The sequence below is a fragment of the Dermacentor albipictus genome, chromosome 7, assembly GCF_038994185.2.
Source record: "Dermacentor albipictus isolate Rhodes 1998 colony chromosome 7, USDA_Dalb.pri_finalv2, whole genome shotgun sequence".
Lineage (NCBI taxonomy): Eukaryota > Metazoa > Arthropoda > Arachnida > Ixodida > Ixodidae > Dermacentor > Dermacentor albipictus.
In genome coordinates, this window is record NC_091827.1 from 64,961,296 (window position 1) to 65,030,159 (window position 68,864).

Sequence of the window (68,864 nt, forward strand, 5' to 3'; positions counted from 1 at the left end):
CGCGGTGAGCGTCGAGCAAAGCAGCGTTCGGCGCGGCAACGAAATGTGCGCCTGAGCAAGAGACGCACGCCTTAGAAACAGCGCGTTTCTAAGGCAACACCGCATTCACTAGAGGCGCTTTTGTACCGCTTTGAAGCGTTGTACTCGTGGCTCAGTGGTAGCGTCTCCGTCCCACACTCCGGAGACCCTGGTTCGATTCCCACCCAGCCCGTCTTGCAAGAGTTGAGCCAAAGCCACTTCTCCTCTGTCGTGACGTCACGGTGTCACGTGATTTCATGGTCACCGCCGCGCCTGAGGAGCTGGGTTGAGCCCTCGTAATATGCTTCGCATAAAAGTGTGAGGAGAGATTATGTTGACAGTCAGTCAGTCAAGAACTTTATTTAGGTCCTGAGGGGGTTTAAGCCGTTGGAGATCGCACGCGGGGAGCTCCTTGGGCCGAAACCGTAGGCGACGCCCAAGTCGGGACGGGAACGTAGTGACGCTCCGCCAGTTCTTGGGCCCTCTGGACGGCCTTGACAAAAAAAAAATTTTTTTTCCAATGTCTGGCAGTTTTCTTATAAGCGAGTTGCAAAACATTTTGATCACCCCTCGTACGATGAAATTAAGCCTACCACCAAAAAAATCAACGACTGTGAACTGTGCTATGTGAATGAGACTATAGGTCATGTGCTGTGTGACTGCCCTCAGTGCGCGGAAGAGCGACAAAAGTTGAGCAATTACCTTACTAGCCTGGACAGCCCACCGCTGTCGGAGGACGTTATTTTAGGCCCTTGGCCAGACGTTAAATCTAGTTTTAAGGCCATCCAGGCCTTACTTGACCTTTTAAAGAATTATCAGCCCAAGCACTCCATACAGATGGGTAACCAGCGAGTGCGGCCTTGATGTTTATCACTGGGTAAACCCCGACGGTTAATTAAAGTTATCTCAATTATTGGTTGCGTCATTGTGTTTCTTAATTAACTGATTAATTAAATAATGACCACGACGACGAATGCAGGAGCTGTGGCACGAGCGCGTTCGCGCGGTAGCGCCAACGAGCCAGCTGTGGTAGAAGACCATGACGCTGGAACCAATCCTGATGATGATAGTTTTATTCTACACGGGGACGCGATAGTGGGGAAACTAGCCCTTAAAAGCTTCGCTGTAAAAAGTGCGGGCCTGGAGTGTAGGCTTCGAGTAGACCAAATTGCTTGCTATATATTTTACATCCTCCTCCTCCTCCTCCTCCTCTCGTCATCGTCATCCATCATGGGCCTCTTTCTTGCCTCTTTCTTTTCCTCTTCCCCTTTCCCAAGAGCAGTGTAGCTGGCTAGAGGAAGGCACCTCAGGCCGACCTCTTTGCATTTCATATCATTAAACTTTTCTCTCATACCCTCCACCACATCCAAAACTAACGAGAAACGAAGGCACTGACTACAGGCGACTCCAGAGCAATACCTTTACCCATGGAAGCTTACTGCATCATTTCCACCCGACGCTATACAGCTACACCTGTCCACACTGCAACGTGCCAGACAGCCTGGCGCACCTCCTACTGCCATGCAATTAAGAAAACCCGAGAAACTATCACAGCGGCACAACTAGTAGCCTCAGCAGACGCAGACCCAAACCTCCTCGCTGAAAGGTGGGAGGCTGCGATCTCCAAGCCTGACCTGGTCGAGCAGCGCGAACTCGTCGCCTGGGCCCGGAGGGCGATCCAAGCCAGAGGGTTCCTGGAATAAGGGACCCTCCCACCTCGAGTGACAAGTCACTGATTCAAATAAAGGTTTCGTTCTCTCTCTCTTGCCAGAAAATCCCCAGGCCATTACACTGGTTGTAAACTCTGCTTCTCGCATCGCGCCTTCCAATTCCAACGAACTTTTTCTCCCTTCCCATTCCTCGTAATAGGCCATAGAGCCATCCCGTACGTAAAAGATTTACTAGATCCATCAAGCAGACTACATCCACACGAGAAAGACCTTGCGGTGCAGGTGGCAGTGGAGACGCTTGCCTCATTTTCAGGTATTTTGCGAACAATTAAGATACCCTATTGAGGTTTGCGCCACATGCATTTTTTGTCTACCATGCATAAGCAAATATTTTTATGAGAAGAATTCTAAGGGTTCCCAGCTCTCAATCTGCTTCCTTGACAGCACTACAAATACTTCTAGTTTCCAGTTATATATGACCTGCGCAGATCAGTGGTTTCTTTCTTTTCTTTGTCGGGGCGAAGCAGCACCATCGTCATCTGCAACAACCTCATTCTCTCCCGGTGGCGCGCTAGAACGAGCCACGAGGCGTTCCATTTCGCCTCGCTGTCATCGTCGTTGCAGGCTGCATCTCGTCCGAGGTCACACAGCACTTCAAGGCCCTGCTGCGCACGTTGCATCGTAACCCAGGTCTTCCAAGTCAAAAGGACGCGGTAAAAGGTTCGCCTACCACAACTAGCGTATAGGATCTTTACGCGAACTCGTCTTGAGTATGGACGTGAGGCAGCTGCCGCAGGCAAGTTCCGTTCATCACTTCCCACGGCTTGCACGAAAACGCAGCCAAAGAGAGGTCCACGAACGATCCACCAAGAAGTCGGGGAACCGCGGACGATTGCTTCCAGGCTCCAGCTTTCATCAAGGCTCGCGGCTAAAGATACAGCGCCGTATCTCGTGGAATCAGCAACGGGTGGCGTCTGGCTTCTGGAGCTGCGGACGGCGTTACCCTGGACAACGGTTGACAGTTGCCGTGTGTGCCACGAAGCCAGCGTACGGTGCTGGACTTGGCATGGAGACTCTGTCGCTTCCTGCATGGTTCAAATCAGTTCTCCACGGCAACAGCTCGCCGCGAGCGTGCGCTCTACCCCGAGCTTCGAGGAAAATGGAGATTTCGTGGGTCGCGCTACCACGCTGTCCTCAGAGACCCATCACGACGCAGTCACGGTTCTCAATCAAAGTGAATGCACCGTCGCCTCCGAAATATGACTCGTACGGGATTCCTCAGCAGGCGACCGACCCAACCCCCAACACCCTCGGATTTGATGACAAAGCGGAGGTATCGGACGTCGCCGCCGACCCCTCGGAGGAAGGGTGCAGCTGCGGGCGAGTCACCGAATCTGCTGGACGCGTCACTGTCTTGCCGAGCGAGGTTATCAAGCGTCACGGAAGAAGCCAACACCGTGGGCCTCCCAGACTGCAGAAGGTAGCGGAACGCTTGGAGGTGGTACGACGCCAGGGCTGTTGTCGTCTGCTTCTGGCCACGACCAGAAGGACGACGCCGTCTGTCTACACCAGCGTGTCCACAGCCCTCCTGCGTCCACGGCCGGTCGGAAGGGTGCGTCTCGCGTTTGCGCGCTCATTACCGGCCATGCTGCATCTAACTCGCCATTTGCAGCGACAGTGGCCGCGACTATCGCCGCCTGCAGCCTTGGCCTCCGCAGGAAGCAGCCTCGTCATTCTGCGCGGCTTCGGCGAATGCACCGTTCAGTACCGGCCTCTGAGTGTTCAAGTGGGCGAGACTCCGCAGAAGCCGCTAGACGCCACCGGGTTGGGTTGGCTAGCCGGGTCCCGCTGCTCCTGGCCACTGTTGCTGGAGTAATTGAGTGTCGGCTCTGACGCCTCCGACGCAGCTGCTGGTTTTTCAAACCGCGAGCGACCCCGGACGAGAGTGCGACCTGTGACGCGCGACAGACTCGCCCTCCAATAGCCGGTCTCTGGGCGAAGCACACCACCGACAGGCACCCTCCGGAGCCTGCGCGTTCCAGTTCAAAGCCTCAACACTGATGGACGCAGATACTCGGTGGGGCGGTTGCTGGTAGTGGCAGAGGCAGGCGCGCGTCGCGCAGGTGACGAATTCGCGAACCACGGGCCGACGTGACAAAGAGCGCGCAAGCGCTTCTGCATAGTGTAGTGATTTTGATTGTTTAATTTTGCGGTGCCGTTAGCATTTCTTTTTTTGTTAGATGCAATAAAGGCTTTCCGAAGCACATGCGTCCCCTCACTTTCTGAACTGAATGCCGGATCAACGCGATCGCACATCGAAACGCCAGAGTATCGTGTTCAGTTTAGACGTTCTGTAGGAGGTATATTTGTGAACCATGCTTGCTTAATTGACACAGGGAAGATGCAGAATTTGTGTCGAAAAGACAGATAACGAAACAAATTACGCTTGCACAAGAAGTAGGCAGTGACAGTGACAAGAACTTTTTTAGAGTGTCCTGAGGAACTTGATTGGGGGGAACCGAAGGCCCCCCAATCAAGTTGGTGGCTCCGCCCACGATGGGACAGACAGGTGGTGACTCTCCGCGACGTCGCGGGCCCTCTGTACGGCCTGTAGTAGGTTCGTGAAATCCGAGCTCTTCAGCAAGGCGTCCCACTTGGATAGACTTGTGTTGAAGGTCGGAGCCCGCGTTGTACAGGCACAGCCAGAGCATGTGGTCGAAGGAGCAGCATGCGTGACCGCATTTGGAGCACGACACTGGGAAGTTGGGGTCTATCCAACTAAGCGCTCTGGGGGTGAGGTGGGATTTCGTCTGTAAAAGCCTGAAAGTAATAGCCTGAGCCCTATTCAGTTTGGGGTAGGGGAGAGGGAATTTACTCCGGCTGTGTCTGTAATGCGACGTAATTTCATGAAAGATGGTAAGATGATCTTTGAAGGGGCAATTATATGGGACAGCCGGACCGTTAGCTCGGGCGCGGTTTTTGAATTCACGCGCCAGGCAGTTGGTCCACTCGTTAGGGTTGCAACCCACTTGATTAGTTACATCGTTCATGTGGGCCGGGAACCACGCTATGGTATGACCTCCAGTTTCTTCTCCAGTAGTAATACGAAAGGATCTGTTGACGATGCCGGCTGCGTGTTTAGAAACTAGAGCGGACGAGAAAGCCCTGATTGTCGTGCGCGAGTCGGAGAAAATGGTCGCCGGGCCTTTTGCGGCTTGAAGAGCCAAGGCTATCACGGTTTCCTCCGCCTCGTTCGCGTATTTAGTGTAGATTGACGCGGCGCTGATAAGTGTTCCGCGCGCGTCAACGACCGAGATTGCAAACCTGTCTTCGCTGCCATATTTGGCGGCGCCGACGAAGAATGCATCTGCCCCGTAAGGATTGATTCGTCGAAGGATGGTTCTAGCCCGCGCTCTTCTGCGACCTTCGTTATGTATTGTGTGGATGTTCATCGATACGGGCTCAACCTTTATACCTACCCGGACTAATTTAGACAGGGGGTGTCTGTCGAGCGGCGCTTGTATAGGGAATATACCAGCTTGATCAAGAATCTTAATTCCCGGCTATAGTTGACGAAAGCCTGGAGATCTGTGCAATAAACTGTGCTTCAATTATTTCGTCTGTGGTATTGTGAATTCCGAGTTCAAGTAGTTTTACCGTGCTAGCGGATTGTGGAATACTGAGTATTATTTTGACGCCGGACCTGATGACCATGTCGAGTTTGTTCTTTTCGAGTTTGCTCCATTTGAGGTACGGTGTCGTGTAAGTAATATGACTGATGAAGAAAGCTTGGAAGACCCTGAGTAGATTGTCCTCCTTGAGTCCCCCCCTTTTGCTTGCGATTCTAGTGATGAGTCTTAGTATATTTTCGCCTGCGCGCCTAGCTTGTTTAGAGCTTCTGCATTACACACTTTGGAGTTGATTAAAAGTCCTAAAATTTTGATGGAGTTCGCCCTCGGAATGGGGTGCGCTTCTCGTGTTGTAATTTCGACTGGCAGCGTTTCCAGAGGCTCGAGATTCCTAACGCCCTGCCTCGACTGTCTCTAGAGGGAGTTCGGATTTGGTCGGTGACAGCTTGAGACCCGTGCATGTAAGAAATTCTTCCGTTATATCTATGGCCGCCTGGAGAGATTGCTCTAGATCGGCCAGAGATCCACCTGGGGACCAGATTGTGGTATCGTCTGCATAGATTGCGTGGCCTATTTTTGGTAGTGCGGCCAGCCTTTCGGAGAGTTTATGCATGGCGATAGTAAATAGTAGCGGGGATAGGACCGAGCCCCAAGGGGTTCTGCAGTTGCTCAGTTCGTAAGGACCGCCCGAGATCGTGCCCAGTCGAAGAAAAGCTTTCCTTTCCGATAGGAACGAGAGAGTGAAGGATTTCCGCCCAATAGGTTGAGATAGGAAATTTCATTCAAGATGTGTTCGTGAGCCACCTCATCAAAGGCCTTAGCGAGGTCGAGTGCAATGACACCTCATGCGTCCCGCGTCTCGTTGTCGAATATGTATCTTCTCAGGGCGAGCATTGCGTCCTGCGTGGAGAGTCCCCTTCTAAAACCCATTAGATTTATTTATTTATTTAAGATACTTTCAAGGTTATACAAGATACAAGGTTATACCTAAATAGTTCGTGGTTGTCTACGTGTTCAACGATTCTATTGTGTACTGCATGTTCGGCCGCTTTGCAAATGCACGATGTTAGAGAGATGGGACGCAGGTTATTTATGTGCTGAGGTTTCCCCAGTTTGGGGATGAGCACCACCTTGGCGGTGCGCCATTCCTGACGGGTCCTACCCCGAGCTCCACACCTCGTTTATCTCTGCCGTTAGGATTTTGATGGCCTTGTCGTCCAGGTTCCGGATGAGCTTGTTGGTGATTCCGTCTGGCCCCGGGGCGGATCTTCCATTTAAGTTGAAAAGCACGTGTCTGATTTCTGAAATGGGAAAAGGTTCGTCTAATTCTGGCCTGTTTAGCCCCGTGTAACCCACTCTCGCGTTTATGCCTTGCGAATCTCCTTCCTTGACGGGTAGGTAAATTCGCGCCAGGTAGTTGACAATTATTTCGTTTGTGAGACCTGAGCCTGCCTATGTATGAGCCTATCGACGGCGAGATTTAACGCATTCCTGGACTGTTTGTCGTTGGGGAGGCTTTTAAGCAGATTCCACTTACTACCTCTTCTCATGCGACCGTCTGTTTCGTTGCACGTTTCATCCCACTGTTGCAGGGCCAATTGCTTGGAATAGCACTCTATTTCCTTGCTTAGTGACGTTAGTTTTGCTCGTAGTCGGCGATTTAATTGCTGCATTTTCCACCTCTCTCCATGAGCGTGTTTAGCCTCCAGGAGATGCGCTAACCGCGAGTCCATTTTGGGGACTTCAAGTTTTGTGCCGATTTCTTTGGTCGCGTTTTTGACGTCATGTTTAAGATTGGTAATTATTTCCTTGAAAGATTCGCTTGAGGGGGCCGTTTCGGCTCGAATTTTCCGGAAATGATCCGAATCGACGTATTCGTATTTGACCGGAGGTTTGTGTTTGACCTACACCGCGATTTCGAGAACGTAGTGTTCACTACCCAAGTCCTCCTGGAGATTATCCCACGTGCCCTCGATATTTCGGAAGAATGCGAGGTCTGGCTTTGTGACTCGACTGACCGAATCACCCCTTCCAGTGGGAAACCTACGATCCGTAACAAGCGTGACTTTAAAATCGGCTGCACATCAGGCTTAACTTTGTGCCCTTCTTGCTGTTAAAGCCATATCCCCATTCCGTGTTCGGAGCGTTGAAGTCCCCCGCAATTAAGAGGGGCGCGTTTCTGGCTGCCCTGATTGCGGAATGGAATAGTGCATTAAAGCCTCTGTTCCTATCCACAGGCGAACTGTAGACGTTAAGAATAAAGACATTCGCCTTGCTAGATCTACTGGGCACGAGCTCGATCAGTTGTGCTTCTAGTACGCTCCGATATTTTGGAACGGTGTGCTCCACAAAGGAGGCACTCTTTTTAACTAAGGCGGTGATGCCTCTCCCCGTTTCGCCTTTGTATGCTATTGCGAGATACCCCGACAGAGTGATGTCCTTCTCCGCGAGCATCTCCTGCAGTAAGATGACTTGTGGCTTGTCTCTCACCGATCTGACCTAACGGAGCCTTGCGCCTCTGGAAGCTAGCGCAGTTCCACTGCCAAATTTTAACGGTATTGTTATTTGTGATCGCCATGTTCTTTACTGTGAAATCTTTAGAAACCATTGGCGGCCCCATCAGGATTTTATCCGGTTGGGAGCGGTTCAGTATGTGTTGTTTGTCTACTTTTGGGCTGAGCCCTAGGTCTTTCTAGTAGTGTTACTCTCAGCTCTATGGCGGAGAGCATTTCCATGATCCTACTCGGGGTCTTTTCCAATTGACCCTCGTTTTTGACGGGGGAAGCCAAGGCGGCGGACCGGGTCTCGTTGACCTCGGTTATGTATGTCGCCCTCTTCTTTCTCCTCCGTGTCGCTAAAAGGTTCCGGGTTGAGCACCTTGCGTTTCGACTGCCTGGCTAACGGACCTGGGTTACTGTTGCTAACCTCGTGCCGGTTTATGGATTAATTAAGCTCTGCGAGCTCGCGTCTAAGTTCCCTATTTTCCGCTTCGAGCGCTTGGATACGAGGATCGATCCTATGCTCTGGCTGTGTCTGCTTTCATATTGTGTGCAAATAAACATACATTTAAAAAAAGAAGAAAAAGAAAGACATGTATGAGCATTACTCATGGCAGTGCTACAGGGACAAATACCACATTCATAATTCCGACAAGCGTCAGTTACAATGCCGAGTTGGAAGGAAAACTTTGCAAATACTTCTCCAGGAGTTCAAGCATGTGACCAGTAAGTAGTTGAGCATGACTAGGAAAAATATAATCAATTTCACAAATAGCACCATTCCAAAAGAACTGGCACACTGCATTGATTTTTCAGGTGACAACTATTTCTCTAAAAGCCTCTGTGCGTTAATACAGCCTGAGGCAGCTTAAATTTAGGTCACTTGGAATGGAAAAATAAAGCGGCAAGTGTAACGCTTAGATTTGCTATCTCGCGAACATGAGCGAAAATTTCAATTTGAAAAAGGTTTGCTCGAAAGGAAAACTCACGGCCATAACCCTGCTGCCAATCGCCAGTTGTAACAACAGAAAAAAAAGCCGCACTGAAAAAAGCAATAAGCTGCACGATGAATGCACACTTCGTCGATATTTGGAGCAGATTGTTAGTGGATATCAAGAAATGTGCAGTGGATAATAGCGAAACATGTAACCAACTTACTGACGGAAGTATATAAGGCTCACATGATAAGTTTTCTCTATCTAACCGATAATGCAGCACGTATTGTGCAATTGAATCGCCTGTAATGCGCAGCAATTACCGCACTCGAAGTCGCTATCGCAGCAACGTGCCATTTATTTCAGGACCACGAAAAACGACGTATTCACCTGAGTACATTCGAGATTTACCTGTCGGGAAGCTGCTAATTCACATATGACAAAAGCAAATGTCGCGGATTCCAAGCCCACGACTGCACAAGTCAAACTGAACTCACACGAATATCGCGCACGTTTGAGCGCGCGCAGAACGTCCTGCAGCCGACACGACAGCAATGGCTAATCTACGTTCGAGAGTAGCGCTTTCAAAAAAGTAAAAACAAGCAACAATTCGTCGCCTGCGAACGAACGCCACATCCCGCTAAATGTTGTTTTCCTTTCTCGCCTTCTCTCTCTCAGTTCACGCATGCGCAACGACCACGGAGCTCTCGGGAGCGATGTTCAGGTCAGAAGTCTCGCCTCTGGGGAAGGCATGGGTACAGTGTACTAGATAGTACACTGTAGCATGGGGGAAGGTGAAACAAGCCATCGACCCTACGCGTCTTTCCAAGTTCCCTAGTTTCCCTAGTCTCCGTACCTAGACTGCCTAGACCTCAGCTGGACCGCGTCTCGTGCTTTGACGCGCGCGTACGCCCCCCTTTCTACGCCACTGCGCGCCAACGGGAGCGGAATTACGGCTGGGTAAGCCATTTGAATACCGGCGATTGCAGAAAGCGATGCTTGCGTAGCTGAATAACTGTCCCACCACGCTGATGCGTTAACTCCTTACGGTTTTGTCGAGGCTGTGCTTGTTTGTTTCGCTTACAAACATGCTCCACTTTTTCATGTAAATAAACTCGCGGGGGTAAAACTACCACTTCCTTATAGAGTTCACCCACCAATCAAACGCAGTATCTTTTTTTTTATTTTTTTTATTTTTTAGTGAGCGGGATTTTAATTTGTAAACGTGCGTTCTGTGTGGTGCAGGCGTAGGGTACCGCACGGGCTCGTAAATAAGAACGAACCGCATCTGCAACGTACGTCAAAAATTCGTGTGCTCTGCGCGGGCAGTCCACGTACGTACACTTATCTAATCAATGCCCGTGAGTAAAAGTAAGTACTCTGCGGTCATCCGACAATAATATTTATCGAAACTCTACATGCATGTGTCGTAAACAGCCAAAGAGGCGAGATAGCTTTGCACCGGTGTGCAAACGAAGTGACGGTACGTGACCGCACCACTCGCTTGACACGCCAAAGAAGACGCAAGAACGAAAGGGAAGTAGCGACGCCCCCCCTTTTAAGATTCCGCACTAGGTTGCCGTGACGTCACGGATTTGAGCAGTCTAGTTGCGGTGGCTAATCCAATCGTCTGCACGGGTCTGATTATTGCTTATTGGCAAAAAATTAAGGATTGTATACATTGCATTCTAAAATAGCCAGAGATTCAACTTCGAGAGTTTCGAGATTTCCCACGCCAACAGTCAGCGGCCCAAATATGTTTGAAATTTGCAAGATTACTGGTGTAGCGCCTAGGAGCTTTCAGTGCGAAATTCCAAACAATGACGTTTGGTCCTAATTTTTCACCACTATTTGCAAAGCTTTCCCTCTTACTAAGTGAAAGCGTGGCCGTGAAATAATTACCAGTGCGAATTGATTCAGTGTTGCTCTTAAGTTTAAGTCACTGCAGTGAGCTCAATGTTGGGCAATTAAGGTGCAGAGACTGGAACTGGGCCTACAATAACAGTTCACTATATTTTGCAGGGCAGGCAGACTGAGGCAGCTTTAGTTTATCTGTTTGTAACAACGAGCACCATGACTGCAGACCTATCCAATGCTGTGCTGGCTTTTGGTGTTGACCTCTACAAACAGCTCACCATTAACGCAGGCAAAAATGCCAGGAATGTCGTCGCCTCACCATTCAGCATCGCAACCTCCTTGTCTATGACTTTAGCAGGAGCCAGGGGACATACCGCAACTGAAATCGAAAACTCCCTCCACACCAAAAATTCTGAAGATATCCACAGCCACTTCTGCAACTTCCTCACACAGCTCTTGGGCTGTGCACCCGAAGTGACACTCCAAATTGCAAACCGTCTCTACTGCGAGAAGGCATTTAATGTGCTTGAAGAGCACACTAGCGTGCTGAAGAAGTTCTATGGTAGTGCTGTCATACCCGCTAGCTTCAAGACAGAACCTGAAGAGGCAAGGCTCACCATTAATGCGTGGGTCGAGGAGGCCACAAAATCAAAGATCAAAAACGTCCTTCCAGGGAGCATAATTGACTCTGATACGGTGCTTGTCCTAGTCAATGCCATTTACTCCAAAGGTACATGGAAAAACCAGTTTGACATCTTGGCCACATCCCCAGGCAACTTTCACGTGTCCAAGGGCAAGGTCAAGACGGTGGACATGATGCACAATGAGGCGCGGTATCGAGTGTGCAAGTGTGATGACCTCAAGGCAGGCGCCATCGAGCTTCCATACAAGGGTGGCAAGGCATCCATGTTGATACTGCTTCCAGATGATGTGGAAGGGCTGGCAGACCTGGAGGTTTCATTGACTGCAACGAAGCTGGAAGACGTCATGGCTGCACTCCAAGGCCCTGCGAAGTCTGCCAACCTCAGCCTGCCACGGTTCAAGGTCGAGCAAGCCACAGACTTGAAGACAACCTTGCACTGCATGGGAATCAAGGACCTTTTCTCAGATGGTGCAGACCTCTCTGGGATAAATGGAAACAAGGAGTTAGTGATTTCAGCGGCCATTCACAAGGCCTTTGTTGAGGTCAGTGAGGAAGGCACAGAAGCGGCAGCTGCGACCATCATGGCCGCAAGCAATAGTTGTGCCAGGTTTGCGACAAACTTCACCGTGGATCACCCATTCATGTTCCTGATTAGGTGGCATGACCCCAGTATTATTCTGTTCATGGGATCTGTGCGTGACATTATTACTTAAGCATATTAACAGCTACCTTAACAAATTTAGCTTGTTGAAACTTTGTTAATTTGTTCTTTTGTTCAGGAAGATCGACTAACTTGGCTTTGCTAACATTAACTGATTATATCAGCCATTCACGTGATCTCAATTACTTTGTTAGCTCAGTTTTCTTAGACGTTACTAAAGCTTTTAATACAATACACCATAACATTTCGTTTATCAGTCTCCTGTCTATCGGAATAACTGCTCCAGCACGGAATCTTAGAGACCTACCTGTTTAGTGGCAAACTAACACTGTCTGCAGGTGGGGCGTTTTCTGAAAGTAAAATTATTAACCAAGGAGAGCCCCAGGGCTCTATTTTAGCTCCACTGTTATTTTGCATTTATATGAATGATTTACATGACTGCCTCAATTATACACTACCTATACTACATTCAGATGATACAATTGCTTCCCCCTTAGCTAAATCATTACTTTAATTAATTCTGAAGCTAAATAATGACCTGCCTAAGATTGCTGAATTGTATAATGCTAATTTTCGAATTATAAATACAAAAAAATTCAATTCATGATATTCAGGTCATCAAAGAAATCATTTCCTTGCTCTCCAGCAACAATCCTCAGTAGCCTATGATTCCCCATTTTCATTTCTGTGTGCACCAGAGCACTCCATGACTTGGCACTAAGCAGTGGAAGGAGCATAACAATGAGGGTACAGGTGGAAATACTGGGGGGTCGGCCACCTCCTCCCCACAACCATTAGAGCTCCCTGTCATAGCCTACAGGATCATCTTTCATTATGGGATACCTGCGTTATAGATTGTATTTTCCACCTGAAGTAAGACCAATGTTGAAGTTAAGTCGAAGTGGATATTAAGTTACTTTCCCTGAAAGCAGACAGCCCTACACATTCACCGAGTGGTAGTGAGAATTTTGTTCTAAGTAAAAGCTTAACAGGCCATCTTTGTAGAAAACGAACAGAAACTTATAGTATATACATTGTACACATCACAAACATGATTGTTTGTAATGCGAGATATAGATGGTACAGAGTAAATAATAAAAGTGTTGGTCAACAAACTGGCCATGTCATTTGCACACTTCAAGCCATATAAATACTTAGCTTTTCGATGATGCCATAACCTGTAATGACCTTATGATGGCTCTTGTGTGAATCAGTATGTGTGTTTTTTGCAGCAGTTTCTTACCAAGTTTACAAAGGAATAACTGGCATTGGACTTGTTCAGCCACCATGTGAATCATTGGGCACGGAATCATGGAGAGCGCACATATAGCAGCTTCTTTTATTATTTTTTGTGGTCCAGTTCGACTGCATGATAGCATGGCAAAAAGGTTCTTTCAAGCAGTTAAGAATTTTACATTCAGAACTGACTCATATTATTGCATAACATTCCACCTGCTTCTAGACGAGTGCAAGTCTTATCACATTTGCTGGCCATGATTCGTCAAGTCTATTAGAATATGTGTGGGAATTCACTAATTAAACCGAATCTAATGTATCGAGTCCTGGGACATTTGTCTGACCTATTTAAAACCCTTGGTTCAATTACAAAAACGAGGTCTTAGAATTACTATGCGCTCCAAGTAAACAGACCTTAGAAGACCTCTATTTCAGGCTTCCCACATTTCAGCCATAAAATCAATTTACATGCTATGTGTAGCTTGTACAATTCATCATATCCAGAAGGTTATTACCCTCTATCGAACAGTGTCTTTACAACACCCAAAAGGAATACAAGGCTGTTAAAGCAAATAAGTTTAACTTACCTATATGCCCAAATACCGACGGTGAAAGACTACTTGAATTTAGTGGCACTATCATGTGGAATGAAATTACCAATAATGCCAAGTAAGAGTGTTGTGCAATCATGCAGGCATTATTAGAACTAAAAAGATATTTCACATGTTTGACAAAAATGCAAATTACCATTTTCACTTATTTGGTGTATGTTTAATACTTCAGATCAAGTGACAAGCCTAAGCCAGTGTTATTTTCAGGGGTTGTCTCCGTATTTTTGCTTTCATATATTGATATGTAAACCCCTCTTCTCGTTGAATTTGTGTGCCTATTTTGCTATGGACCCTCTACTAGCCTTGTGGCTACGGGTCGAGACACTTGTATGCTTTCCTTTTATGTGCAAATAAACATATATTTAAAGAAAAGAAGAAAAAAAGAGACACATGTATGAGCATTACTCATGGTGCTTGTCCTGGTCTGTTCCATGTGCCTACCTGAAATTTATTTGTGCTTAGTTTTCCAGTCAACATGGCCTGCAGTTTAAAAAATGTTTAAAGTCCACTGCCATGGGTGCGAGCGGCATTGCCTAACATTCCCACGGCTATATTTCATACATGTACAGAAATAATGAAGAAAGTAGAAGACAGCTGCCCCATTAGCTCAATAGTACGGTATTGCATATGTAATGTGGAAGATGTAGATTTGTTTGTCACCTGTGGTGTGTCTTGTCTTTTTGTGCACCTTCTATTTCCCTTTTTTTTTTCTTGTTTCTACAGCTCGATTAAAGAGAACAGTTAATTTCCCGTACACTTTCCCTGGCTTCATGTGACTGTTATTAAGAATAACGGAACCTTTGGGAGTTGCCATTACAGACATGGCCGCATAAAGCTCTGAAGATCACGTCTTGAACATTCCTGATGAGAAGGCAATCGGGAGTATAGAACAAATTGGGAACGTCCCAAATGCTTTCCAATCCGCCGAATCAAAAGTGATTCTACAATGGTTCTTGACAGTGCGAAGAAAAAGGCAGGAAGCCACTAAAAAGAGATCCAAGTTTTCAGACAAAAAGCATGAAAGCAGCCGACTACAATAACTTGTTTACCTGCGAGTATATTCTTGTTGAAGCACAAGACCGACAAAAAGGACCAGTATCACACACATTAGCAGCCTGTGCATAATATTGTACTCGAGCTGATATGCTCCACATGATATAGTACTAGGAGTATGCATGCAACACTGAGGTGAAACATCTTAATTTATTGGTATAGGTTCAATGCAGCACATAAGCTCCACAATATAGCAGCGAGGTTCTGAGCATATCTGCAGTCAATAAGTTAATGAAACATATTGTCGTGAGAGAGTGAAGGGACACCTAGTGTAGGTCAGAGAACAGTGATGAAGTGGCCAGAGGCACGCGAGAGTCTTGTATTCGTTGCTTTGACTTATGGCTGGTGTAACCTTGTATATGCTGTAATTTGCAATAAAGAAAAATCGGCTGGCATAAACAGCAACCATTAGAAGATAAAAAGTTCAAGCCTGTTTAAAGAAAAATTACAAATAGAAATACCCAGAAAAAAAGTGATGCTAAATGATGGGTAAAAGGTTAAAAAAATGGCTGTGGCTTAGGTAAGGTTAAGCCCAGGATGCGAAGCATACTAGCCTTTATTTTAGTTGTTGAACCACTGTTTAGCCTGGTGAACTGCTGTTGCTTGGCTATATTTGGTTCGGCTAGACGAAGAAACAACTCATGCATTACTTCTTCGCCTTCAAGAGTGGAACGCGACAGCGTTCCCGTCGACCCGCCAAGGGGTGTAAGACAATGGGCTACAGGGCAGCGACTACGCGCCCCGCATTGGACGCGGTGAGCGTCGAGCAAAGCAGCGTTCGGCGCGGCAACGAAATGTGCGCCTGAGCAAGAGACGCACGCCTTAGAAACAGCGCGTTTCTAAGGCAACACCGCATTCACTAGAGGCGCTTTTGTACCGCTTTGAAGCGTTGTACTCGTGGCTCAGTGGTAGCGTCTCCGTCCCACACTCCGGAGACCCTGGTTCGATTCCCACCCAGCCCGTCTTGCAAGAGTTGAGCCAAAGCCACTTCTCCTCTGTCGTGACGTCACGGTGTCACGTGATTTCATGGTCACCGCCGCGCCTGAGGAACTGGGTTGAGCCCTCGTAATATGCTTCGCATAAAAATGAAACTCTGCTGTGTTTTGTGCCGAAACCATGATCTGATTACGAGGCACACCGGGTTAATTTTGACCACCTGCCACTCTTTAACGTGCACCTAAATCTAAGCACACGAGGGTTTCTTGCATTTCGCCTCCATTGAAATGTGGCCATCGCAGTCTATTGAACCTACAACTTTGAGCTCAGCAATACAACGCCATGGCCATTGAGCTATCATGGCTGCTCGGAAAAAAAGTGTATAGCCCTTGAGAACCATAAGAAATTTATCGAAGATGCACAGATAGCGATTTTCGAGAGCAAATCAAGTAGGAAACAAATGTCAGCTATAGATTTCAATTAACAAACAGATTTTTTCACCACTTATATAAACTATTGCCTTCATCCTGGTATTTGCAACATTAGTGCATAGTGAAGCATGTTTTATTAAAAGAACATGTGGAACGTTAGAAACAAATGATCAGTTTGTTTGCATGCTTGGATCTCTTTGGAGCACACATGCATTTGTCGGAGCGCAAGCATCAGTGTATACCTTCAAGACTAAATCATTGATGTGCTTGGTCTGTGGTGATGGCCGAGCAAGAAAAAGCACTTTTTCTCTAGTTAGAATGGCTTTGGCAGGTGGCGCCACTATATTAGTATATATCGAGTTATATTACAATGAGGCCTATTCAGACTTACTAGGAATACAGAGGTAATGCACTTATAACTAGTACAACCAAGCAATACCCATTGCTGAATGCCATGCCTGAACAAAATCTGAGTGTCAATGATTGCAGTTTAACTGGAAAATTAAGTCCGGCTCCCCACGCAATGCAGCATGTTCTGCGACACAATTTCTCGTGTTTATGTCCACTTCGACTGCATTTTTGCTTCAGTCTCATGGTTTTGCATAGTTGGCAATGTAAAGTAATTAAACACTATTAGAAAAATATTCAAATTTACGAGTAGTGACTGTTCGATTGAAGGATCCTATGAAAGGGTGATATTGACACAATGCACTAAGAGAGCAGGGAATGCCATTATGCAGCATGAATAAGAGCGCCTTTTATGAAGTGCAAATACAACATTGTGGCTCCATTGTTGTCTTCATGGCCTGGCAAATACATGCAATGATACGGATGGGGCATTTGCCCCCCCTTTGAAGAGAGTATCGTCCCAATGCTTCAAGCTCCAAAGGCGGCACAGAAAAGATGTAAAGTTAAAGTCAGATAAAAAAGCGTGGCTTCAGGCCAACTTGCACAACCTCAGGCAGGTGCCACCAACATTTGGTGCTGTAAGGACTGCTTGAATCTTCTTAATTGATGTCATTGATGCAATATAGAACATCGAACATTGTGTGGTCTAAGGTACCTCCACAGGAGCTTCTCGGAGAGCCCCCACTGACAACTGGGAGTCTGCAGACCTACCTACACCTTGTCGCCGTCATTGTATGCGACAGTTTACTAAACATTTTAATGGCATGAAAACTAGGTATCACATTACATCCTCAATTTCCTCTACGTTCTCTGTGTGCTGTCTGCCTTTTGCGTGATTAGAATGTTTAGTAAACATCCACCAACATGGCCAACAACAAATACTTCATATGTGACAGGTTTCCGCCGAAGATTGTAGTATCTGGGGTTGTAGTTCTGTTGACTTCCGATTACTAGACGTGCAAGTTTCCTGGCTTTCTGTGCACATTGCATGATCTCCTGGGCACCAATTTCGTCATCATCACACACATGCAGCAGCACCACGTCCAACATTGTTGTAAACTGACGGCCCTAAACGACGCTGAAGGGGGCCATGCGTGTTGCCCCTTGGCGAGCTGTGTTGTAAGCAAAGGTGATTCAATTCGTTATTCAAAAGTTTAAAATCATCATATACCTTTGTTCATGAAATTCTGTAACGTAATTTACGCTCCACAATGCACATCAGCAGTCTAGGTAGCCCAAGCACAATGTGCACAATGAATCAAATGTGATCCAAGGATACCACCAAACTCACAGCTAGGCCTGCAATCTCGCTTCCATAGTTTTCACAACATCCATGAGCACACACACATAAGAAAGCAAGAATTTCTGGTGCACGGCTTACTAGAAAAGTATCAAGCAGAGTTTAGATTTTTGATTAGTGATGCAATTATTGAAAAAAGAAACTTCATTTAGAGCTGTTAGAAATTAGATGCAATCTGAATGAGAAGAGTGCCCTAACAAATGAGTGAAGAGCACATAACACAGCTCGAAGGAATGAAGGGCTCTATTATCGGTACGTGTTGATGAAATCCTGGAAATTAGTGCGGCAGATGCTACATTGAATAAATGTTCTGAAATGAGCAGGGGATGTTGTTGACTACAGGCAGACCTCGCCTTGCAACACTTGTTAGCAACTGCTCAGCCAGAACACAAAGTTTTCAGTAAAACAAAGAATGCAAAAGCTCTAAGTATGTTGTTCATTGCATCGTCATTCGCAATCGCAACACAAGACGGGTGAGCAAGACGACACGCTTAGAGGTGCAAAGTCACGCTTGTGAACCATTCAGCACATTATGCTGTGCCGGCTTGCGCAGAACTATTACGTCAAACCCTGAAGTAAGTCAGTTAAACGTTACCAATCGCAAGCTAAGTAAAAATGAGCCATTTGTAAACGCATGTTAAAGGGAACAAAATGCAACGTCAGTAATTTCTAGGTCAGACAACCATTGTTTACAGTGACTTGCAATTCTACTTCACACTGTAGCTCTACCCGCTAGGTCTAGTCACACACGAACGCAGCTCCTTAGCAGCATTGTCAGTGCCACTACAAAGTGGGTGCGCAATATATTTGAGAACATAATGACGACTTCCCAAGTAGCAAAGATATTTCAGACTAGAACCGATCTATATTCATTTCATTTGTTTACATCATGTGTTTCGCCGCAGAATAAAACTGTTGAATGAAACTCTGTAAAGCCTCAAATACTGACTAAATGCGGCTCTGATTATGGCTGCAAGCTCTAATCAGATAGCGCACAATGATTGTCGGCGGTGGTTCTGCAAAGTCAGCCTTTAGCGAGTTTTTATTTATGTTTATTTATTTATTACATTCTGCAGACCCCTGCGACCAAGCAGGTGGCTAGCTTTAAAGAACAGTCATAATACAAAAATGACAGTACAAACTGTTTGAAGAAATAACATAGATAATAAAACACAAAATGTCAAACACAAAAGCATTGTGTGGATGTTAGTCTTTCTCCGAGTGTGCCTGGTAAAGGTAGCAGAATAGCAAGCTTATGTTGGGCACCAGGACTCCACACAGAGGGCGACATGGCACCAGAAGTTCACAGCTGGTCACTCCTGGGTTGCCCAGAACCTGCACATGGAAGCAAGTGTAAATCCATTGCTTGGGACTGACCGTGCACCAAAAGCTTGGCAACTATTGACTCTGCCATTTCAAGCTGCTGCGCAATGGCCATCTTTAGCCTTTCAGTGTTCTCGCTCATCATGGCCTCCAACTGCTTGAGAAACGCCTGAATGACATCTGACCATTGCGAGGGCTTATTTACCTTTGTCATGGATGATAATCAGATGTAAAATTTTATCTCGCCCCAAAAGGAAAGGATTTAGTGACATTAAAAGGTGGTGATCCCAAGTCGCTGTGGCTGGCGTATAAGACCACTAAGACAACAAACGGTCAGACTGGAAGCTGATACTCTCAAATAAATGTGCTACGTAGGTGACAGAGGGATCGGTGAAAGAGAAATTAAGCGTTTAAATAGATGGAGCGAGAATGTTAATGCCTATGGTGATTCAAAGCTATGTAGTCAAATACATAGCGCACCCTGCATATGCAAATTATAGACCAGCACTTAGAGCCCTGACAAACTCCGGCCATTTTCATTCATGCTGTGTGTTTGCTTGTTCGTTTGTTTCTTTGTACCACAAGCCTACCAAAGGGTCATTACAGGAATGATAACACAGAGCATAAAACATGAGATAGTCTTTCACTTTCATGCAAAACGTAATTTATCCGCCCTTAGTACAAACAAAACAGATAAGGGCCATAGTGGCCATCTTCAACATACTAATAAGAACAGAAAGCAGAAATTTTAGGAAGCTGCAGCACCAGAGTAAATAAGTGAATTAACCTACGTGAATGCATTCACAGAAGACGTTACCATTAACAAGCACAAAAGTGCAGCGCTAGCTTCTGATACTATTTTTACTTGAAGAACAGTGTAACCATGCAATGGAGAGTTGCAGCATACAAAGAAAGACATGCATTGTGGCCTTTTCAGAATATGCCACCTTTTTCTTTTTTTCTCCTTCAAACAGATAAAAAAATTGGCTGTCGCAAATGACGCAGTTCAGCTTATTCAGCTGGCTATTGGAAAAGGCCAACATCACTTGCACAACTAGATCACAATTTTTAGTTTGCTGATTAACAAGTTTCACTAACATAAATGGGTGAACTCCTATTGTTTCTTACAGAAACATAAGAATATATTTTTATACATGCATGATCCCAGAACCCTTTCACGGGCTGTAACAGGGGTCCATTTGTTGTCATAATTAGCAAGGAGGTGAAAGACAAATAAGAATACATATATTGCAATAATTTTTTGTTGAACATGACATAAACGTATGGCATTTTTATTACTGACTTTAGGACACGCATTATATTTGCAGGAATGAAACCCGGCTAACAATGGAGTCATATGCAATTCGCAGAAATCCAGAAAACGGTACCAGTTCAGCGATATCTGGTTCCAAAATCCACTCCCCAAAAAAGATACACTGCCATTCCAGCTAGTTTCTTCCTGCACAGCTGGAAGGAGGGTTCTGGAAAACTAGCACGTGGAATGGAAATTTACCTTTGGGGTTGAAAATCTCAAGACTGGCGGCCTTAAAAAGATGTCACTGTCATTACCTTTTCTCGCTTTTGCATTTGCAACTGCCCTCAAACACATCATTAAGTTAATTACACAACTAACACATGAATCTTTTATGCAGGTAATGTTTGTGTCTCCCTGTGTGCCACTTGACGAAGATGAATTGCACCATCTAGCTGCCACAGGAAATTAAGAAGAAAAAAAAAGATCTGGTGGCAGAATAAGCAAATTTCAACTCCTGTTCAAAAGTGTTTAGATAAACGAACTTGAAAAAAACAAAACACACAGTATACCTCTGCTTTGTAAGTGGCACGTCTGCATAAGTACATTAATTGTTGTCTCGCCATTAGAGGCAGGAGAGAGGGAAATAAAGTGGTAAGCTGCACCTGCAAGCTACGTGCTAGCCAAAAGGAAAAGAAAAAAACAAGCCTCGTGAACATGTGTTAGAAAATAGATGACATCAGGACTTCCTATGGCAGGTGTGAGGATGTCGTCAAAGTTTAAGAGTGCCCAGGACACTGCACCCCATTGAGCACTTGTGCCTTTATCTCTTGGCATTAGGAAATGCCAAGGTTACCATAGGCTCTTGTGTACATCTCTGCAGGTTCATTATGCTTAGTTGTTAGCCTTAAAAGGAACTTAAGAAAAGTATAAGCTCTAAATTTATAAATTGAGCTACCAGTAATAATGAATTTGTCATTCATAGTGAAAACAGAGCTTTTGTACGCAAGAAAATGATGGAAATGAGGAATCGCAGAGGCCCCGCCTGTTTTTAGACTATGGCACATCTCAGGTGACACAGCACAGGCTGATTCACAGATAGGGAGAGGACACGTCCAAATTACGTAATTTCATCCGTTTTGGCATAGGCGATTCAAATTGAGGGGCAGCAGTAGGACCTGCGGTGGTGGTTTCTCCTCCTTTTTGTTCATCAAAATCGACTTCTCCTCCTCCTCCCTTGCACGCAACAAATTCATATATACTGGCACACAGAAACGTTGATATATGGACTTCTTGACAAATAATCCGTCTAACTCAGCTTAAAATGACATACGTGAATGGCTTATGTACAACGTATAAAAGTTTTGTGCACATGTTCTGTGCACATTAGGTGGAGATTGGATTGGAGTGAACATTATTTATGCCTGCAGTTGGGCGCTCGCACGACCCGACGAGGGCCTACATCATCTACAGTAGAGGAGTCTTTCACATTATGGTAATTGCAAGTACAGTGAAAGCTCGTTAATTCGAACTTCAATAACTCGAATTTATGGATAATTCGAACTGTACGATTTGGCCCGGCCAAGCTCCACAGAAGTCTATATATAAAAAAGTCCGTTAATTCGAACGCGAGAAGGTTCCCTCACGGATAATTCGAACTACGCTCGCCTGGCACACGGCCAGAGAAACGTGCCTACTGCCTACACACAAGACTGTATTGCCTCGGAAACGGAGAAACGGCGAGAGAAGGCAAAATCGGAAAAAAATCTAACCGACGCGTGGTCAGCTAGAAGGCAGCAGCGGCTGCCGCCTCTCCGTTCTACGTAACCTCCAAGACTTCTTGCCCGTTGCGAATCTCGGAGGCTTTGCAAATCTTGTACAGCTGCTAATGTTGTGCGGAGATGGCACGGCAAGCGCCAAAACACAGCGAATCAAGTACGTCGCAGCAGCGCTTGCAATCAAGAACCAAATAATCAGGGCCTTCGCCACCTTCACTTGTTCAGCGTCTTTATCTCGGCAGTCTTCATCGGTTGTGCACCTCTGTTTTCAGCTTAGGAGGTATCAACCGTCGCGATTGATTGTGATGGTGTTAAGCCTCGGCTAACGTTCGTTTCGGTGGACATCAGTGGTGTGGCACAGTCGGACCCAGAGCTTCGACTTGAAGATGGCACACGCCATCACTTTCTGACACGCCAAATTTCTGACATGCCCTACTGCTTCCAAATCGCAGTGTACTGTTGCTCTCCTTCACTTTCGTTAGTTCGAACTTTCGTTAACTCGAACTGGAGCGGCTTCCCCTTGCGGTTCGAATTAACGAGCTTTTACTATAGTAGTTATAACAAGAAAAAGAATATGTAAAAGGAAAGTGGGATGGCTCAGAATTGAACAGGAATAAACGCTTTGCATATTTAAGAAGAGAGAAAACTAGAAATAGGTACGCATAATGGAAGCCTTGTAAACAAGTGCGATTATATAGAGAAGAATGTGAAAAAGAGTGGGGGTGTTTGTTTTGTCACATATATGTTGAAAAGATCGCTAGGAGTAGAAGAAAGTGAAGAAGAAAGAAAATGTGGAAGACTGTTAATTAAAGGAATTTAGAGGTCAGGACAAAGTGCACACCCTAAAACGTCCGCCCGGAGCGCTCTGTTGCCAAAGGAGAGACGTCTGTGGCAGGTGAATTGATTAGCACGACCACAGTGACGTGTCTATTGGCTTCTTCTGCATGTCATTAGTGTCTTAGTGTCATTAGTACCAGCGAGGAATTGAAGGACACTCGTGCCAAGAGATGTTGGCGGTTTCCGACTGTGCATTTCTCTGCAACAGGTAAGCAGGATGGAATCTGAGTGAACTGCCACCGTGATGTGCTCAGGCACAAAATAAGGCTACCGATCCTGGGCCCAATGCAAGACGCTCCCCTGGGCCGAGGCAACCTGCAGTCCACCTACATGGTGTCCCCCGACAACCGGCACTGACTGTCATAAGTTTCGTGTAAACTGACCTCTCCTATGTGTGACCTTTCTCCTGCAGGTTCCATCTAGGTTGCAATCTGCCTAAAAATGTCATTGACTAGAAATGAGCTGGCATTGCAAGTGAACAAGCAGAGTGGTGTGGCTGGGCTTACCTGCTGTACTTTAAGCTACATTTCCTCTCATTTATGTCACATATTTTCCTCAGCTACTGTAATTCATTCCTGTGCATGCAATGCCTCATCGCTGTGACCTGCATTTCCGGGTTGTATTTATGCATGTTTGTGAGTTACTGCTTTGCCCTCTTCCCTCTACCAGTGCCACCACTTAGTGCAGCGATTCCTAACTTATGGCACTCATTGAGGAGTTTGCTATCAACAACCACCCCTGGCAAAGATTAAGAAATATATAGTAGCCTAAAAGGTTATTGACAAATTTAACAATTAGGACATTCAAAACACTTTGTACTTTGTATGCACCCAGGTGAAAAGAAGGACACGGAAAGGTTGAGGGCCAGAAACATGGTTTGTTTAACATAAGGCAACAGCACAAAACAGAGAGTACTGAAATGCGACTCGGTCACAGTGACAACAGAAGGGCAAGCAAAACACTACTGAGTCCTATGGCTCACTAACATCGTCCTTGTGCACCTCGGTAACTGTCGCATGCTCCATGTTCTAGGAATTAAGGAACGAAATGTGAATAATTGTCTCAGTTCATCAACAGTAGTGCAGAGATGGGTCGAGACTGAAGAGACAAGCCAGTTAAAGGGCAAGCCGAGCCTTCAGTAGCACATGTCACCAGTAGCCAGGTGTCACCAGGTGGCTCACGCGCAGTGGCAAGGTAACAGAATGGTAACAGAATCTGGATAAAAGGCCCGTGTGTTCCCCTGGGCTGGCTTCTACCTCCTTGTTACTCCGAGCAGCACAAGCCAGGCAAGCAGGCAGTGGGTGGATTGGGAGAGACGCCCTGGTTGCAGGCACTATATCGGCAACGCCACAGTCAGTTAGCACTGGTACTGCATCTTCCGAGACACTCAACCTAATCGTGGCCCGCCAAAATCCACTTCGTATATATTTCGGTATATGTATACCCCGTGCCTTGCTACATGACAGGCAGTGTACACGGATTATATTGCCACAGCATTCTATCACTAAAGTTGCTCATACCATGTCTTACATTCTTGACAAAGTTATTTCTCGAAATTTTGAGAATGACAGAAGACAAGCAAATGTCATGAAAGAAGCCGCCGACAGTGCATGCCTTTTATGTTAAATATTCTTAGACTGAAATATTACAAGTGCAAAACAACAGAAACCTGAAAACGATGTAATTTTTTGACGTGGCTGTGCACTATTTTCGAGATCGGCCCATGCAAGAGGCCATATTTCTACCAGAAAGCTCGCCTTCGTGCATAGTGTTCACCGCCAGCATTTCCTGGTAAACATTGTGGTTACATAAGAAGCAGCTGCAACGAAGTATCAGAAGCAGTCGGGGATCTTTTAATGCCGTCACATTCCACTCTTAAAGGCGAAGCTTAAGCATCCTCCAATTTTTCAGTGTGCTTAGGAAGGCGGCAAGTTGAACACAAATCGTCGTTTAACAAATCTATTTATTTTATTTGTTTATTTTTATTTTCAATGCTCTAAAGGCACAGAGAGGCATTACATAGGGAGGGATACAATTCACACATGATATTGTAATAAAAATGACTGAAGGCAACAAGCACAGACTTCGGTAGAAGAAACACTTTGTAAAAGAAAGATGAAAAAAAGAGGAAAAAAACGAAAAGTAATTAGGGCGAGAGTACATGGTACAATTCATATTTGCTGTACATGGCACTTTTCAACAAGGCACAAGTGGCAGGTGGGTGCGGGTAAATGGAAATTTAGAAATTATACATATATGTAACACAGGCCAGTCAAGAAGTGGCAGCTGAACATTTTATACATTTAAAAATGTGCGCAGGGCTGATTGGAAGGCAGACGGGTCAGTGATTGTTACAATATCTTCAGGTAGGGCGTTCCATTCGTTCACTGATAACACGAAAGGGGAATTTTGGAATTTTTTGGTCCTAGCAAATATGGGAGCCACTTTGCATACATGGTCATTGCGGGTGGACAGATAATGAGCGGGTAAGATGGGAGCAGATGAAAAAGATGAACCACAATAGTAAAGGGAGTGAAAAAAAAAGACAGACGGAAATATTTCCGTCGTGTGTCAAGATCCGGAAGATTAAGGGTCTGCTTTAATGCTGACACACTTTGATATGGAGAGTAGGAGCGCAAAATAAAGCGGGCAGCCTTATTTTGAATTGATTTGATGCAATCAGAAAGGTTAGCTGTGTGAGGGTTCCAAATAATTGAGGCGTAATCGAGGGTTGTTCTGATAAGGGAGATGTATGCACGAAGTCTTGTATCACTGTTTGCAAGGTACAGACGGCGTTTTAAAAAGCCAAGTTTTTTTATTGCCTTGTTAGTAATATGCTCAACATGCATGGCCCAGCTTAAGTCAGATGTAAGAATAACGCCGAGATATTTAAAGGAAGAGGTTCGTTCGAGTATGCAATTGCGTAGAGTGTATACGTTAGATGGAAAGGTTAGCTTGGAAGAAAATGTCATGATCTTAGTTTTATCTGCATTAATTTCCATCTTCCATACACGACACCATTCAGCTAATGTGGTTAAATCTTTTTTGTAATATGGCAACGTCATCAGGGGTGGTTATCTGTCTATAAATTACACAATCATCGGCAAACAGCCGTATTGTTGAAGTTATACTCGTAGCTATGTCATTAATATATTGTTGCGCGCGAAGGAGACCGTTTGTAACCCTTACGGATGAAGGGGACCGTTTACTTTAAGTCGCGAAGGTGAGCGCAAGAGCGGTCAGCTGGTTTATCAACTGAGCGTCGTCCTCTTCTTCCTTCCTCCACCCGGGACCGCAAGCACGTTCCCTGGTCTTCGTTTTCTTCATGCGTAACATTCCTCTCGTCGCAGACGAAGCCCGCCGGGCGAGTCAATCCATGTGTCTTGACGTGAACAATTTCAAGCGGGCGACATGGACCACTTGTGTCTTGGCAGCTCTTCTACCACTCGCCGTGAGGCGAGCTATGTTATACGTGACTTCCGTGAGTCTGTCAATAATCACAAACGGTCCATCGTAGGTGGCCAAAAGCTTTTGGCATAACCCGCGTTTCCGTACTGGAGTCCACAGCCAGACTAAATCACCAGGGCGATAGGTTACCGGACGGTGGCGAATGTCGTAGCGTGCTTTTGATCTGTCCTGCGATGCCAAAGTGCGCAAACGAGCAATACGACGAGCTTCTTCGGCGAGGCAGAGAGTCTCGGCGACAGTGGGATTTTCGTGACTGCAGAAGGGGAAAACAGTGTCGATTGTGTACCGAGGTGGTCGTGCGTACAGCAGGAAGAAAGGGCTATAGCCGGTGGTCTCGTGCTTGGCGGTGTTGAACGCGTACGTGATAAAAGGCAGTACGTCATCCCAGTTCTTGTGGTCGGATGAAACGTACATAGATAGCATGTTTACAATTGTTCGGTTGGTGCGCTCTGCAAGCCCATTCGTTTGTGGATGGTATGGTGTCGAGTGACGCAAGTGGGAATCACACAAACGAAGCAGCTCCTCTACGACGGCTGCTGTGAATTGTCGTCCACGGTCGCTGATGATCACGCGAGGCAGACCATGTCGCAGGATCACATATTGCAGGAGGAATGTTGAAACGTCAGTGGCAGTCGCGGAGGGCACTGCCGCCGTCTCGCAGTAGCGTGTGAGGTAGTCGACGCAAACAACTATCCAACGGTTTCCCTTGGCTGATTTTGGAAATGGGCCTACGAAGTCAATGCCCACTTGTTGGAAAGGCATGCTTGGAGGCGGGATCGGCTGCAGAAGACCTGCTGGAGCAGTAGATGGCCGTTTGTGGCGCTGACACTGCATGCAGCTGGCCACATACGTCTCAACAGATTGTCGCATTCCAGGCCAATAAAAGCGTTCCTGAATCCGGTATAGCGTCCTCGCCAAACCTAGATGGCCAGACGTAGGGTCGTCGTGCATAGCACTCAGAATCGCTGTGCGAAGGCCCTCCGGCACCACTAAGAGAAAACGTGCGCCAGTGCTGGAAAAGTTCTTCTTATAGAGGAGTCCATCACGTACACAGAAATGGTTTGCTGTCGTCGAGGCGGTCGTAGTGGTGAAGAGCGGTGTTAATTTACCGTCTTTTCGCTGTTCGGTTTTGAAGCAGTCGACGTCTGGAAAACGCGGCGACACAGAAGCCACGAGGTGATCGAAGTCGTCGGCGTCACAGTCCGTAGTACTAAGTGGCATACGCGAGAGACAGTCCGCATCAGCGTGTCGTCGACCACTCTTATAAGAGACGGTGAAGCTGTATTCTTGCAGTCGGAGCGCCCAGCGCGCAAGGCGGCCACAAGGGTCACGTAGATTCACAAGCCAACACAATGAGTGGTGGTCGGTGACCACTGTAAAGGGCCGTCCATACAGGTAAGAACGAAACCGCTGAACCGCAAATATTACCGCGAGGCATTCTTGTTCCGTCACAGTGTAATTCTGCTCGGGCCTACTTAATGAGCGGCTTGCATATGCGATCACGTGTTCGCGGTCACCGTAGCGTTGAAGTAGGACGGCACCAATACCTATGCCACTGGCATCTGTATGGAGTTCTGTCGGAGCTGAAGGACTGAAGTGTTGCAGAACCGGTCGTGACGTCAGCAGGAACTTCAACTGACGAAAAGAAGAGTCGCACTCCGGAGTCCACTCAAAGGGGGTGTCCTTTCGTAGCAGGCATGTCAGCGGATACGCAACGTCGGCGAATTTAGGAATAAATCGGCGGAAATAGGAACAAAGCCCCAGAAAACTACAGAGCTCCTTGACACAGCGCGGTGCACTGAACGCTTCAACGGCTGCTGTTTTCTGGGGATCAGGGCGGATGCCATCCTTGTCGACGAGGTGCCCAAGGACAAGGGTTTGGCGGTCTCCGAAGTGGCATTTCTTAGAGTTTAAAACTAGACCAGCGTTTCTGATGCAGTTCAGGACAATATCTAGACGCGAGTTGTGTTCGCTGAAGGTGCGGCCAAAGATGACAACGTCGTCGAGGTAGCACATGCAGATGTTCCACTTCAAGCCACGCAATACAGTGTCCATAAATCTCTCGAAAGTTGCCGGAGCGTTGCACAATCCAAATGGCATCACATTAAATTCGAAGAGCCCGTCAGGGGTTACAAAGGCAGTCTTCTCCTTGTCGTCAGGATGCATCGGAATTTGCCAATAGCCGGATCGTAAATCCACTGAGGAAAAGTAAGAGGCGGAATGAAGGCAGTCTATTGCGTCATCAATACGTGGGAGTGGGTACACGTCCTTTTTTGTTACAGCATTCAAACGGCGATAGTCGACGCAAAATCTCCAAGATCCATCTTTTTTTTTAACAAGAATCACTGGAGCTGCCCACGGACTTGCCGACTCTTGTACGACTCCCTTTTTCATCATTTCGTGCACTTGTTCGTTGATAATCTGGCGCTCTGATGGTGAAACACGATATGGCTTTTGTCTAATCGGATTTGCCGAACCCGTGTTGATGGTATGGCGCGTTCGAGACGCAGGGATTGCAGGTATATTGTCCTTCTGCGCAAAGTCGAATACCGAAACGTGCTTCGAAAGCACACCCACTAACGTTCGGCGTTCACTCGTGCTGAGCGATTTATTTACCATCGACAAAAGGGCCGTTTCCGAACTGTGGCCATCTGGTTCTTCGGGCACATCTGTAAGTTCAGCCACTGATAAGGACGCGTGTTCCCTGGCGAAGGCTAATTTCATCCCATCTGATAGTATAACGGGCTCCTTAGAACAGTTTACGGTCCATAAGCCAGTGCGTCCGCCTTTGATCGACACCACACAATGTGGCACCAACACATTCTTCTTCACACAGTTAAAGTGCATCGGTTCTACGGTAGCTTCGAAGCAGTCGGAATCGGCGCCGCAACAGACAACGGGAACGCAAACGGTAGATGATGCAGGTATGACCGTATCACCACAAACACACAGTGCAGTTTCGCGATCTACAGGGTTCTCCAGGAGTCCTGATGTAATCCTACCACTTAAGAATACTTTTCCTGTGCGGCAGTCGACAGTAGCACCACACTCCCGCAAGAAGTCCATGCCGAGAATAACATCATGAGTCGACCGAGGAATAATTACAAACTCTGTCGTAATAACATGGCCTCCCAAAAATACGTCAGCACTACGCACACCAATAGGTCGCAACGGCTCACCACTCACTCCACAGAACTTTGAATCTTCGTCCCATTTAAACAAAACCTTTCGCCCTAACACGTGTTTAAAAGAGACACTCATGACCGAAATTGTTGCGCCTGTGTCCACCAGAGCCATCACAGGGACATTATCTACAAGCACGCGCACTTTGTTTTTCAGCATCAACACAGGAGGTATTTCTGTCAGTAGCACGTCTCCAGCGACCTCACCTCCATCGGCCGCGCTAGCTAGTTTTCCGGTGACAAAGGGGACGCGGTGCGACGCAGCGGTGAGGGAGAACGGGGAGCACGACGTTGCGGTGGGGGTGTCAAACTTCTGTCAGATGCTGGGGAGCGATTCCGGGAGCTGCTCGGCCAATGCTCGTCGCCAGATGATACGTGTGCTGGCCAAGGGGCACCGTGTGGCCGTTCGGAGGGCCGAGAAAACTCTGACGGCTGGCCATACCACGTGGTCATACGCTGGTTGCAAAACCGCGATATATGACCCGGGACGCCACAGGAATAACACACCGGGAGAGGTCGAAACCTTAGTCGTTCATCGATGAAGCGGATATTATCATTTTCCCGCGTGTAGTGGGTTGGTTCGTGGCGTGTGTCACGAGGATACATCGGGCGTCGAGAAGGCGTGCGCTGAGTGCGTTGGTCATAGCGCGGAGTCGGCGGGCGTATTGTCATCCTCGACTGTGGGGCTGCGCTGTACTCCACGGCCGCTGCGGTAACCATCGGTTGCCAAGGGGCCGAATGTGGCACCGTCATAGCCTCTCGCGACGTGTACATGTCATGGTGATCAACAGTTGAATGTAACAACCCTTCGCGGCGGGAAAGTTCCTCGTGGACAATCTGTCGGATGGTAGAAGGAAGGTCGAGGCAAGGACTCGTGTCCACACTGGCAACCGTCGTAACGTTTGCCAACCGACCAAACTTTGGCGCAATCCGACGCATCTTGAGCGTTTCAAAAGTTCTGCAGTGCCGAATGACGTCGGACACAGAACTGAGGCTCTCCTTTCCAATTAGAAAATTGTAGAGATCCTCAGCCACTCCTTTCAGCAAATGTCCCACTTTATCTTCTTCCGACATGTGAGCATTGACCACCTTGCACAGCTTTAACACTTCTTCGATGTATGTTGTGCATGTCTCACCTGGTAGCTGCGCCCGTTGAGACAGTGTCTGCTCCGCACGCTTCTTTTTGGCGACTGAGTCCCCAAAACGCGCCTTTAGCTCGTCAACAAAATGTTCCCACGTCGTAAGCGCGTCCTCGTGGTTCTCATACCACACGAGGGCGGTATCGGTCAGGGAGAACACCACATTGGTGAGCTGAGCGGTTGCATCCCATCCGTTGGATTTGCTCACTCGTTTGTAGTGGACGAGCCACTCGTCGGCATCTTCCCCCGCTTTGCCTCCGAAGGTGGGTGGAACTCGGTAGTATGGCAGTGGACTGCTAGGCGCTGCCCTCGGAGTGGCTCCTTCTTCCGGCATGTCGAAGATGGTCACGGCTGATGGCGGGAGGCCAGCAAGTCGACGGCTTCGACGAAGCTGCGGCAGTGATGGTTCCGTTGTTGTGAGCGGTACCCCGCACCTCCACCACTTTGTTGCGCGCGAAGGAGACCGTTTGTAACCCTTACGGATGAAGGGGACCGTTTACTTTAAGTCGCGAAGGTGAGCGCAAGAGCGGTCAGCTGGTTTATCAACTGAGCGTCGTCCTCTTCCTTCCTCCACCCGGGACCGCAAGCACGTTCCCTGGTCTTCGTTTTCTTCATGCGTAACAATATATTAGGAATAATAATGGGCCTAACACTGACCCTTGAGGTACCCCTGACCTAACGCGGCAGAAAGTAGATTGGTTGTTATTAATAGTTACCGATTGAGAGCGACCAGATAAAAACTCGTTAATCCACTGGGTAGTTTTCTCATCTAACTTAAGGCTGTTTATTTTCATGATTAGCCGTTTATGGGGAACACGATCGAAGGCTTTCGAGAAGTCAATAAATATTGCGTCAGTATAAAGCAAATTGTGCAAAGAGTGATGTAGGTCAGTGGTTAGTTCAAACAACTGTGTTAGGCAAGACCGTTTGTGTCTGAAGCCATGCTGATTTTTGAATAACAGATTATTTGCATTAAGATGACCCATAATGTGGGAGTAAACTATATGCTCAAGGAGTTTACAGCAAACTGATGTCAGTGAAATCGGGCGGTAATTGCTTGGACATGAGGGATCACCAGATTTGAATATAGGTATGATACGGCCAGACTTCCAATCATCTGGAACACAGCCGGTATCCAGTGATTGTTGGAAAATTAAACACAGTATAAATGATGATACGTGGGAAGTTAGTTTTAGTAGTTTGGAACTCATGCCATCCGGTCCAGGACTGGAGCTAAGCGGGAGCCTGTCGATAGCCCGTGATACACCTGTTGCAGTAACGGTGATGGGCTCGCTTGGATGAGTTATCGTAGAAAGAGAGACGGTACAAAACTGGTCGAGTGGCGGTTTGTCGGTAAAAGCTTGACTGAAAGTGTTGTTCAAGAGGTCACCACATGCTTCATTGGGCACCATGCAGCCATCTGCGTCCTTCAGGGTTATTACAGTGTCCGTATCTTTAGGGTTAATTACACGCGAAAACTTTTCTAGATCAGACGTTAACAAAGTGGGCAGGGTATAATTGAAATAATGATCCTTAGCTTCTTCAATTGTTTTTTGTGATTCACGAGCTAATTCTTTATATTTTTTCCACGCATAATCAGTTTTGGTTCGCGAGGCTTTATTATACGCTCTTTTCTTTTTATTCAGGCAATGTTTGACTTTTTTTGTAAACGAGGGAGCATTTGTTCTTGACGCGAATGAAATCTCAGGGATGCACGTATTTTCGATTTTCTTAAGGAAGTCACGGAACACTATCCAATTGTCATTAGTTGAACGATTAATGAATTCGTTTGAAAAGGAGCTTGCAAACTCAGTTAGCATGCTATTCATTTTTCCGAAATCTGCGTTTCTGTAATTAAGTATGCGTTTTAGCTTTGTTGGTTTGTTAGGAAGTGGGAGTGGGTGCGAACAATGTACTACTCTATGGTCACTAATTTCATCAAGGACGTGAACTACAGCATTAGTTGGATTGTTAGTTAGGACTAAATCGAGGGTGTGTTCGCCTCGTGTCGGCTCCTTTACCAACTGAGTTAAATGAAACAAGTGTAATGTTTGAAGGAAGCGAGACACCTCGAGCCGGGCGGGTGTTAATGGAGATGATGGCATAGACCAGTTAATAGCAGGGTAGTTAAAGTAGCCGCCAAGCAACAAAATACACTGTGGATATTTATTATAAATAAATTCAAGCACACTGGTCATGTGGTCTACGAAATCGGGTGTGCTATCAGGAGGCCAATAACATACGCCGATGATGCATGTGCGGCCTTCAAATCGGGTGTTTACAAAGATCTTCTCAAGAGGGGTATCAATAACTACAAGAGAAGGCTGATACGCAGTCCTTATTGCTATCAAGACACCACCTCCTCTAGACAAAGTTCTATCTTTACGAAATATTGAAAAGTAGTCAGGAAGTGACAACTCGCTATTGCGTATGTCACCCCGGAGCCAAGTTTCTGTGCATAGTATAATATCAGCAGAGCACGTGTGAACTATTGAAAGTAAAGAATCAACCTTATTTATAATGCTGCGAAAGTTAGCCAGAAGAATAGATAAGTTATGCGCCTTTCTTCTGACAGGCTCAATTCGTACAGTTTGTCATTCTGAGGCCCGTGGTTGTGGTGTGTCTGCCTGAATTACACGGGGAGAAACCGCATCATAGCAGTAGATGTGCCCTTTAAGCTTCAGTTTGTCGTACCGTATTGTGTAGCGGTCATCCTTCCCTTTATTTTGTTTAGCAAAGTCACGCAGCATTTTCCTTGCAAACTGTACTTTTGGGGAAAAATCTTCCTCAAGCCAGATCTTAGGTTCAACATCTCTGAGTTTATGCGCATTGCGAAGAAGTGTGTCTTTCGTCTTGAAGTTTAGGAACTTGATAATTAACGGACGCGTAACATCAGGTCGAGGCTGCCCGATTCGATGCGCGCGTTCAATGTCTTCAGTGTGCAAGGTTATATTTAGGCGAGTGGAACAGAAATTTCTTACTAACTTCTCGCTAGCGTCATAGTCTTCCTTCGCAACTTCAGCTAAACCTTTGATAATTAGATCGTTTCTTCGTGAACGATTCTTCAGGTCATCTACAACATCTTCTAAGTCGCCATTCGTACGTGACAAAGTCATTTTTACTTCCTCAAGCGAGTCATTAACAGCTTTAACACCAGTGCCGATTTCGGGTACAATAGGTAGATTTTTTTCAACTGCGCAGACTCGGGACCTAATATCGGCAACATCTCGCTGCATTTCTTTCAGAATAGTTGCAGTGGTGTCAAAATTCTTTTTGTTAGTATCCATGAATTCTTTGAGTAGCACATATACATCATCTACTTTGGGGCCAGGGTTGGCTTCAATGTCACCAGCACAGAACAACAGCAGCGCTAAGCAAATTGACAGGGCAAGCGAGGGCTTCGGGCAGACGACACAGACTAAGCTGACTACGGCATGTGAGCGCTCAGTTAAATCAATCTTATTCCGGTGACAGGTACTGAAGGCACCGATACGAACCCTGTAGGTAACTGTGTCAATTCCCATCACTCAAAGAGGTACAGGAATGTTGGGCAAAAACAGCAATAAGGGGATAAGCAGCCACGGTACTTGTTAAAAAAGAAAAAAAATAAGGGGTGAGGGGTGTTAAGTGCTACTACATACCTAGAACACAGCAGTGAAATGTTAAGACGATGTCGTGCGTGACCGCATATCCCGGAGGGCCAGAGCGAAGCAGTGCCTTTTATGCGGTGCGGTGGCGCTGGACCGAGGAGTCGCAGCGCAGGCGCAGTAGCTTGCCCTACCAGGACAGCGACGTCAGTCGGTCAACACGTAGGCCAGGCCGTATCTTCAAAGTCTGGTAGGTCGACGCACGAGCAGCAGGCGGTGGCGATGGCAAAAATCTAGAACACAGCAGTGAAATGTTAAGACGATGTCGTGCGTGACCGCATATTCCCCGCACTTTTCGCACTCTTTCGCACTTTTTCTTGTTGCTGGAGACATTATCAACTGTACGTGCTTGTATTCACGAGAAGGTCCCATGCGCTTTCGCTTAGGCCAGCTTTGAGTCTATCGAATTTGTAGATGAAGTATTATTTGTGTTATTCTCGTTCCCTTGCAGCCCCACTGATAATAATAATAGGTTGTATAAGCATCATGTCAAAGTCTGCACGACAGTGTACAGGAGTCCCGCAGAAAAAGCTGCAAGATGAAAAGCTTGACAAGAATGCAGGCCACCGCATTCACACCTTTGCTGCAACAGGAAAGCAAAGGTGGCACTAAGGAAGATCTTGGTGCCGCCTCTATTCCGTCAAACTCGAAAAGGGAACCTGCTTTGTCCACAGGTTTGGAACGTGCTGACGAAATGTCACAAGTAATGGACAATTTCTCATTTCTTAGAACAGTTGATCACAGTCGACAGCTTGGAAATATCATGCATAGCTAACTGAACATACATAGGGCTACCATATCACAGCAGGGCGAATTGGGCACCCAGTTTAAGGAAATAAGTATTCAAAATATGGTGATTGTGCTGTCACATTTTCCATACTTCAGATGGTCTAAAGTGTGCCGATAGAATGAACGAATGAATGGCTACTGGCTTTCAGTCCACAAGCTGTGCTTGGACAGCGTCCCCGTGTGGACACCAAATAATCCAGCAAATACCCTCAAACTTCGTACCCATCCCCCTTCTATAAACCTACCTGCACCAAGCTTGTATGTAACAAATTACATGTGAATATTTGGAATCAATTACAGTTCTGATACTTTTGTTATTTATAGATAACTTTGTTTACTCGGTAAAGTTCACTATGATCCAACCCCCTTTTCATTAACCAGTTACATGTAACCAGTTATACTTGATTCACGAAACAACCTGTAACAGAGGACGCATCTTTGAGTACTTCAATTTAGCGTGAATTACAGTGAAAGTCCCGCGGCCTGCATGTGACATTGTCCAAGCAGATGAAAACTTCAGCATTGGTTTGCGCTTTCCTGTACAGTGAACGTCCCAATGGTCCACGAATACCGTATTTACTCGCATAATGATCGCACTCACGCAGTGGTCGCGCCCCTGAGTTTTGTCGTCAAAATTCCATTTTTTTTTATTTGACGTGTAATGATCGCACCCCGAACGTGCCGAAGCGTATGTCGTGTGCCAAGTCTAGCTAATAAAGAGCGCGCTTACCATCTGTCGAATGGTCTGCAAGCACCAAACATTCCTAAGGAAATGCCTCATTTCATTACTTTCATCACTTTCCGCACTTCCATGACAAAAAGAGGTACACCAAAACTTGTCTTTATTGTGGGTAGGCTTTATAATGGTTGTAATCAACAAAAACAAAAAAGGCGCCTTTCGATTCTTTTCATCTGCACTTGTGGGCACGCAACAAATCGCACGCGGCAATGACAGTAGCCACGTTTACACTGATACGTTAAATGTGTACCCTATGACGCTTGTAACACGGCTAAGTTATTCGCCCACTCTTAGCGGAAACGTGCCGTATTAGGATAGTAGATACAGATGCCACACTTTCAGCAGCACGCTGGCCATGCGTTTCTGTCACTGGTAGCTAAGCGCGCCCATCTGTTTCTGTCCCCTCAAAGTGGACATGGCTACGTTATTGCCGCGAACTTACCGATATTAATGATATTATTCATCACCGATATGGAAGAAATTGTTTCAATGCATGTAATGTACTCACGACAAGAAAAAGAGATAGTGATCTAAGGAAAAAAAGGACGCTTGATTCGAGAAAAAAAAAAAAACGCATTCGGCTTGCCCTGCCGGCCGCCAGCTTTGTTTTGGTGTCCCGCACCCACATCCCGCAGCAAGCACGGGACGAAAAAAATTTTTTTTCGCGGGAAATTTAATCCACGTAATGATCGCACCCCTGAATTTGCGTCAATTTTTTGGACAATGAAGTGCGATCATTATGCGAGTAAATACGGTATCTGATGGCCACCTGGATAAGGTACGAATGCTGATGTCCAGCATAGAACGTCCACTGATATCCACTGGACATACAGATAACATCCGAACATTCAAGTCCCATACTATGGTGGCTAGAAGTGGAGGTGGAGCATCACCCGCCGCAGAGTGTAGCAACAGATCATGGCAGCAGCGGAGATGCTGTTGCGACTTTTTAGACCGGGCGGCCGGGGCGGACGCCTTGCGGCCGAGCCGGCCAGATGCGCCGCAATCAAGATGGGAGGAATCTGTGGAGCTTCCGAACACCTGGTTATGAGCGGAATCTGGCAGAGCATTGCACTAGCTGGTGGGATGCCTTACACAGAGATGCAAGTACGGAATGTAGCGATACCAATGAGCTATCGCTAGTGCCATGCAAACCTTGGAGGTAGCACCCAAGAGCTGGCTTAAGGCTAAACCCTATGAGCGCGATTTTGTGTGCGACAGCTGGAAGGCTTCATCGCCAACAAACACATGAGGGCAAACTCTCTCGGAGCCTGGTAGCTTAGCTGCCCGAGGCAGATTGAGCTTGCCCTCGTGCAGTCGTTTGCCAATGGGGGAATCTTTGAAAATTCCCCATCACTAAACCTCCCAGGTGCGCCCACATCAATAAGGCGAAACAGGTACTGGCTGTTGGCCACAGCCATAAGGACAATGGAGTGGGTGCCCTAGAAGCATTGGAAATAAGAATAACAACAAAGAATTCTTGTAATTGGAATCTTTCATTACACTTTGCTTCATTGCAGTGTTGCAAGGCACACATAAAAAATGGTTACCGTTTTACTATACTACAAACTTTGCCTAGAGTATCTACATGATTTTTCCATCTTGTCGTCGTCCTCTGCTACTCACATATACCATCCCCTCTATGCTACAACTAGTCAAACAGCACCCACAAAACACTCTCCTTTGTCATCATTGCATTTCTTAAATAAAAAAGAAAACCTCTCCCTTACTTCCCCACAATCATAAATAACGCTGTAAACGTTACATTCTCATATCAGATAAATTGCTGCAGTCCTCTGCTTGCAGGTTGCAAAAAGGGAAGGATGGAATTGTATTCCCCCTTTTAACAAAGCATATGAACAGGCTCTTCTCAAAGTCATTTAAAAGCAGTATGCTGTGTCTTATGCACAAGGTTGTTTCCATACAATACTGCTGTCGAATTTAGGAGTGTTTGCATTTGCAAAGCTGACCCTTCAGCAGCAAATATTCTGCATGCAATACTGCAATGTTCTGTTCCATACCTTATAGTTGAAGTACAGGCTCCCAGCCTTTCTTGGACATCTAATCCTCACGTGCTTGCCGTCCACAGCACCCAGGCAATTCGGGAACTGCCAACAACTGCCAAATCCTGAGGCGACGTCCCTCCATTCTCCCTCCGTTGAAGGCTGCATAATACAGATTTGAACTTTGATGCATGCCAATCACCGGCAGACTTTACTGCTGCATTATTCACCTATGTACCCTCATGCTCTGTCTATACGCATGTGTTATTTAAGTTATGCCGCTACTTCACCTACTGCAAATCTCACTGTCACACACAGTACACTTTACTGCTGGTGGTTTCACCTATATCATATCATATGAATATCATATCATATATCATAAGAAGCCAACAAAAACTGACACCGGCGGATGTGGGACATACTTTCTGCCGCAGGCGCCGCGAGAATGCGATCTTTTTGGGTGTGATATTGACCGGTGGCATTCACACAAAAAAACACGTTCTCGTGAAGCCTGTGGCAGAAACGATGTTCCACATCCACCGCCAGAGTTTGTGAGTGGTGCCACTTGCTGCAACTCCCAAGGTTCTACTAAGAAAGATAAATACCTAAGAAAGTGTATGCGGAAATGGCGCCGCAGTAGCTCAATTGGCAGAGCATCGCATGCGAAATGTGAAGGTTGTGGGATCGTTCCCCACCTGCGGCAAGCTGTTTTTTCATCCACTTTCATTTCTATTAATTTATCGTTTCCTTATTTCGTTTATTAAAACACAAGTAATTTCCCCTATGTTGTCCTTGGCGTCAGTGTTTGTTGGCTTCTTATATGTATATGCATGTAGTATTTTAAGCCATGATCCATTTTCTAAGGACATGCATGTGTTGTACCATCTCAGACATTCGTGCTAAATAATACTGAACAAACAACACTAACATTGATTGAAATCCACTCAATATACTGAGAAAGGCGACTAATACTGAGCCACTGCTTAAGTGTGAACGTAAGACCATGCTTATTGGTACCACTCCACCTTGTACCACGTTATGAAAATATTTTAAGCGCACCTTCATGTACACAGGGGACAGCACCTCCCATGGCACATTGCACGTCAGGTGATTGCCTTGCGTGCAGTCTCCAGCCACACTCTGAAGGCCATTGCTGCATCTCACACGAGCATACCGAACGACAGGTATCTGAAAGCACACAAGATCATATAGCACGATCGACGCAGTAAAGTTTTGTGCTGGTGAACGGCGAGTTTCTACCGAATCTAAGAAGTACTGAAGTGACAAAATGGTCCTACTGCAGCGTCAGTGCGAGGCGCTCGCCAGATGAAATCGGTTCTCGGCAGACCCATTCCTTCGTCAGCCGGTCCCGCACCATGTCGTGGAGCGCGTCGAATGTCTCCGGCGACATTCTGTAGAACTTGAAGAACAGCGAGTCGTCGCCGTTCTTCATGAGCTTCATCTGTAACAAGGCAATGAAAGCGCATGAAGTTGTACTGCGTTGACGCATAAGTCCTTCGTCTCTTACCGCTGTGAAGAACTCGCTTTCGTCCGCTCGCTTGGTCCAGACCGGCCGAACCCAGTGCTTGCGGGACAGCGCCTGCTTCCTCTTCATTATCAAAAGTAGCTGTAAAGCAGCTAGTTTTCTACGCCGCTCCATCACACGCACAGAAAACTTTACAGCGGGGACAGAAAGAGACGCTCGCAGACTCGCACAGCAAAATGACACCGGTGGTTTCAGGTAGCGCGGGCGGGAAGAGGAAGCGGTCAGCGTTTTGCAGCGTTGGCCGCGCATCGCCGACGGATCGAGCGAACTACCGAATTTTTATATGTAAACAAAAAAAAACATACTGCAAGACCTTCAGAAATACATTATGTTGCTTTGTACAGCCAAACAAATCAATTTAAATTATTGTAGCAAGTGCCACACCAGGTTTGGCGCTAACTCGATCCTCTAATACCGGCAACACTGGAAAGCCGTCGCGCGAAGCGGTCGCTCGCTTGGAGCTTGACTTGTGGGCGACGAGCGAACGCGACAGCCATCTCCATCGCGTCGCTTGTCGCTGTCGCGCGAGAAATCGCTTGCATGGGGTTTATACTTTACTCCGCGATCAGACTGCTTCATAAACCGTTTTAAACTTAGATGCAGAAGCGAGTATATGCTCACATTTACAAAAGGTTGTGACCTCCTTTAACCGCTTCTAAGCATATGTAGCATTTAAGGGCAGTTTATTATTTCCTTTGCGTTTTTTCACTTTCTGTCCATAAGATAAAAGTTTCGTGTTTGGTAGATTTTCCACATCTCGACTCACGCATATACAAACACAACGTGCAGAGAGTTGAAAGGTTGCATGTTTATTTTTGTACATCACAAATCTCGCTCAAACATCAGTTCTATAAATCACAGAGAAAAACATAAGTCCAGGCATCTTCATGAAACTTGGCAAATCTTTAAATAGCGCATTCACTGTTGCTTGCCCTCACGTGGCTTGTTTTCCGCTTTTACTATGAAATGTAGCCCTGCCTTTGCATAAAACTTGATGAGGCTGTTGGTTACATCTGTCTAGTGTTGTTTGCAGCCGACATGATTCAGTCAAATTCTTGCTAGCTCAGAAATCAGGTCCATTATGCTATTTGCTTTTTTAGTTTGCTGAAGCTGAAGCAGTATATGAATGAGTCTTCCATCTTTACAATAAAAGTCTGAAGTTGATCAAATGGCTAAAGCAGTCCTCCTCTGTATACTTCTTTGATTAAACAAGCATTCACAGGCAAGTCAGAATCACCCGCCGTGGTTGCTTAGTGGCTATGTTGTTGGGCTGCTAAGCACGAGGTCGCAGGATTGAATCCCGGCCACGGCGACTGCATTTCGAGGGGGGCGAAATGCAAAACACCCATGTACTTAGATTTAGGTGCACGTTAAGGAACCCCAGCTTTTGAACCTGGGGTTCTTTAACATGCAGCTAAATTAATGGTTCACCTAAATTTAACGTGCACCTAACATGGTCAAAATTTCCAGAATCACCCACTAAGGCATGCCTCATAATCAGATCATGGTTTTTGCATGTAAAACGCCACAAAGTCATTTTTTTTTAATTTCAGAATCAGGTGGATGAATGAGTGCTTTTGCACATATCATCACATTTGGTTTTCCCGGTCATCCTTCTTGCAACATATCCTGTGACGTAATAAATTACTCGGGAGTCACTTCTTGCTGAAACCATCGCGCCGTGATCCATTGGGATGCTGGATAATGCAAGTATTTCATGGACTTCATTGAGACATCCAACGTCCATGAGCTCATCAAGCTTCTTCTGGACCTCTCTTTGGTCCTTGCAGCACCATCTACGAAGTATAGAAACTGTGTAGGCGTCAGATGATCATTGCTTCCAGACATTTGCCTCAAGATTCTGAACACGTTCTCCAGAGGATCCTGACTTAGTTATGAAGTTAGCAAGTACTGATAGCGAAATTTTGCTGTTACATAAATTTGAAAATAGAAACACTGCTTGCCAGAGTAACGTGAAGCCCTTCTGCAGTACCGTGGCTGAGGAAACCTAGCTTTCTAACTTCTTTTTCTTTCTTCATTTCCTTAAAGACCCCATACGGGGGTATTACATAAGGGGTGGGATTACAACAATAGTTAAAACAATATTAGTTAAGGTGAGAGAATTGATGACACTTCTTCCGTGAATGCAGATGAACTGGTGATGGCAGCAACGTAAGGAAGGCCGTTCCAGTCTACAACTACACGAAGGAAAAACAGGGATGAAAAAGTGACAGTGTGCTATTTGGGGCGAGCGACACTTAATGACCAGTACAACGTGATGTTCGTGCCAGCGGTGAGATGTATGGTGCGATGGCGAGTGGACTGTAAAAAAAATTTGTGAAATAATGATAAGCTGGCGATGTGTTGGCAGTACGAAAGAGCTCGTAAACTGGAGTCTGCTTTTAAGGATGATGCACTGATGTCGTAAGAATATGCTGAGTGAATGAACCTAGCAGCGCGATTCTGTACGGCTTCAAGGGCGTTAATAAGGTAAATTTCATGCGGGCACTGAATAGCAGAAGCGAAAGGTTAGGTCTAATGAACGATTTGTGTGGTAGTAGCTTTAAGTGGGGAGGAGCTTTTCGTAAGTGGCGTTTAAAAAAACAGCTTTTTGTTAGCAGATGCTATAACGTTATTCACATGTGAACACCAGTCAAGGTCGTGAGAAATAGTGATGCTTAAGTATTGCAAAGATTTAACTGGTTGAATAGGCTTGTTTTCGATTACATAAGAGAATACGAGAAGATTTCGACGGCGGGTTATTCACATTACTTAGAATTTAGAAGGACTAAGTAGAATTAGCTAGTCATCACACCAATTTTGAATATTGTTTAGGTCATTCTGAAGCAATACTTGATCAATGATGTTAGTTATGGTGCTGTAGACAACACAACCATCAGCAAATATGCGGATGTGACTAGAGACATTAAGTGGTAGATCATTAATATATATTAAGAACAGGAGGGGTCCTAGCACAGAGCACTGTGGAACGCCTGATGTTACAGGAAGCGGGTCAGAAGCACTATTATTGATTTGCACAAACTGTGAGCAATTAGTAAGAAATCCTTTTGTCCATCTTAGAACGTAAGGGCGAATATTCAACTGTGAAAGTTTTAGAAGCAGGCGTTGATGAGCTACTTTGTCAAAGGCTTTTGCGAAATCGAGGAAAATTGCGTCAGTCTGTGTATTAGTGTAGAGGTTTGAATGCAGATCATGAAGAAAGAAGGCCAACTGAGTTTCACAAGAAAATCCCATGCAGAAACCGTGCTGTGATGAATGAGAAAAATTGTTCGAGTCGAGAAAGTCCATTAATTGTGAGAAAATGACGTTTCATGATTTTGCAAGAGACGCTTGTTATGAAAATTGGGCGGTAGTTTAGTGGTGAGTTCCTATTACCTGATTTGTAGACCGGAATGACCTTGCCCACTTTCCGTTCGATCGGTAGGTTACCTGTGGTTAATGATTGGGAAAACAGCAAGATTAACATAAGAAGCAGAAATTATTTTAGTGTTTTTTAGGAGCTTTGAAGTAATTTTGTCAGGGCCAGTAGATGACATCTTGAGGTTTTCTATTATGCTGCAGATACCGTTTTATGAAAAAATGATGGCAGGCATTTCTGACATGGCAGGAGCAGAAATGCTTTGAATGGGTGTATCGGATTCCATGGTGAAAACTCAAGAGGATGTTGTGTTAAAAATGTTAGCGCAGTCAGCATCTGATAAAGGATCACCCATTTCGTTTGGGCTACTGAGAGTACGGGGTGTGTGGGGATTAATGATGTGCCAAAATTTTTTCGCGTTATCATGCGGTGAAGGTCGTTATGATAAAACGAGTGTTTATGTCTGTGGATAGCATCCAAGTAGACATGCTCAAACTCGTAGTATCTTTCCCAAGCACCAGGGCTTGATTTCATTCTTGCAGATCGAAAAAGACATTTCTTTTTGTTCTCAAGAGTTTTAAGTGTTTGGTTAAACCATGGCTGATGTCAGTTAGTGTGAACTGTTATACGTAGCTGGAATGTACTTCTCCGCAAGGACGTTAAGATAGTTCACAGTTGTTTTCCACAGAACACAAATGAAAACTTGACTCGAAATTTTCATAAGTGTCGTGTAGTTCTTGATTTATTGCAGCGTAGTTGCCTTTGTCATAGAGGCGGATGACCTTTTTGTGAGAACGGCGTAAGCTGGGAATAAAGGTGAAGGTGGCATGGATTACTTTATGATCACTAATTTTGCGGAGGTAGTTAATGGTTGACAGACTTTCAAGATTAGTGGTTAGTATAAGGCTTAAAATGTTCTCAGGAGCCTGTGTTAAGCGTGTTGGTTTAGTTGCTAATTGCATTAAGTTAAAGTTAAAGCAAACGTCAAGGAAGTCCTTAGCACCTGCTTGGTTTGAATGTAGTTGTGCAGAAGACCAGTCAATGTTTGGATTATGGAAATCTCCGAAGAGCAAGATACATGCATTCGAATACTTTTTCACTAAGTGGACCAGGATATTGTTAAGTTGGAGAGGAAAATCAGCGGGACTGTTAAGGGGCTGATAACATACACCGAGAAGTAACAGCTCTGGATTAATGTTGAATTTTAGCCACAGGATTTCTAGTTCAGATGTTACGTCAATCATGGAGCAGGATAGCTGCTTATTCACAGCAATAAGAACCCCTACCCCTCTAGACCCCGCCTATCTTTGCAGAACACAGCAAAATTAGGAAAGTCGGTGAGGATTTCTGCATCACAAACGTCATCAAAAAGCCATGTTTTGATGAGTACGAGAAGATTACATTCGGTGATGACAGAAGGTTTGATATGGTATTACATTTAGGAAGAAAACTGCGTATGTTAGAAAAAATGACAGATAAAGAAAAGAGTGGTACAGGAACAGGTGTAGAAAATTGAACTGTCTGTCAGTTGTTGCTTGGTAGCTATAATTCCTTGACTTGTTGGGATGATTAATCAAAAAAAGAATTGCTTGGGTCCAATATGCAAGGTTTTATACGAAAGTGAAAAAGGTACAGCTTTGCTTTTCACATATGTGATAAGGTGCTTCTGTGGGGTTTGAGTTTGTTTGAAACGCCAATGCTGAATGCTGTACCCTTCAACTTTTGGCCATTTGCCTCTTTTGTTTTAAAATTACAAAATTTAATGATAATGGGACGGTTTCGGCCGGGAATTTGGCGTCCAAGGCGATGCGCACGCTCGATTTTATCGGGTTTTACACTTAGGTTTAGGTACTCGGAGCAGTGGCGTGTGATTATTTCCTCTGAGCGCGCGATCGATTCGTTGGAAGAAGTGTCAGATATGCCATAAAATATCAAATTACTTCATATAGAGCAGTTTTTGGCATCCTCTAGTCGGCTTTCCAGGGTACAGACACGATGAATAGTTTGAACGGTGTCCATTTGTATGCACTGCAGCTGCTGTCGCACGGGTTCCATAGGTTGACAGCTGGTTTCCACAGTGGCCAGTCTCTTACTCAGGTCCGAAAGGGCACTGGTTGTTTCTTTCAATTGTGTTTTTAAGTCTTTCACCTCGCCCAGCAATTTAGACTGTCCTGCAGACAGCTTTTCTAATTTTGGAAGAATGGCAGCCGCATCAGGACCAGGATTTGTCTCGATATCTCCAGTGAGCAGCGAAAGAGAGTGTACAACCGATATGCAATCACCAATAGTAATTAGCAAACACTGCGGGCTTGGCAGCTGGACCAGAAAGTAATTATTAGATTTTTTTAGCAAATAGACTGTATGGTGGACTAACCTGCACAATGGGAGGAAGCTGGTTAGACGTCTGTTTAGCAGCACAGCCACCAAGTCTACAGAGGGATGTAGAAGGGTGAGGCAGCTTTAAAGCCGGTGTTCCCAGGAGGGTTGCTGTCAATGGTTTCTACCATGATGAAATGAGGATCACAGGCTCAGATAGTGGTGTTGTTTCCCACTCCCAAGCACCAGAAACTGGTAAGACTGATGCACGGAAAGTGCACCCGTCATTGCCACGGGGCGGCAGCCTGAATACGGGCATCGTTGTTGGCGAAGTTGAAGCAAAATCAGCAGACAAATTCGGCATACCTGTTGAAGCACACTGCTGTACGGTGCTGTTGCAGGGTGGCACCGCACATGCGGGCAGGGAGCAAGTCGAAGGGTAGATGACAGGAATGAGCGTCAAGATGACTATTCGGACGAACACCTGCATAATGGGAGGAAGCTGGTTAGACGTCTGTTGAGCAGCACAGCCACCAAGTTGAGGCAAAAGTAGCAGGCAAATCTGGCATACCCGTACCTCCCACACATATAAGTAGGCAATAAAATCCTTCACTTCAGCCAAGACTGGTGAGCTTGGGCGCATGGCATTGCACCTACAGCGGGAAGTCATGGGTGCAATCAGCTTAGCCATTCTTCTGATAAAGCGTATAGTTGCTTTCCTAGAGCCGATGTGCCATGTTACCTCCATCTCTTCCCTATATGCATACAGGCCTCTGATTATCTCATCAATGAAAAGAGTGACAGCATAGTTTACTATCATTTTTTCAAACCCATTTGGTTCGATGACAACTCTTGTTACACGAGGCATTGCTTTGAGCCGTACAATGTCCCTATTGTCACACTTCCATGCCTTCAACCTCCAACCCTTCCTTCAGGCACCTGCAGACCTGCTGAAACAACGCTGTTGTGGCCGTACTTCATGACATGCCGGTATTGAGCTTGAAGTTACCTTGATGCCACTTCTATTCCGGGATGCGCCATCTGTGGTCACAAAAGCGACAAAAAGGCCACACTTCTTAGCAGCTAGTGTTGTATCAACTAGGATCTTCGCAAGAACATCTGCCTTAATGCTTCCATGTGACCAAAAGACTCACAAGATCTGCTGAAAACTGCCTGAAGATGCCTGGTGCAACACTAACAGACCGTGATCACGTTTGCGTGCTTTGGTCTCGAGAAGTGTTTTTACCCAAATCAACGAAGCCTTCAATATATTCACTGCTTGTCACTTTAAGGCTCTCCAAATGCTTCATCTCGTCAATCAAGAGACCTCAGCACCTCTGCAACTGGTCCATAGTTGTGTTTTTTTTCTGCGATGACAGCAAAGACGTTTTCATTGAACCCAAAGTTGCTTTTTATAGTTTCTCACATATTTGTTGAAACAGCTCTTGCAGGGCAGAACCATTATCTCGTGCTTTCAAATATGTTCTTATAACTTTGGACTCTTCATCCTCATTATAATGTAGTTCAGAAGCCACTCATCACTGTACTTCATTCCCTGTGTACCTCTCCTTTACGTTGCTATAAAACATCTTTGTATTTGCTGTCGCTGCTTCTCAGGCAGCTCAGACAGACACTGCTGAAGGATTGGCTGAGAGAGGGCAGAATTAACTTCCTTCATCTTGGCAAGCAATGTTTCCAATTGATTACCTTTTGCCCGTTCCACCTCAACTGCCTTCCCCGCTGAATCAATTTCTTAGAAGTACGCCAACCAGTAGCCACTCTCGCTTATCTTTTCTTATAGGATGCTCGGGTTAAAAAGCAGCCTTCTTAGATACCTGCAGTGGGTACGGGGCCTCTGATCTTGAAAAATCCCTGAGCAGCTTTTGCTGTGCAATTTATATCCATGCGCTCTGTGCTTTGATTGAATGGAGCTCTGGCGTTGCTACTGTGGAATAGCGCTTTGCTCAAACTCGGAGCATGCATTCATCTCATTGAGAAAATGGAGCAGGCTCTCCATAGATTCCGCATCAAACACGTCCACTTTCTTCACAGTGACTCCTTGAACAAACACAGAACAGTGGTAACAAGTATCCTCAGCCGAACACAGCGCGAGTTCCTTAAAGCACAAACTGTCATAGGCTTCCACAACAACAGTAAACACAACAGCCTTCGGGGCATCTGCAAGTAGGCACCTAGACCAGTATTTACTAAGAAGCTTGTTGCCTTTCATTGACCTGCAGCCTTTCCTATGTACACGCGCCTGGAACAGGTGCACCGTCCGTTGTTCATCCAAGGGGCTGTCGTTCTGCATCGAAGGTGGTTCAGTCTCGTTAATTTTTCTTTTCTTGTTGAGCACTTCTCCTCACGACGTTCTGGACTGGCACTTCTGGAGAATATCTTTCGTCAGATAACACAGAGTGTCCAGGAAGTTTGTCGGTATTGCATCCTCGGTAATGTGTTGGCGCTTGCGAGGAATCATCACGACTTCTGCTTTCACGATGTGTGTGTAATCTCTCACAATGAACCGTACCTCGAAGTGCAGCTCATGCAGAACTGAAGTCTGGTCGAGAAGCTTGTCTACACGTGGAATGGCCCACTGCCATGCTTTCAGCCGGTCCTCGTCGTTCGGAATGGCAAAAACAGACTTTTTGATGCCTGCCTTTCTGGCTGAAACGTACCTAGTAGTTGAGCATCTGGGTGCAAAATGGTGTGTCTGGCACTTCACAGGTTTGTCCACCATTATTTACGCCATGAGAACGCTTCAAAATTTTACCGAGGATAACGCAAATACAGCAGCAGATGTGTACCACAGGACACCAATGTCTGCATACGTCCTGCGCTTCTGCCCGAGGAGAGATATAAAAAGCGATGCGTGTGCCATCATTTGTTGGCACAAACAAGTGCTATGCCTTTCGCCATCTGCTACAGACTACGAAGTGCCCACCTGCCCTTCTAGCCACCATACCCACAGTATACAATGGGTACTCTCTGTGGACAAACAATTAGGTTATGAAGAGCAGATCAGTTTTATCCAGTGGATATCCTGCATATGTCGTTACTATTGAATATTCGACACCAGACATTGCCTGGAGCTATAGATTTTTTGGCCTCAGAGAGACAATCGAATGTTGGTATACGATATGTAGTGTGTTTTCTCTTCTTCTCAACTGTCTAGCGTACAGTAAACGTTTCACGCTACGCAAATACCCATGGAGGAAGGGAAAATACAGGAGCGAGCATTACGCCCCCAGCCATGGCAAGTGAACGCTCCATGAAGCCACAGCGGTGGCCCAATTTGTGACCTCTTGCGTCAAGATCACGGAGGAAGAATCGACATTTGCCGAGGTGTCTGGTTCCCAGTAGCTATATGCCAGTAGTTTTTATTCGGTGCAGGCTCGTTCAGCTTCACTGCTGTGGCTCTGCCTGCAGAGCGGGAACACTAAAGCAAACTTTGACGTGCATTCATGTGTTGGGCCACCAGGTTGGCTTCAATCCCATTGCGGTATGCTCCCTCCTATCATTTTCCTTCCCCCATGTCGCTACTCATGCTAGTACAGGTAACCTGTATGTGACAAAGCAAATGTTTTTGGTGGTGATACCGCTTATGCTTTGTCGTTTAAGAGAATACCAGAAACTTAATTCTTCAATTAGCATAAAAAATGTGCCAGCCAGTCTTTACGCGCTAATTTTGTGTTCGTAGTTGCCGCATTGCAGCTCCGCACTGCCAAACTACATCCCTACCATGCGGAAGCGCGCAGCCAAGTAGTCTCGATTTCAACACTGGTGTTGTAGGTTGTGCCAGCCATTTGTCTAGTGGCCATGCATTTTGTTACAGCCATTCGTGTCTTTGCCAAAATTGAACCAGAAGACTGAATCCTAAGTCAAGCGATTGTAATGAATTTCGCATGCTCTATATATTTGATCGTGTGTTGACAGGAGCTCGCCATAACAGCTGGCCATCACAACAGAAGCGACATTACATCCGTGACTGCAGTGAACCGTTGCGACAAAGTCAGAGACGCTCACGGATCCTTGTCGTGTTCAAAGTTATTTGACACATGAAATTGTCTTTATATTGTGGAGATGTTGCCGTGCATGCAGATAGCCCACTTTGTTTGCGTCTCGAGTATATAACTGAGCCGTTTCGCCATTGCAGGAATGCGGTGGCCAGCTATTTGCTACCTATATGGACTACGTGCAGTTGAAAGTCGTTGCCGTGTCTAAAATTGGAATGCACGGGGTACAATACCATGAATAGCTAGAAAGTGTTACAATTGGTATTCAGCAAAGCATCAAGCAAGGCATTGAAATAATGTATGAAAATTTCAAACAATGCAGGACAAATCAGGTTTGTGCACCGGTCATTTGGGCATTTATATAGTTCTGTTCAATTGTTTTATTGCGGCTAGGGCTTGGCTTAAACTATAGGAGATTACACTTTTCTGTTTTGTGTCGAAATATATATTAGTAAGCTGTAAAAAATAATTTGCATGTTTGCCTCAGTATGTTCAACATGCGTGATTGCATGGTTCATGAAGAGTACTTCTTTTTTTAATTGGCAACGTTCAGGATGGATCAATATACCTACGTTTCAGATGTAGATTGACTGAAGTATCACTGAAAAGGAAACAGGTCATTGAAGATGGCCATACGGCACTGTCCGAAGACAACCAGCCTATAGAAGACCCCAGTTTGCTGACCTTTCCATACATGTCACATAACTTCCGCAGTAGCCAAGGCCTACTTTACTGAAGAATTTTTATGTGATGATTGCCCACAGTTGCTTATAAGTGCTGTAGTGTCTAGCTCGCAGCCTGACATCTGGAAGCATGTATGTTGACTGTGGTATGTTGCTTTTGTATCCCAAATAAATTTTAAAGATGCTGTAAAGTCTGTTCCTAGCTGTGCACCAGTATGATGGGTTTTCATTAAAATCAGTGCCTTAATTGTTTGTGTGTTACAGCACTTATATTGCAGTAAAAAAAGACATGCATGTGAATGTTGCAACAGCATTGATGTTATGGCATTGGCCTGAGTGTCAGAAGACCACATCTGGCGCTGGTATATATGCAATGAAATAAAAAAATCGACATTCCTCGGGCATCCCATATTTGCAAAATATGTATGCTATGGATGTCCTGTGGACATTCTGAGAGAGCGAATAGCCTGTTCTATACATCCTTAGGACATCCAACTATCCAGCTTTGACGTCCACGGGTCATTTGCTGGACGGCCCTTTTGGTTGCACTTTAAGCTCCTAGGATGTCTGCAGTACACCCGGCGGATATGGGCACATAACTGCTGGACCTCCGAATGTCGACCAATTGCTGTCCCCTGGATATCTGGTGGACATTCATGGTCCATTGTGGTCTTGCAGATATGCGCTGATTGCATTAACATGGCAGGCTTAGAGATTTGCACACACCTCTTCAAGTACGACCTCCCAGCTTTCCTTTCAGAGTGCAGCCGTTCCTGCATTAAAGGTAAACTGCAACGAAATTTCACTTGGACTAAATTGACTATAAATGCCTAGCGTATACTCTCAAACAATTTTGTTATTAGAAGCTGTTAAACGGCGCCTATGCAGACGGCGCGTGCACCTGGCGGCAAAGCGGTTGCGATGCGGATATGGCGCATACTGAAGAATCGTACGCAACTAGTTGCGCCATGTTGCGCCTAGGCAGCAAGGCGCGTTGCCCGCACGTCATTTGCGAGTTGACGGGCATCTCTATCGGCTTGCGTTGTCCCTGTTGGGCTCGTGATTTGAGCTGTTGCAAGAATGCCGATGCGTTGCGTGGCCGTCGGATGCTCGAATACGTACTCGAGCACGAGCAATGGCTGTACAGTACGCAACGCTGAGTAAAAGAAGGCCATCTTTCGTGCCCCAGCATTCCGAGCGCAAGCGTGCACCGCGGCGCGGCAGGCAAGTGCGACGCGGACCATGGTCAATGCGCACAAAGCATATGAACTGCAGCAGACGAACCTGCACTTCAACAGCGCAGTCGCTGACCCATCACGACTGCTTGGCAAACGGTTTCTCGAGTTGACTATAATTACTATATGCCTCGATGGCGCACGAAAACCAAAGGTAACGTTCAAAGGTAAGTTGTATTCAAGGGCAATATTCTCGAGCGATCAATTCCGATAGTGTATCATCTTGAAGGTGTTTCGCGCGTCTCTACATCGGACGCATCGATGTATACGTGGGAAATCCTTTCTGACACAGCGCCAGGAACGAGCAGGAACCGCATATTGCATTTGTCACGATGGAGAACGCGACGAGGCGACAATGGTGTAGATGGGGCGGCAAGTCATGCTGGAATGCAATGCCGCCAGAACGAAATAGGCGAAACTTGATCACGGCCGCTGCGCGGCCTGTCTGGCCGCGAGTTTATGCAGGCTTAGCACCGAGCCCCCTTTAACCCGGTCGTACCACACCCAGTGCCCTATCAGTAAGCCTCAGCTAATTATCAATTAGCTAATTATGGTGACACGCCAACAAACTAAAGCCCCTCAATTTTCCAAAAGTAGCGCCATTCTTAGATCTTTCCGCCACCCCGCTCACCCAGGCGCTTCCTCCTCCACTCCTCCTGTCACCCCAGCCTCCTCCGCTCCCCCATTGGCCAATCTGTGTCACGTGAAAGCGGGCCCCACGCTTTTGTATATTTTTTTCTTTCTGGCGCAGAGCAGGCGCCGCGCTTTTGTATATCTTTTCTTTCCAGCGCGCTGCGACCCCCAATCTTGGGCCTGCGACCCCCATTCTTGGGCCTCCGCGACGAAGTACGGCAGGCGGTTTGAAGGAGCGCGGTAGTTTTATACAATGTGTTAGGGCCGAGTGCTTAATTGCGATGCCGTGCTGCTGCGCCTACGGTTGCCACAACAGACCCAGTGACGGCAAAAAGCTTTTTGTTTTACCATCCGCCGGGCGCAACGCAAAACGAAGAAAAGTGTGGATTCACAAGATCGGGCGGGCTGACTTCGAGCAAGTGGCAAAGAACGCGCGGCTTTGTGAAGTGACACGGCTCCTACAACCTCTTCTTTTGACGCCCGTGTCAAAACGGGCCCGTGTCCAGTGCATTAGGGGTGCGTTAAAGAACCCCAGCTGCAAAAAAAATTAATCCAGAGCCCCCATTATGGCGTGCCTTATGAGATCGTGGTGTTGGGATGTAAAACCCAAGAATCAACTTTTCTTCTGTCTTGTGTGCCTTGACTGTTCCAGTTAACGCAACACTGCTTCCTTGTGAAAACTTACAACGCAAAAGAATACAGACGCACGTAGTACACAGAGATAAAATTAGCACTTCAACAAAAGTGTTGCTGGTGCCAATGAGGGAGGGGGATAATTATTTTCTGAACCTCTTTCCAGTTGTCCCATCAAGTTCCTTCTTTCTTTTCTATCAAATTCTAACCATTTGCACTGTAATAAATAAATAACGATTTCATATGCTGGTACGTTGTTAAAATTATCTATACCGGCTATGTGTGAAAACGTTGCTCATGACCACCACAACCTGTGCATGAGCTACGTACATCTGTAAAAGGCGCGGAACAGAAACGGCCCTGCTGCCAGGCATTGCTGACCGCAGACAGTCGGAATCTCTCACGCGCCGGCCGAACAAAAGCATCCTGCAGGTACGTAAATTAACCTACGAAACCACGTGCACATACTTTCGCGCTGTCAAAACCTGAAACTCTGGTAATTACTCGCGTGTCTGAGCACACCGCGTGCTTGTGTCGTGTTTCAGCAACACGAACTTTCAACGTGCGCGCGCTTTACGCCTTAAATACGCCTTGAATAATGGTGCTTTTCTCTATTTCTTCCGCAAATCCGACACGACATTCTTAAGGCCAGTTACCGACTGACAAAGCAAGATCCAGATTGAAAAAAACTGCTCCGCAGGACTCGAACGAACTTTTCCGCGGATTTCCTCCCGTAGCGTGTTAGCCGTCGTCTGCTACGGCAGGCCCACCACCGGCGGCGCCACCTTCGAGGCCGCGCCGAGCGGAGGAGGAGGGAAGTGAATGGCGCTACTTTGGGAGATTGAGGGGTTTTACAACAAACCAATACCAATCACAACATAGCGGAAATTACTTGTACTTGCTAAGTGAATTAAAGAAATGATAAATTAAGGGCAATGAAAGTGGATGAAAAAACAACTTGCCGCAGGTGCGGAACGATCCCACGGCGTGCGATGCCCCTATTTGGTCCTTCGATCGTGTCCTATCATGAGACGATTAACAAAAATCGGGCCCCTCGGTTAAACCCCTTTCTTCTCGTTTTTACTACAGATGGCGGTAGTTGTCTGGTCAGTCTTGTCGGTCTAATTTCGGTCTTATCGGTCGGCGAGCCCGGCGCTTTCAGCGTGCCAGGCATGTGCGGAGACGTCGTGTCGGAGACGGTAAGATCGCTAAAATTTTACCCTGCGTTTTAAACGTGACGTGCCGCAGCGCGGCGGTCAGGTGTTGCCACAGCGCTAGCGGACAAGTGTGCGTCTAGCGAGCGCCCGTCTGTTGTCGAAGGCGCAAACGCAACACGATCGCTTCAGTGAACCCGAACAGTAGTAAGCTGCTGATCAGCCAAGCTAGCGCGCGGTGCGCAATGTTCCAGCTACTGCGGCGTGCGATAGGACATATTCTATTTCCTACACGACGTGTAGTTTTCGCCGATTTAGCGTAACCGCCACGCGTGGATCACCGCCTTGGCTACCCCAACCCCAATACGCTCTTCGAGCGGAGGCAGAAGGCATCGAGGCCATGCTGTTGAACGCAGATAGATAAAGCCGGCTGTACTCGGAGAATACTTCGCATAAAAAGAACATCGCGAGCGCGCAACAGCCTTGTCACAGCGCACGAAGCAGCTAAGAAAGTATGCTAACTCTGTGACTAGCAGACATGCAAGACCTGTTCACTGATACACCGTTACGGAATACAAGCAAGGAAAGCAGACAGCACGGACGCTGGTTCACCACACTCTTGCCACAGCAGCCTCGAAAACACGAAAGGTCGTATGCCACCCGTGAAGTTCTACAGATTTCCTGGGAAGTAGTACGAGAAGGACAGACGACAAGTATGGATAACTGCAGCGCGCCGAGTCAAGTAAGTCTCATACTTTCGCATTCGCGCGTTATATCTTGAAAGCGGAATAGTCATATGCCTGTTTTTAGTGCTCGGCCGTTTGTTTAGTCGTGTCGCGTTGTTGAATTGTGGTGGCATCTGCCGTTTGTTAGCGGTAAATTCATACGTGTTGCACCGCTAAGCTCTACGACGCGTGCTCGATTCCCAGCCACGGCGGCCGCATTTCGATAGGGGCAAAATGCAAGAACACCCTTGTTACCCTGTGCTTTGATGTTTGTGCACATTAAAGAACCCCCAGTGGTTAAAATTATTCCTGAGACTCCCCATTACAACGGGCCTCATAAAGATTTCGTGGTTTTGGCATGGTTTTGGCACTTAGAACCACCGAATTTATTTGATTTCACTGTGCCTTCCCTCGCGATCGGCATGGACGAGCTCAACAGAATTATTTCCCTTTTCCAAACACTGCAACTTAAATTAAAAGTTGTGCAGGTAACGAAAGGGGCCGCGCGCTATTGTGTGGTAGCAGACCGTATTTAATGCAAGCCGCCGTCTTCGCCTGCGTCGGGAAGCGGCAGATCGGAAAGCAGCCGCTCGAGACGTGCGCGTTATGTTTGTTGTTTGCCCATGCTTTCTAAGTATCTAAGTGTGCAAGTATCATAACTTGTAGTGGTACCACTCTTGTAGAAAATATATGCACACAATCACAGGAACGTTACCTTTGCAAACATATTATTGGGAGTAATTTAATCCCCATGTAAAGGGGGTTTATTCGGCTCGTAGAGCAGCAGCGACAAACTCAGCTCCAGCAGGTAGGGCGCAGCCAGCGAACAAACTGGGTACGTGCCACGCGATGGCAACGGGGCTTTTCAGCCTGCCGATCTTCTTCGTCACAATCACCCCCGGAATTGAAGAGTAGCCATCCTGGCGACCTAGGAAGAGGTGGGCGGATCGTAATACTGCTTCAGCCGGTCAATGTGCACAGTCTCTCGCCCCCGACGACGCAGATCGGAAGATGGCGATACGGGTTCGACCACGTAGTTCACTGGTGATGTTTGTGCAACCACGCGGTAGGGCCCGTGGTACTTCGGGAGGAGCTTGGACGAAAGGCCAGGAGCAGCAACAGGCGGGACCCAAAGCCACACGAGTGAGTCGACGGGGAAGGGGTGAGGGGGAGGATTGAGGCCATGGCGTTCTTTTTGGCGGCACTGTTGAGCAGACGTCAACGAACGGGCCAGTTGGCGGCATTTCTCGGCGTGCTGAGCAACCGTAGCAACAGGTGAGCATTCAGCAGGGTCCGGCCGGTACGGGAGAACCGTATCAATGGTGCTGGAGGGATGGCGTCCGTAAAGCAGAAAAAATGGTGAGAATCCGGTAGTGGCTTGAGAGGCAGTGTTATATGCGTAAGTGACGAACGGAAGTACAAGGTCCCAGTTGGAGTGGTCAGATGCAACATACATTGATAGCATGTCACCAAGAGTTCTGTTGAATCGTTCTGTTAAGCCATTGGTCTGTGGATGATAAGCGGTAGTAGTGCGGTGAATAATTTGGCATTCAGACAAGAGTGACTGCATGACATCTGAGAGGAATACGCGGCCCCGATCGCTCAACAGTTCACGTGGTGCGCCATGGCGGAGAACGAAGTTGTGTAGTATGAACGAGGCGATGTCTTTTGCTGATGCGGCAGGCAAGGCGGCGGTTTCAGCATACCGTGCAGGCACGTACCCAGGGGGGGGGGGGGCCCCGGGGGGGCCCGGGCCCCCCCCCCGAAATTATATGGCATAGCCCCCCCCCCCTCCCCGCCCACGCCACCACTACTCACACATCCCTAAAGCGCCGTCAGATCAATGTTGAGACTTGGCAGTTGTTCATCGGTCAGCATTATGCTGCCTTTTTCACCCCTTTTAGATGGCGGTAGTTATCGGCATCTCTTGTAATGTGAAGGAAAGTTTTCTCATAGATTCCGCACCCGCGCGATCAACTCGAGATGCGTTCAGTTGTCACCATCTATTCAACCATCCCGCGCATAGCTGTTGCTTTTGTTAGTTCAACCTTCTTTGTTTAGGCTGGTCCTTGGACCAGGAGAGGGATGCGGCTGTTACTCAGCTGGTCCGTACTCTCATGGTACGAGTTGCGGCCGGAGAAAACGCCAACTGCGTTTAACTTATCCCTTTGCTCCATTATTTCTTTGAGTTACGGCTCGCTGCGATGCTGGAAGATGCCCGGAACCATATACACTTGATATGGGTTAGATAAGGGGGGAAATAAAATAATGTGAAAGAGCGTCCATCATGAAACCCTGCAATAATCCTTAAACCCATAAGTAAGATGACTGTCGCCCGTTACCTCGTCTGTTTTTCCCTAATTGTATAGCACCTTTCGTGCAAAATTGGCAACTGGAAACAAAAGGGAGAGAGCCAAGGCAACAACCAAACTGCAAGCAAAAGCGAATAATAAATAAGTTAACCGTTGTTTATGAGAATATTTATGGATCAACATCTTTTTATTTAAAAAGGAAGTAGAGAAAACGCCGCCGGAAGTGGAGAACAACTACTTGTTTTGAACCACCTCACGTAGCCACTTCTCTGCTGTGCTTATGTGGGTGTTTATCTAACCTTTCGCGGTGAGCGCAGTACGTCTAGAATCGCAGAGTCCTGCGCTCTACGCGGTTGTATGGGACTGGCGGCCGCACAGCGTTACGCAATTCGCGGAGCTGTCAAAACTGATCAACAAGGCGAAAATAACTGATATTCGAAACTATAACATGAGAAAGACTGAAGAAGCCGTAAAAAATGAAAGACTGAAGAAGCCGTAAAAAATGAACGCAACCTGAAATCAGTAAAAAAGAAACCTGGCATAGGACAAACCATGATGTATGCACTAAGAGATAAGAAGGATAATATCATCAGCAATCTCGAAGGTATAGTAAAAGCAGCGGAAAAATTCTAAGCTGACCTGAATACAGTACCCAGAGGAGTCACGATAGCTCAATTAGAAACAGTAATGAATAGGATACAGAAACTCTCCTATAACTAGCGATGAGGTCAGAAGGGCCCTGCAAGACATGAAACGATGAAGAGCGGGAGGAAAAGGTGGAATAACAGTTGATTTAATCAAAGATGGAGGAGACATAATGCTTGGAAAACTGGCGGCTCTTTATATGAAATGTCTATCGACTGCAAGGGTCCCAGAAAACTGGAAGAATGCAGATGTTATACTAATCCACAAAAAAAGGAGACGTTAAAGAATTGAAAAATTATGGGACCATTAGCTTACTCCCAGTATTATATAAAATATTTACCAAAATAATATCCAATAGAATAAGGGCAACACTGGATTTTGTCAACCAAGGGAACAGGCTGGCTTCAGGAAGAGATACTTCACACTGGATCACATCCATGTCATCAATCAGGTTATCGCGAAATCTGCAGAGTACAATAAGCCTCGCTATGTGGCTTATATAGATTACGAAAAGGCACTTGATTCAGTAGAGATACCAGCAATCGTAGATGCACTACGTAATCACGGAGTACAGAACGCTTACGTAAAAAGCTTGGAAAATATTGCTACATTCGTGTGGTATTTGTTTGTTTGAACGAGGTGCGTAGGCGCCATAACTCCAAAAAAGAGGAGGAAGAACGAACTGAGCACACAATATTGATCAATCGGTTAACTTCCTGTGGTGTTCCTGGGTATATAGTAGCGTGGATTCGGTCATTCTTAGGTGAAAGAGAATTCTATTCCTACGAAAGCGGCGTTTCTTCTTCTAGACACAAACAAACGAGAGGCGTACCGCAAGGCTCAGTTCTTTCCCCGGTACTTTTTAATATTCTCATGAGCACACTACCTTGTCATCAAGAAATAACTACTTATGTTTATGCAGATGATATTGCGTTTTTTGCAACTGCAAACGACATCCACACGCTATACCAACGACTGCAAACTTACCTTTATGATCTGGAGAGGTGGTTAGATGCTAGTCACTTCACCCTTAATGCCAGCAAATGTGCTGTTCTCGTATTTCCGATACGTGACATAGTGCACATTTCATTGTCCTACCACCTTCAAGACATACCACAGGTGGAATCTGTTAAATACCTCGGAATTATTTATAACGCCTCTCTCAACTGGCGCTCACACATAGCTCATTTGACTGGGAAAGGTACCCGTGCAATTGGCATATTGCGTAGGCTGAGCGGTCGTCGAATAGGATTGAGAAGAGATACACTCCTAATGATATATCGCATGTACGTTCGCCCTGTATTAGAATTTGGTTGCGTGCTCTTCTCTGGAGCTCCAGCCTACATGTCCCATCCTCTAATCCTCTTAGAAAGAGAAGCATTACGTCTGTGTTTAGGTCTTCCTAAATTTGTTGCAAATTCTATTCTTTATCTAGAATCCCGTGTTCCGCCACTTTCGTGCAGGTTCCGGCTTTTGACGGTGCAGACGTTCTTAAGGATTTACGAATCACCACTGCGCCATCCCCAAATAGTCTTTATTTCACAACCTGCGTTGTTTTTCGGTGTCATCTGGCCGCGACTACATAATCCGCAAATTATATTTGTGCAAAAATTACTTGACTCTTTGGGCGTGCGCATATGCGATGTTCTTCCTATTACCGACAGAGCTGTTGCCACGGATATTCAATTTGATGACATCTTTCCTAATAATGCAAAATTACTTCCACACCGTATTCTAGACGGTATATTACAAGATCACCTGAAAAACCTTCAAACAAACGTTATAATTGCTACAGATGCTTCGCAATGTGAAGAAAAGTCAGGTGTAGGAATTTTTTCCCCGATTCTCGATTGGACATTTTCTCTTCGGCTGCCAGATTTCATACCGATTTTTTTAGCCGAATTCATGGCCGTGGTGCTGGCATTACGCAAATTAGGACCAACAATTACGTCAGCCGTGATAGTCACTGATTCTTTATCATTGTGCTCATCCCTTACTGATTCTAGTGATTCTCGCGTGATGAGGACATTTCAATCATTGGTACCTGGTTACTTGAGAAGCGTGCGTTTGATTTGGGTGCCTGGCCATAAAGGACTAATCATTAATGAAATTGCAGACTCTCTAGCCAAGGCATCGATAAGTGGCCCGATTCTTCCTTGCTGCCCTTTAACTGCTTATGTTACTGCAGCTAGATTTCGCAGGAGTATCATTATACAGTCAGTATCAGGCTCCGCAATTACTAACTCTGCGGATTACGGACATCTCCTGCACCCTTGGAACAGAGATTTTTGCCGAACACGGAAAATTGAAGTGGCCATCACGAAGCTGCGCTGCCGTATACCTGCATTGAACTTCTACCTCCACAGGTCTGGTCTGGTCCCCTCACCATTATGCTCATTCTGTGGCGAAGCGGAGACAATCAACCATTTCTTGTTGTCTTGCAGACGTTTTTCTATTATAAGAAAACGACTACTCGAAATCCCGCTTCGCTCTATTGGTCTAACTTTATCAGTGCCTGTGATCCTATCTTTTGGAGCCTCCATTGTTGGGTTCAGCAACAGAAATGTTTGCTTGGCGATGCAAAATTACCTCATTGAAACCAATCGATTTCCATGTTAGATTGATCGTTCTCCCTCCCAACCATAGTTTTTTTTTCTTATCTTTTATTAATTATTATTGTTATTATTATTATTATTATCTTATACCCGGTTTTCATCTGATTATTTCCTTTTTTCTCCAAACACAAAACGTTTACTTTTAAACTCACACGCCCAAATTGTTAACTCCCTTGTTTCCATTATTATTTTTAGGCACCTAATTAAACCGCCCGATTCTTGGCCAATCCCCCACTGTGGGTATGTGCCACGGCCACTAAGGACAACAACAACAACAACATCTAACCGGTCAGCGCTGCAACCGTTGTTGTAAATATAATCTGTAAATAGTTTCTCGTCTTACCGACCGTCCTTCGCGTAAGAATATCTACAGAGGTTCTACAGCTACCTTAATTCTACACAAGAAAATCAGGGAGATACCTATAGAGAAAGGGGTCAGACAGGGAGACACAATTTATCCAAAGTTATTCACTGCGTGCTTAGAAGAATTCAAGCTATTAAACTGGGAAGGCTTAGGAGTAAAGATCGACGGCAAATATCTCAGCAACCTTCGGTTTGCCGATGACATTGTTCTATTCAACAACAATAAAGACGAGTTACAACAAATGATTGGAGACCTTAACAGAGAGAGTGTAAGAGTGGGGTTGAATATTAATATGCAGAAGATGAAGATAATGATAAATAGCCGGGCAAAGGAACAAGAGATCAGGATCGCCAGTCGGCCACTAGAGACTGTGAGGAAGTATGTTTACCTAGGTCAATTAATCACAGGGAACCCTGATCATAGGAAGGAAATTCACAGAAGAATAAAAATAGGTTGGATCGCGTACGGCAGACATTGCCAGCTCCTGACTGCAAGCTTACCATTATTATTGAAAAGTAAGGTGTGCAATCAGTGCATTTTGCCAGTGCTGACATATGGGGCAGAGACTTGAGAGCAAGTTAAGGACCGCGCAAAGAGCGATCGAACGAAGATTGCTAGGCATAACGTTAAGAGAGAAAGAGAGTGGTTTGGATCAGAGAGCGAACGGGTATAGACGATATTCTAATTGACATCAAAAGGAAAAAATGTAGCTGGGCAGGTCATGCAATGCGCCGGTTAGATAACCGTTGGACCATTAGGGTTACAGAATGGGTACCAAGAGAAGGGAAACGCAATGGAGGACGACAAAACACTAGGTGGAGCGATGAAATTAGGAAATTCGCGGGCGCTAGTTGGAATCGGTTGGCGCAGGACAGGTGTAATTGGAGAGCGCAGGGAGAGGCGTTCGTCCTGCAGTGGACATAAAACAGGCTGATGATGATGATGGTGGTGATGATGATGATGATGGAGGGGGTGCCCCCCCCCCCCGAAAAAACATCCTGGGTACGTGCCTGATACCGTGTCAAATGATCTACGGCGACAACAATCCATCGGTTGCCAGCGCCAGTAGATGGTAGAGGCCCATATATATCAATGCCGACACGGTCAAATGGCTGAGCTGGGCAGGGAAGTGGTTGGAGAGGAGCGGTGGAGAGATGCGGGACAGATTTGCGTCGCTGGCAGGCAATGCAGGAGCGTACATATTTGTGGACGAAGGTGTACATCCCTCGCCAATAATATCGCAGGCGAAGCCGTGTGTAAGTTTTTGACACTCCGCCGTGACCACACTGCGGGTCAGAATGAAAAGCGGAGCATAACTCTTGGCGTAGGTGGCGAGGCACTACTAAAAGCCATTTGCGGCCGTCATTGTGGTAGTTGCGACGGTATAAAAGTCCGTCCCGGATTCTGAAATGCTGCGCCTGTCGGCGTAGCGCTCGAGGTGCCGAAGTTGCCGGAGGATTTGACAAAAAGTCGAACATCATGACGATCCATGGGTCTTGTTGTTGCTCCGATGCCATGTCGAGGATGTCAAGTGGTGAGATGTCATGTCTGTCGGTACAAGTGCTGCTGTCTGAAGTAACAGGGGAGCGCGAGAGGGCATCGGCGTCGGCGTGTTTGCGTCCAGAGCGATAGGCGACTCGGATATCGTATTCCTGGATTCGGAGGGCCCACCGAGCGAGGCGGCCCGACGGGTCTTTTAGGTTGGACAACCAGCAAAGAGCGTGATGATCCGTCACAACGTCAAAGCGTCGACCGTAGAGATACGGACGAAATTTTTGAAGAGCCCATACGATAGCCAGGCACTCTTTTTCTGTTACTGAGTAATTGGCCTCATGTTTCGTGAGGGCACGACTGGCAATGGCGACGACGTATTCGGCATTAGTGTTCTTGCGTTGTGCGAGCACGGCACCAAGGCCGACACCACTGGCGTCAGTGTGAAGTTCTGTAGGTGCGCAGGGATCAAAATGGCGCAAGATTGGCGGAGACGTGAGTAGGTGACGAAGAGTCGTAAAGGCATCATCAGAGGCTTCTGACCAAGCAGAAAGTTCATTGTCGCCTTGGAGAAGTTGGTTGAGTGGTGCGATCACAGTAGCGAAATTGCGAACGAAACGTCGAAAATAAGAGCATAGGCCAATGAAGCTGCGTAGTGCTTTCAAGTTAGTGGGCTTTGGAAATTCGGATACGGCGCGAAGTTTAGCAGGATCAGGAAGAATGCCTTCTTTGGAGACAACGTGGCCTAATATGGTCAGTTTTCGAGCGGCAAATCGGCACTTTTTTAAGTTAAGCTGGAGACCAGCATTCCGGAGACAGGTCAAAACTTGATGTAAACGCCGAAGATGGGTAGGACAATCAGGAGAAAAGACGACAACGTCGTCGAGGTAGCAGAGGCAAGTATGCCACTTCAGGCCGCGTAGGATGCCGTCCATCATGCGTTCGAAGGTGGCGGGCGCATTGCACAGACCGAACGGCATCACAGTGAATTCATATAAGCCGTCAGGTGTTACAAACGCGGTTTTCGAACAGTCAGCGTCAGCCATGGGCACCTGCCAGTAGCCAGAGCGGAGATCTAAGGAGGAAAAAAACTCCGCTCCTTGCAAACAGTCAAGGGCGTCGTCAATACGTGGCAACGGGTATACGTCCTTTCGGGTAATCTTATTAAGCCTTCGATAATCGACGCAAAATCGTATGGAGCCGTCTTTCTTTTTAACTAGGACGACTGGTGATGCCCAAGGACTACTAGAAGGCTGGATGACACCGCGATTGAGCATATCGTTCACCTGGTCATTGATAACGCGCCTTTCAGTCGCCGATACTCGGTAGGGACGCTGTCGAATTGGTGCATGGCTCCCAGTGTCGATAGTGTGCGAAACAGTCGTGGTGCGGCCGAGTGGTGTTGCTTGGCAGTCAAAAGACGAAGAGAAGCCTTGGAGCAAGCGAAGAAGTTCGTCACGCTGCGTCGTCGTAAGGTCACTGGCAATAGCTGGCGTAAAAGAACGCGGCAGTGACTGAGGAGGCGATGCCTCGAGAGCAGCAAGATAAGTGGAGTCGTCCAACGTGTCAAAAATTGAAGATGAGGTCAGTGGCTCCGCTCTGCCAAGGCTTTCACGGCGGCGTAGAGTAATTGCTTCAGCCGATGGGTTGGAGACGCACATGAGAGAGGCACCAGCTTTGAACTCGAGGACGGCGAACGGCAGTGGTAGTGAACGGCGGCGAACTAAGAATTCAGACGGAGCGAAGAGTACTGTGCCGTCATCTACAGATTCGCAAGAGATACTGACAAGAGTGGAAGACCAGGCAGGTATAACGGTGTCATCTGAAACAGCGATTTTGCGACAATGGTCCTTATGGTCAGTGATAATATCGGTCGAAAACTGAAACAGCTCGATTTCAGCGCGGGCGCAGTCAATGATCGCATGATGTGTGGAGAGAAAGTCCCAACCTAATATGACGTCGTGTGAACATGATGGCAACACGATGAATTCTATGATATAGAGGACCTCGTGAATTACGACACGAGCAGTGCAGGCGCCGGATGGCTCGACGTGCTGCGCGTTGGCAGTTCGAAGAGACAGTCCAGAAAGCGGCGTCGTCACTTTTCCGATCTTGCGGCAAATACGGGCATCTATCGCTGAAAGTGCAGCGCCGGTGTCGACAAGTGCTAGCGTCAATGTTCCTTCTATAGCGACTTCAATAACGTTCTTCGGGGAAGTGTGAGGCCTTATACGTTTCGCTGGCACCGCAGTTCTCGCCTCCTGAACTGCGACATTTAGTTTTCCTGGCGCAAAGGGCTCCGCCGCCGGTGCATGGGGGAAAGCGAGCGGCGGCGAGGAGAAGGTGAACGGCGAGCGGCGGAGAGTGCGGTGTCGACGGCAGAAGGAGATTCAAAGGCGTCCGAATAGTTACGGCGTTGTTGGAAACGTGGTGCATATGGACGCACATTGTTGGGGACGTTGGGGGTAAGGAGGCGACAGTGACGTGCAACGTGTCCAGCACGGCCACAATAAAAACAAATCGGACGGTTGTCTTCCGTGCGCCAATGGTCTTGTGGTCGTGCATAGTTCACCAGTGGACGGACTGGAGGGGATACGGGTGGGCGCAAAGGTGGGCGAAGGGGGCCATAGGTCTGTGGCGCAGGCCTCATCGCGACTTCGGCGTACGTCAGGGGAGCGGCCGTCGGAGCCTGTTGAAGAGGAGGCGAAATGTGGTCGGCTACCTGCTCCTTGATGATAGATTGGAGAGCGGGCGCCAATGGAGTACTCGGCTGGCCGTGTGCAAAGGGAATCAAGGAAAGCTGACGAGCCACCTCTTCACGGACGAACTCCTTGATCTGTAGCAGCAGCGAAGTGTTATCCGGGGCAGCACCCAAGCTCGACATTGAAGTGGCCTGAGGTGTAGATTGGCGGGTGGCTACGCGTTGTTTGCGCAGTTCATCAAAGCTTTGACACAGACTGACGAGTTCAGAGAGTGTCGAGGGATTTTTCGCCAACAGCATCTGGAAGGCGTCGTCTTCAATGCCTTTTAAGATATGGCGGATCTTCTCGGCATCAGGCATTGCGACGTCAACGCGATTGCAGAGGTCGACAACATCTTCTATATAGCTCCTAAATGTCTCCCCGCACTGTTGCGCACGGCCACGCAAACGTTGCTCGGCGCGAAGCTTGCGAACCGCGGGGCGCCCGAATACCTCTGTCACGTTAGTCTTGAAGGCCGTCCACGTCGCCAGATCACGTTCGTGGTTGCGGTGCCACATGCTGGCGACACCGCTCAAGTAAAACGACACGTAATTAAGTTTTTGGGTGTCGTCCCAGTGGTTGTGGATGCTCACCCGGTCGTAGTCAGCTAGCCAGTCTTCGACATCATGGTCTTCTGTACCACTGAAGATGGGTGGGTCGCGTTGCCGCAACGGGCCGGGGCAGACCACGGTAGTCACAGGGGCAGCGGGTTGTGGTTGTGGTGGTCCTTCTTCCGGCATTATGAAGACGGGCTGCAGTGTCCGATTACGAAGTTCCAGAATTCTGGTTGTACCCCGCACCTCCACCAATTGTAAAGGGGGTTTATTCGGCTCGTAGAGCAGCAGCGACAGCAGGTAGGGCGCAGCCAGCGAACAAACTGGGTACGTGCCACGCGATGGCAACGGGGCTTTTCAGCCTGCCGATCTTCTTCGTCACACCCACAACAAATAGGCACACATACTGTTTCATTTATTTGCGATGCAGATGGAAGCGGCGCCAAACAGACCAATGGCACTCATAACAGTCTTCTCAGCAGTCAGCACCACCGGGACATGTGCTTTCGTACTGCAGCGACACAGCTCTTGAGCAGCAACAAGACACGTGTGAAACAAACTCCAGAACATGCCTTTGTGAAGTGACGGAACCGTCAAGAAGCAGCCCAATGGATCTGCAGTCATCGAGTAGTATGACAACAGAAGTTCCTGCTGCCAGTGTGACTTATGTTGTAATTGAAATAAAAGTGGCTAAATTTCTGAACATGGCGCGTACCTCTAACTCGACGTCGTCTACGATCTTGTCGGACACCTGTGACACGCACTTGGCTTTCACTCTCACATCACCGTCCACAATTTGTTCAACGCCGCACACGTTGGGAAGCAGACGCTCCCCTATCGTGAGGTTGCCGCCACGAAAAAAAAAAAAAGCTGTCGGCGTCGGCAACCTTCTTGAAACCGCACGGCAATCTTTGCATCGCTGTTGCGCAAGCAGGCGATCTGCCGCCGTCGAAAACGGAGCGCCGTGAGAACGACCAGCGAAGAAAAGCGCGGACGGCACAACGCAAACAAAGCGGCGACTACGCCACGACGCGACCGCGCTGCTTGGCGTTTCCACATTGGGGCGCTGTCAGGTGAGGTGCAGTAGCGCCGCCTGGCCATGGTTTTCTCGTCTATATGTGCGTCACGCCGGGCGATAATGGCGTCGTTCTTTCCAGTTTCGGCATGAAAAAGATTCATTTTTGCGTGCTCTTTGTGACGGATTGAGCTGCATTTCAAGCGTAAGATTTTGCGCAGAGGCTACTGCATGTCTAAACTATCTGCAACTAGGCTTCTTACACGGTCGAAAATTTCGTTGCAGTTGGCCTTTAAGCGTCGGCGTCCCTCGGCGTAACCGAGCGAACGAGCACAGCGAAGGATGAAAGAGCGAGCGCAGTGGGGGTGAAAGCAATACCATGTAGACAGCGATGGCGAAGAGAACGCGAGGAGGAAAGCGGAGGAAGAGGGGACAGTGAAAGCATGAAGCGTAAAGCGGAGTAGAGTATGACGAAAGAGTGAGGGGAAAGCAAAGTGCCGCATGAGACTGCAAGATGGCGTCATACTATCTGTAATCTAGCTGTACGCACGACGCGAATTGTGTAGTACTTCTAGAAGCCACGCGGGCAAAAGCGATTACCTTCGGCGAGTCATGTATTGACCCTTTTCGCGGAGATTCCGTGGACGCTGCCATATGTTTGATCACGTGGTGACGCGCCAATTGCTTGCCTCAACTGCCTCCGTGTTTATGTGTATGACGCCGGCGCGGCTTAGCAAACCTCTGTTTCAGGAGATATCGTAGACGGTGACTGGGTGGGCGACAAGAAGCTTTGGCTACAGCTTCAGAAAACATGCAAAAGCGCTTTCGGAGCTGATTAAGCTATGTCCAAACGGCGCGAGCAGCGCATATAATGCTCATTCTAAAAGCGGGGCTAAATATGTATTCCAAGCTATCCAAAATTTGCGCTCATGAATTGAATCAGGATTAGTGTATTTTGCTCTTCGTTCTTTAGTTGGCAAATATTTTGAGGCAGCGGCTTGTCACATTTCTGACTCATTCCTCGGTGCTGTGGCTACCTGATTAATTTTCTGCCTAATCGCTTGCGGGTGTGTTCGGTTCCGATAGATTTCTTCTTGCTGCGCGTAAGGCTTGAAACGTAGCTGTTTTGTGCGTTGTAATACCTTGTAGCAAAGATGTATTATCGCTACTAACTCGCTTACTCTTGTGGACCGTCACGAAACATTCAGCTTCGACCATTCGTGGGCTATCGGTGTAGTCCGTCACTTATTATGCGTCTATGGTGCGTATATTCAGGTGCACGCCCATACAATCATTGACACGTTGGCAATAGAGCCGGCGTAAGTTTTCGTGCCAGTTGTGGTGCATGGGTGTTCATACTGTGCGCGAAACTCGCTATTACAGGACGCGGGGCTACTCGGCCCTTTGTCATTGTTTAACGAGTGGTGCTCACTCTTTCCGACGTTCGGGGCTGAGGCACTTACCTTGAAGGTTCGATCGCGATACTACGCTGCCGGATGGGCAAATTTCTGCATCCTCGAGGAAGGCGTTACATCTCGAAGTGCCGGTAACACGTACGAACAGTTGCAGCAGCGGTCCCCAAACTTGGCCACGCAGATACATTCCGTTCCTTAATATGCCAGTCACTATTTTTGCAACCAACTACTGCGCACGTCTTCAATCCACACGATTCAACCGAGCATGATTGAAGCACAGTGCGTAAGTGAAAACTCAAGTTGCATTCCCGACGGCTTATCGCACAGAATCATGGTAGAAGCGGTAGTGGTTTCGTATTCGTGCGCTGTCGCTGTGGCGATAAAGTTTCCCACTATTACACCTAGAGGGAAATCTGGCGCCACCGTCTATGGGAGTTTAAGGGGCACGGAGGAAGGAAACTAAGGAGAGGCCCTCACGTCACTCTTTGTGAAGCAAAGGTGAAGCCGGAAAATGGCGTTGCTCATGGCGATGCTCCGCCTTTTGTACCACCCTCCTCTCTTGTGTACATCTTTCGCGAAACCACGCCGCGCTGCGCGTGGTTTCGCGCGCGCTCGCGCAACATCCGGCAGAGCACGGTGCAGGTAACACAGCGCAACAAGACACGGTGACTAACGCAAACCCGCCCACACAGCGCCTTTGCCACGGCACGAAACCTACCAGAGCAACACGTGTGAGCGCTCAGAAAATCAGAACAACGCCGCCATTGTGGCCCAAAAGGCGGAGCCATGCAGCAAAAAAAATAAAAAAGCAGCAAAAAAATGAGAGCCTATACGTCATTTCCGCCACACTTTTCTCCTAGCGCGCGGAGGGGGTAGGGCCTCTCCTTAGTTTCCTTCCTCCGTGTTAAGGGGGCACCGTGCCGTCATGGGAATGACGGTATATGTGTCTGCGAGGCTCGCGTTGGCTGATGTTGTAAGAGGCTTCGTCTAAAACGTGGATATGGCTACACAAATAACGCGTGCTCAAAGTGAAATCTTCAGAAAATGTTTCCATTCCCGCACATTACATCTTTACTCGCCTACAATGCATGACCAAGCGAAGAAAAGCAAGAACAGACGACAAACTGTTTCAAAGCGAGCGCGAACCTTGTCGTCTGTCCTCCAACTTTAGCGGCCCGCTGATACTTTTTACGTAACATATAATCGTACACGCAATAACAAGTTCTCATGGTTAAACAAAACATGTTTTTGCATAATGTAATAACGCACATAATGTATAGTGTTTTGATGGATGTACAAGGTCGGCTGCAGCGAGACTGGCCCGCGACAAGGCGTTATGCCTGGTTTAG

General features: G+C 46.9%; 2 protein-coding genes across 4 annotated transcripts; one reads left to right on the forward strand and one right to left on the reverse strand.

The window, feature by feature from the left end:
* The first annotated feature begins 9,458 nt into the window (after positions 1-9,458).
* Positions 9,459-14,512, forward strand: LOC135904763 (ipis-1-like). Of its 2 annotated transcripts, none has more exons than XM_065435742.1 (2): positions 9,459-9,710; positions 10,897-14,512. In XM_065435742.1, exon 2 carries the CDS (start codon positions 10,953-10,955, stop codon positions 11,961-11,963), a length of 1,011 nt encoding a protein of 336 aa, XP_065291814.1. In that variant the 5' UTR covers positions 9,459-9,710; positions 10,897-10,952; the 3' UTR covers positions 11,964-14,512. The 2 variants fall into 2 exon arrangements, with proteins under 2 accessions (XP_065291814.1, XP_065291813.1); XM_065435741.1 differs by having other exon boundaries at positions 9,460-9,710; positions 10,773-14,512.
* Positions 14,513-19,030: 4,518 nt separating this feature from the next.
* On the reverse strand, positions 19,031-39,921 carry LOC135904796 (uncharacterized). Of its 2 annotated transcripts, XR_010565212.2 has the most exons (6): positions 39,572-39,914; positions 39,342-39,505; positions 39,103-39,231; positions 38,062-38,205; positions 34,507-34,745; positions 19,031-19,221 (listed from the first exon to the last, which is right to left on the reverse strand). XR_010565212.2 is itself a non-coding variant. In XM_065435782.2 (5 exons), the coding sequence occupies exons 2-5, from the start codon at positions 39,393-39,395 to the stop codon at positions 19,093-19,095; spliced, it is 456 nt and encodes a 151-aa protein (XP_065291854.1). In that variant the 5' UTR covers positions 39,396-39,505; positions 39,572-39,921; the 3' UTR covers positions 19,031-19,092. The 2 variants fall into 2 exon arrangements, 1 of the variants encoding a protein (XP_065291854.1); XM_065435782.2 differs by lacking the exon at positions 34,507-34,745 and having other exon boundaries at positions 39,572-39,921.
* Positions 39,922-68,864: the final 28,943 nt, after the last annotated feature.

Bases quoted from the DNA above. Each gene is read 5' to 3' on its own strand.
- LOC135904763 (XM_065435741.1), top strand. From the start codon at position 10,824: ATGACTGCAGACCTATCCAATGCTGTGCTGGCTTTTGGTGTTGACCTC.
- LOC135904796 (XM_065435782.2), bottom strand. From the start codon at position 39,395: ATGGGTCTGCCGAGAACCGATTTCATCTGGCGAGCGCCTCGCACTGAC. The intron at 39,232-39,341 runs GTAGGACCATTT...GTGTGCTTTCAG, and splicing joins CGCCTCGCACTGACGCTGCA to ATACCTGTCGTTCGGTATGC. The intron at 38,206-39,102 runs GTGCGCTTAAAA...TGTATTATGCAG, and splicing joins TGTCCCCTGTGTACATGAAG to CCTTCAACGGAGGGAGAATG.